Source organism: Gigantopelta aegis, chromosome 8 (genome assembly GCF_016097555.1).
Source record: "Gigantopelta aegis isolate Gae_Host chromosome 8, Gae_host_genome, whole genome shotgun sequence".
Classification (NCBI taxonomy): Eukaryota; Metazoa; Mollusca; class Gastropoda; order Neomphalida; family Peltospiridae; genus Gigantopelta; species Gigantopelta aegis.
In genome coordinates, this window is record NC_054706.1 from 20,421,528 (window position 1) to 20,493,616 (window position 72,089).

At 36.8% G+C, this 72,089-nt stretch overlaps 2 protein-coding genes across 12 annotated transcripts in view; both read right to left on the reverse strand.

Moving 5' to 3' along the window:
- Positions 1–5,514: 5,514 nt before the first annotated feature.
- On the reverse strand, positions 5,515–33,003 carry LOC121379316. 5 transcript variants are annotated; one of them, XM_041507881.1, is made up of 7 exons: positions 31,882–31,961; positions 31,045–31,162; positions 28,728–29,072; positions 26,927–27,028; positions 11,675–11,752; positions 7,810–7,865; positions 5,515–6,389 (listed from the first exon to the last, which is right to left on the reverse strand). In XM_041507881.1, exons 3-7 carry the CDS (start codon positions 29,002–29,004, stop codon positions 5,907–5,909), a joined length of 996 nt encoding a protein of 331 aa, XP_041363815.1. In that variant the 5' UTR covers positions 29,005–29,072; positions 31,045–31,162; positions 31,882–31,961; the 3' UTR covers positions 5,515–5,906. The 5 variants fall into 5 exon arrangements, with proteins under 5 accessions (XP_041363815.1, XP_041363816.1, XP_041363818.1 ...); XM_041507882.1 differs by lacking the exons at positions 31,045–31,162; positions 31,882–31,961 and adding an exon at positions 32,960–33,003; XM_041507884.1 differs by lacking the exon at positions 31,045–31,162 and having other exon boundaries at positions 31,882–31,959.
- A 20,051-nt stretch (positions 33,004–53,054) lies between these two features.
- LOC121380196 overlaps positions 53,055–72,089 on the reverse strand; it is a 74,661-nt gene continuing 55,626 nt past the window's right edge. For 6 of the 7 annotated variants that reach the window (XM_041509006.1, XM_041509010.1, XM_041509008.1 and 3 more), the window contains 6 exons: positions 70,690–71,018; positions 67,955–68,059; positions 65,117–65,159; positions 60,038–60,141; positions 58,197–58,247; positions 53,055–54,368 (listed from right to left, as the gene is read on the reverse strand). In XM_041509006.1, coding sequence (XP_041364940.1) covers positions 54,270–54,368; positions 58,197–58,247; positions 60,038–60,141; positions 65,117–65,159; positions 67,955–68,059; positions 70,690–71,018 — 731 coding nt within the window. In that variant the 3' untranslated portion in view covers positions 53,055–54,269. Of the gene's footprint in view, positions 54,369–56,559; positions 56,617–58,196; positions 58,248–60,037; positions 60,142–65,116; positions 65,160–67,954; positions 68,060–70,689; positions 71,019–72,089 lie in introns of all 7 variants that reach the window. The other variant, XM_041509007.1, reaches the window with a different exon arrangement.

Sequence of the window (72,089 nt, forward strand, 5' to 3'; positions counted from 1 at the left end):
GTGAAAATGCGTCATTCTTAGGCTTTGATATCGACTCGTTTAGGTCACCTGGTATTCAGAGCAGGCGTTAATGCTGCCTATAATTACATTTACACCTGTTATTTCTGTTCTTACTGACATATTGGTCTTAATCTGAGCAAGGGTCAGAGTCGGTCGGGTGTATTTTTCCATCAAATCAGGAACGAGACATTGCCTCTTTGACTGTACATTGTACCGATATATACTCTTCAAAAGAAGAAACGCAAAACCACATTGTCGTAACATTTAGAGAATTGATTTAATTATTGAATGGTGAGTCCGATAATTACCAAATGTTGCAGGATTGTTCACAATTCACTCTAGTCCATTGTGAGTAAGTGATAGGACACACCACCAAGGTCAAGGTCATCTGGAGTCAATACCGGGTGTGGCCTCCGCGTGTGTTGACAACTGCCTGGCACCGCCTGCCCATTGAAGCAACCAGAGTACGGATGACGTCCCGGGGGATGGTGGCCCACTCGGCCTGCAAGGCTGCTGCCAGCTCGGGCAGGGTCTGGGGCTGTGGTTGTCGCTGTCGGAGGCGTCGGTCCAACTCGTCCCATAGATGCTCAATTGGGTTCAAATCCGGTGATATCGATGGCCAAGGAAGGACATTAATGTTGTTGTTCTGTAGGAAAGCCGTTGTGAGACGTGCTGTGTGAGGCCTGGCGTTGTCATGTTAGAACACTGCGTTGGCGTTGGCCATAACTGGAACGATGTGTGGCCGGAGGATCTGGTCAATGTAGCCCTGTGCATTCCGGTTGCCCTGCACGTGGACCAGGTCAGTTCTGCCAGTGTGTGAGATGGCTGCCCACACCATGACACTACCCCCGCCGAATCTGTCCACTTCCTGCACGCAGTTTGCCGCATAACGTTCACCACGACGCCTATACACGCGACATCTTCCATCATGACGTCGGAGCAGAAATCGGGACTCGTCACTGAACCACACCTGTCTCCATCGCAGTTGAGGCCATTGTCGATGAATCTGGCACCACTGCAGTCGGAGTCGACGGTGTTGTGGTGTTAAGATGACACCTCGAACTGGACGTCTGGCACGAATTCCTACCTCACGTAGGCGGTTCCGTACGGTCTGGTCGGATATCCTGCGCAAACCTGGTATTGCTGCGGCTGTGGAGGTGGCAGTAGTCAATCGTTCCCGAAGGTGGCGTACCCGGATGTAGCGGTCCTGCCCGGGGGTAGTGACCCGTGGTCGACCGGATCTAGGGAGGTCATGTGTTGATCCATGTTGCTGGTAACGGTCCCACAGTCTGGAGATGGTGCTTGGGGACACATGGAATGCCCTGGCAACGGCCGTTCTGGATTCGCCTGCATCTAGTCGGCCGATGGCATTGTTTCTCTGCGGTTCACTGAGACGTGGCATGTCCTGGATTGTCAACTGTCGGCCAGATACAGAGGCCAGGCAAGCGAACACCCTGCACTTTTATACTGTCGGTGTTCATGTTGCACGTGCAGACAACGCACGTGCAGTGGTGACATGGTTTGCACGTGGCTGCGTTTTTGCGAATATTCACATTTTGGAACTTTATTGTACAGTAGCTGCGTTTTATCGAATGTAACCGTGGGAATGTGTTTGGGACATGCAATGACCGTATATTCACAAAGCATGAACCGGTAGGAAACATAAAATCGGAGTTATAACCCATTTGTACCCTTTTGCGTTTCTTTTTTTGAAGAGTATATGTATTACTTAGTTTCACATGATGAGTAAAAGAATGAAATCCTAGCTCAGAGGCATCACCATGCCCAAATAAACACCTTTTCAGTCATTTGTTTATTTATTTCAACTGATTTCTGTGCTTATATCCTAAGGTTCAAGCACGCTGTCCTGGGCACATCTCAGCTATCTGGGCTGTCTGTTCAGGATAGTGGGTTAGTTGTTAGTGGTTAGTGAGAGAGAAGAGGGTGTAGTGGTCATACACCTACCACTGAGTTGTTAAAACTCATTCTGGGTGGGAGCCGGTACCGAGCTGTGAACCCTGTACCTACCAGCCTTATGACCAGTGGCTTAACCACATCACCACCTCCCCCCCCCCCCGTAGCCAGTTATCCTTGTTATTAAGCATAAGAATAATTTATTTGCCTATGGGCAGAGCAAAAACATCAACATAATATACATTTATTTACAGTAACAATAACATAAATATACATTAACTACATGAACAAACATCTGCATCAACAAATACATATGTAATTCTTCAATATCCAGAATTAATTATATTTTTAAAAGAGGACTTATTATAGTGGGTTTTGGTTTTTTTTTATGTTATGAGCATTTCCATGGTGTGTTCAAAGAACTTTTAAATGGATGCTGTTGTATGTAAATTTGTATGTAAAGATATAATTTAGAAATCTTATAATGAAAACAGGATGTGATATTTCCATTATACATGTATAAGTAATGTATTAACTACTGATAGTTTATTTATATTTTTATATTACATAGTTTAATGTTTGTGTTGTTGAAGGCTGTAATAAGATGAAATAAATGGTTTAATCAAAAACAGATAATGACTTGAAGTGGAGTATTTATAATTTTATTCAGTCTATTATAAATAACAAAGTGTTGTAAAATATTCAATAATGATTACAAACTTTTACAATAAAATAGAAAAATAACTAAATATCTATAGCCTGTGCCATTCCTATATCTGCATTTTAAAAGTTAACAATAACATAAATATACATTAACTACATGAACAAACATCTGCATCAACAAATACATATGTAATTTACCGTAAGCCTTATAAACCTGATACTAGTGATAGTAATATATTCAGGCGGAACATTTGTTTGAGCAGGGAGGGGTTTTGACCCCAGAAACCCTCCCCGTGCACACCAGTGGCTTAACCACATCACCACCGAGGCCGGTCAGTCATACGTTTTCTCTCTCCTTGTTCTTTGCTTTGAAAATAAATTTATATTGGTGTACAATATTCTAGTTAATTACATTCACAAAATGTATTAGTGGCACCCCAGTATCTTAAAGCATAAATTTATTACTTTGCTTTATATATTATTAAAATATAACGTTCGGTAAAATTGCTTGCATTTCCTATGAATAAATGCAGAATCAAAAATAGGGGATTTATATTTTAGAAAAAAGTATTTCTTCAATATCCAGAATTAATTATATTTTTAAAAGAGGACTTATTATAGTGGGGTTTTTTTGTTTTTTTATGTTATGAGCATTTCCATGGTGTGTTCAAAGAACTTTTAAATGGATGCTGTTGTATGTAAAGATTGTATGTAAAGATATAATTTAGAAATCTTATAATGAAAACAGGATGTGATATTTCCATTATACATGTATAAGTAATGCATTAACTACTGATAGTTTATTTATATTTTTATATTACATAGTTTAATGTTGTGTTGTTGAAGGCTGTAATAAGATGGAATAAATGGTTTAATCAAAAACAGATAATGACGAAGTGGAATATTTATAATTTTATTCAGTAAAAGATTCAATAATGATTAAATTTTTTTTACAATAAAATAGAAAAATAACTAAATATCTATAGCTTGTGCCATTCCCATATCTGCATTTTAAAAGTTTTTAAGGGAAATAAACATTGGGTATTAAAATCTAGTCACAGATCCTGTTTGGTCATTATTTTGGGTTGTTGTTTTTTTGTTTGTTTTAGAATTAGGAGATAAGCATATTTTTAGATTTGTGGGTGCTATTGTCTATTTGATCCCGCAAGTGTCATTTTTGACCAAAGTCGTTAGTTAGCCTGAGATAAAAAATTAAACATTCGTGGGCATCAAATAGACAATAACACCCGCAAATCTAAAAACTCCATATGGTTATGTTCATTGTAAAATGAATTGTTTTTCTACGAAACTAACTGTATATTTAGTATTTTTTGAAAAAAATACCTGGCTACAATCCAACTGAAGATCCTTGAATCGTCAACTTCGCCTGTTCTAATTGCTAATGACGTCACTTTCTAATGACTTCATTAGCTTTCCGGGTGTTATTTTCATTAGATCCCAGAAAAAGAATGTAATTAACCGATCACAATACAGAACACATTCGCCATCACTTTACATTAAGGATTTAAAAAAAAAAGTGTTTTAAGGAATGTATAAAAAATAATAGGTAGGATAAGTTGGCCTTTTTCGCACACAAAAACATTAATACATTAAAAAAACTAAATTGGGTTGGCCCATTTTTCTGGGTATGGTATAGGGTCATGTTCTTGGAAACACATTTTTTTGTTTTTTAATTTTAATTTTTAACACCAAAGAGAAAGACAAAACAGTCTGTTGTTACAATGTATGTTTGGGGTTTTGGGAACAAGGTACACACACACACACCCGTAGCCAGTTATCCTTGTTATTAAGCATAAGAATAATTTATTTGCCTAACACCCACATATGGGCAGAGCAAAAACAACAACATAATATACATTTATTTACAGTAACAATAACATAAATATACATCTGCATCAACAAATACATATGTAATTTAAGCCTTATAAACCTGATACTACTGATAGTAATATATTCAGGCGGAACATGGCAAAGATTGTTGGAAACTAAATCGGAAATCAGAGATTACATGTTTAGTACGTGCATCACGCTTATTGCCATCCCAGAAAAAGAATGTAATTAACCCATCACAATACAGAACACACTCGCCATCAGTTTACAATAAGGGTTAAAAAAAAAAAAGGTGTAAAATTAGCAATTGGCTAATTTGGTAATATACAGGGTGAGCCCTGTGGGTACATTTTAGAAAAAACAACATTTGTTTGAGCAGGGAGGGGTTTTGACTCCAGAAACCCTCCCCATGCACACGTACTTGTTCTGTATAATGTACATGTAATTCCCTCAAAACCAGATGTTTTTTGGCGGATCCTTTTTAAATATCAGGGGTGGGATTTAGCTCAGTCAGTTGAGGTGCTTGCATTGCAGGATCGAACCACTTCGGAGGATCCATTCAGCTGATTGGGTTTTTTCTCATTCCAACCAGTGCAGCATAACTGGACAAAGGCCGTGGTATGTACTTTCCTGTTTGTGGGAAAGTGCATATAAAAGATCCCTTGCTGCATTAGAAAAAATGTAGCGGGTTTTCTCTAATGACTACGAGTCAGAATTACCAAATGTTTGACATCCAATAACCGCTGATTAATTAATCAATGTGCTCCAGTGGTGTCGTTAAACAAAACAATCTTTTAACTTTTTTAAATACCTGTATCAATACAGAAGAGAACCTATCTAAACCAGATACCCATTTTCATTTTGACTTATTATCATGCTTATATCCAATTAAGGTTCAAGCACGCTGTTCTGGGCACACACCTCAGCTATCTGGGCTGTCTGTCCAGGACAGTGGGCTAGTGCTTAGTGAAAGAGAAGAAGGTGTAGTGGCTTTACAACTACCCAATGAGCCCTTAAGAATTCGCTCTGGGTTGGAACCGGTACCGGGTTGCGAACCCTGTACCTACCGGCCTTTAACCACTCCCAAACAAAAATTGTAAGCTTAATAAATAGCTGGTAACAACCTTGCGGCAAGGTAGTAACTACCGCGTTTCGAGCTAGTATTTGGAACCTTTTTACAACCTTGCCGCAAGCTTGCGACGAGCGTCTTGCAACCTTGCCACAAGCTTGTTGTATCACATTATACCCAGTTTTAGGGGAAGATTGGTGGTGCAAGGATGACTCGGTCTCGCTATCCTATGAGCCAATCCCTCTGTCCTTCATGTCCAGTTTCCCCCACCCCCACCCCAAATCACAGGTGTTTTTTTATTATCTGCCCCTGATTATGCCTCTGATTATGCCCTGTGTTTCCATGGTTCTGGTACTCTGTCCTTCATGTCCATCCCCCCTCCGTTACAAAATCTTTTATCTGCCCCTGATTATGCCTCTGATTCCTCGTGTTCACATGGTTCTCGTTCGTTTGTTTGAGGTGAAACCTGAGCTAGTTGTGGAGACTGCAGACTTCCCGCAGGACCATCATTTGGTGCAGCAGATGAACCATCTACTGTTAGACTGATCAGGGCACCGTCTGCCTGGCTAATCAAGGTATTGTCTGCTGCTTGGTTATTGAAGGAACCATGGTTATTCAAGGCGTGATCTACTTGGTTATTCAAGGCACCATCTGCACTTCGGCTAATCAAGGTGCTATCTTGTAGTGGAAGTTCCGGATAGCCAGTATTTGATTGCAATTCCTTTTCAGTAGTCTGGACAACTAGAATGGCTTTCAGAGATGACAGATCATTGTCCAAGACAGAATCCTTCGTGGTATCGTCCAAAGAATTATGTTCGTTCGGACAAGCAGCTGTGGCCCCTTCAGCATTTGTGCTAACATTGTTGCCTGGCATTGCTTGGTTATATCCATCCTGTATAAAATAAACAATAAAAAATAATAGATCATACACATGCTGTTTCATCATTTTGACTTGACAACTATTGGCTGTGCACACGGCATGTGCCACTGGTGGGTCAGGATATACCCACCTTTCACAAACACCTGGACAGTTTGGACAGTGTGTAAAAATTATTATCGGCCACAAGAAACCTGAAATCCAATAAAAAGCCAAAAAATCGCACCCTCTCATCCCTGATAATTAGTTCAGTTTTTACACCCATCCTAACCAGTGTGGGCGGGACGTAGCCCAGTGGTAAAGTGTTCGCTTGATCCCCGTCAGTGAACCCATTGGGCTATTTCTTGTTCCAGCTAGTGCTCCACAATAGGTGTAACAAAGGCCTTGGTATGTACTATCCTGTCTGTGGGATGGTGCATATAAAAGATCCCTTGCTGCTAATCGAAAAGAGTAGCCCATGAAATGGCGACAGCGGGTTTCCTCTATCAATATCTGTGTGGTCCTTAACCATATATCTGACACCATGTAACCATAAATAAAATGTGTTGAGTGCATCGTTAAATAAAACATTTCCTTCTTTCCTAACCAGTACTGCTTGACCGGTAATAGCATATAAAAGGCTGTCCTGTCTGTGGGAAAACTGGCCTTGGTGGTGCAGTGGTTGAGCCATCGGACATATGGCTGATAGGTACAGTGTTCACAGCCCAGTACCAGCTCCTATCCAGAGCGAGTTTTAACAATTCAATGGGTAGGTGTAAGACCACTACACCCTTTTCTCTCTCACTAACAATTAACCACTAACCCACTGTCCTGTACAGACGGCCCAGATAGCTGAGGTGTGTGCCAGGACAGTGTGCTTGAACCTTAATTGGATATAAGCACGAAGATAAGTTGAGTTGAAATGAAATGTGGGAAGGTACATATGAGATCCCATTTTACTAATGGAAAAATGTAATGGGTTTCCAAGGAACATTTTGTTCAGTATCGCGTCGCGATTCACTTCACAAGTTTCAGAGATCGCAACATAATTTCAGAACATTAAACAGTAGTTGCTAATCAATTTTCAGTTATCTAGAAATATCACTAATCAAGAATTTGAAAACAAAGTGTTCTTTGGTTTCCTCTGAAGACTATTGGTAAACATTATCCAATGTTTGACATCCAATAGCCACCTCAGTTGAAATATACTCTGATTGGGCTTTAAGTCCCTCCTAACCAGTGCCGCATGACTGGTATATCAAAAGCTGTGGTATGTGCTATCCTGCTTGTCGGAAGTGTGCATATATAAGATCCATTTTTGTTAATGGGAAAATGTGACCTGTTTTTCTCGGAAGACTTTTTCAGAATTATCAAATGTTTGACTGTTTAAAAGTCAGTCAATGTGCTCTAGTGGTGGTGTTGAACAAAACAGTACTTCTACTTCTAGTCTTCTTACCAAAGATGAACTCAAGTATTTCTCAGCTGGCGGTTCGGTCTCTTGTCTAACAATACCTGCAATAGAGATGAAAAACAAAAGTAAAGAAGAAGGAAATGATTTATTTAATAACACACTCAACACATTTTATTTTCGGTTATATGGTGTCGGACATGGTTAAGGACCACACAGATATTGAGAGAGGAAACCCGCTGTCGCCTACTCTTTTTCGATTAGCAGCAAGGGATCATTTATGTGCACCATCCCACAGACAGGGTAGTACATACCACAGCCTTTGATATACCAGTCGTGGTGCACTGGCTGGAACGATAAATAGCCCAATGGGCCCATCGACGGAGATCGATCCCAGACTGACTGCCCCCACAAAAGTAAAAAGACTATCCTGAGTTTGCTGCCATTGTAAAATGTTTCAGACTAATAAAATTGTTCATCCTAAAATGTCATAAACCCATGTGATAATTTAGTGTATTAATCTGGTTAATAATGGTATGCAAATTTAAAGGTATATGCAAATTTGCAAGGTCTCTAGGTAATAATGTGTTCTGTGAATGGGTCATTTGTTTACAAGTCAACAAGTACTGTATACCTGAACATAACGTTTTCATACTATTTAGTTAAATGTGTGACGTCAAACTAATTTGTGCTAATCGTGATGACATATTACCGATGAAGGCAACTTTAGTACTGTGATTTTTACGAAAAATCAAATTAAATTTTTATTTTAGAAGTGTTATAGGATAAATAGATTTCGCTACTCATGTTTTTTAATATGTAAAATATCAACCTCATCTAGTTAATCGGTATTTGTCTCGGCAGATCCTCGACAAATACCGATTAACACAGACTCGGTTGCTCATGACGAATCCTCTATTTAACAATTACATACTAAATATAGTTTCTTGTTTAAAATATCAGTGTATGATATTCAATGTGTTTTTGGTTGTCCAAATGTTTGTAGGTAGCCCAAACTGGATTTCGTCTTCCATAATGTTACCAAAATTAAGCTAAGGGGACCAAGACAACTCATTATGAACTTAGCATGGGGTGGGCTTATTCCCCGACAAGGGATATTTTTTAAAAATAATAATAATAATAATAATTAAATGAACCTGGAAGGAAACAAAAAACATTCAGTACCACATTTATTAATTATAGTGTTCCATTTGTTATTAATAATTTTAATTTTTTTTTTTACTTGTATCTAATTATCAGAAACATATAAAATTAAAACTTTTACATCCTATGTTACAAGTACAATTAATAAACAGTGACTCAGTAATATTTTCTGCAGACAAAATGTATTTAATATGCACTTTTAGTCATTAATTAAAATGTTTGTTAGTTGGCAACATCTTAACAGAGCACATTGACTTCTTATTCATCAGCTACTGGATGTCAAACATTTGGTAATTTGGACGTATTTAAAGTCTTAGAGAGGAAACCCGCTACAATTTTCCATTAGTAGCAAGGGATCTTTTATATATACTTTTCTACAGTCAGGATAGGGGGTCCCAGGGTCTTTGATATACCAGTTGCAGTGTACTAACGAGAACTAGCCCAATGGGCCCGGCCCACCAATGGGGATCAATCCTAGACTGACAGCACATAAGGCGAGAAAGAAAGAAAGAAAGAAATGTTTTATTTAACGACACACTCAACACATTTTATTTACGGTTATATGGCGTCAGACATATGGTTAAGGACCACACAGATTTTGAGAGGAAACCCGCTGTCGCCACTACATGGGCTACTCTTTCCGATTAGCAACAAGGGATTTGCGCTTCCCATAAGGCGAGTGTTTAACCAACATCTTAGCAATGACAACAAACTCAGAACTGTCCCTTCAAGGGCAGACTCATAATTGAGGATGTCTACATGTACTTACTTGTACTTGTTTGGCTTAAATGTTAACCCATAACCACCTAGATCGGACACTTATGATCTGTTTTCTTTTTATTACGAACACGCACATTATTTTCTGTCAGAAGGCCATGAGGCTGGTACACTGTGACTGTTATATCTTGTGCTTAATATGCAAACTAGTACATATCCTGTCCCTTTCTACACGATCCTGGATTTCTGACGCCATATAACCATAAATAAAATGTGTTGAGTGTGTCGTTAAATAAAACATTTCCTTCTTTTCCTTCAATCCTGGATTTGCCCCTGTATACAGGCCCATCGGAATGACATCTGGAGTTGGGGGTGGGTGGGGCACAGTCTCTAGTTGGGGGCTCAGGCCAGATGTTTGTCTTTAGTAGTCCCCAACTGGTCCAACCAGAGGGGACAAAAGGTTTCATCTCAGTCCTTCTGTCTGTCTGTCTGTCCATTTCTCCCTCATATAGTTTTACAGGTGTTATTTTAGAATGCCTCGAAATATCGACTTGCAATTTTTTGTATAGCTTTATCATGTACTGTTGCAGATCAAGTTTGATTTTCATGGCAATTTACTCACTGTTGATGGAGTTATGGCCCTTGAACTTAGGAGATATGAAAATGTGTTTTCCAAGACTTTTTTTTCAGAAACCCTTGAAATACTGACCTCAAATTTTGTGTATATCTTTATCATGTACTGTTACAGATCAAGTTTGATTTTCATGGCAATTTACTCATTGTTGATTGAGTTATGGCCCTTGAACTTAGGAGATATGAAAATGTGTTTTCCCAGACTTTTTTTTCAGAAACCCTTGAAATACTGACCTCAAATTTTGTGTATATCTTTATCATGTACTGTTACAGATCAAGTTTGACCTTTCTGACAGAGTTATGGCCCTTATACTTAAACTACATGTATTTAAAAATTAGTTTTCCAGACTTTTGTTTTGCAATGCCTGAAGATATTAAGATAAAGTGTTGTTTCTTACACACCTGTTGATGAGAACTCGATGCATTATTTTTGATAACACATGGGTTGTTAACGTACATGTGTTAACAATTTCAAGACATACGACTGGCAGCTCCTAGGTGATGACCAGGTCATCAGTGCCATGCAGCCAATGAAAACATGGTGGAAATGGATTACATTGTGACGTATAATTAACCTGACAATCATGTGTCTGTGACATAAGTTTGCTACAAGTGCAATGGCTGTAAATAACTTTTAGTCGAATTTTTTTTTTAAATTTGCTTAAACCTGGTTTTTGAGGATATGTAAGAAATAGAATACCGGTAATACATTTGTGTACGTTAAGATACCATTTATCTCACAATGTGTTGTTTAAAAACATATCAAACTCGCTTTCATTTGTTAGATACATTTTAAAACAACTCATGAGATAAATGGTATTTAACAGCCACTCATGTATTATTCTATATACACCTTTATCATGTACTGTTACTGATCAAGTTTGACTTTTTGACAGAGTTATGGCCCTTATACTTAAACTATTTGAAAATTTGTTTTCCAGACTTGTTTTCCAATGCCTGAAGATATAAAGATAAAATGTTGTATACACCTTTATCATGTACTGTTACTGATCAAGTTTAACTTCCATGGTGATTTACCCACTTTTCACAGAAGTATGTCACTTGAATTTAGGAGATATGAAAAATTGTTGGGTCCGGTAGGGGATATGTATTGCTTTAGCAGTACTCTCAGAATGCTGGTTTATATAGAGGACCTCACTGACCTCCCAATCCACCCCCACTCCCACCCTCTGGTTCCTATGGGCCTGATATAATGTATATCCAATGTACCCAGAAGTGCTGTTAATCCATATAAGAAAAACAGTTTAAAAATATATAAAAATCAAATTCTAAAAATTGGGTCCTCCCACTCTCCTACAACAGTTCAGTCTCCTGCAAAATCTTACTAAGATAACAGTCCTTTGACAAGTGTGTTATTTAAAACGGCATTAGAACATACTTTGAGAAAGAATTGCAGATGATACACTCTGACAATTAAGAACCGAAGATGAAGTGCTGCCAATACCACTGTCTCTACCTGGAAAAAATAAAAACAATGAATTAATTAATGTGTAACGACACCCCAGCCCAAGAGTATTGGGTGTCAAATTAAGGTATGGATAGAAAAACAATGAATTAATTAATGTGTAACGACACCCCAGCCCAAGAGTATTGGGTGACAAATTAAGGTATGGATATAAAAACAATGAATTAATTAATGTGTAACACCCCAGCCCATGAGTATTAGGTGTCAAATAAAGGTATGGATATAAAAACAATGAATTAATTAATGTGTAACGACACCCCATCCCTAGAGTATTAGGTGTCAAATAAAGTTATGGATATAAAAACAATGAATTAATTAATGTGTAACGCCACCCCAGCCCAAGAGTATTAGGTGTCAAATAAAGGTATAGAAATAAAAACAATGAATTAATTAATGTGTAACGACACCCCATCCCTAGAGTATTAGGTGTCAAATAAAGGTATAGAAATAAAAACAATGAATTAATTAATGTGTAACACCCCAGCCCATGAGTATTAGGTGTCAAATAAAGGTATGGATATAAAAACAATGAATTAATTAATGTGTAACGACACCCCATCCCTAGAGTATTAGGTGTCAAATAAAGGTATAGAAATAAAAACAATGAATTAATTAATGTGTAACGACACCCCATCCCTAGAGTATTAGGTGTCAAATAAAGGTATAGAAATAAAAACAATGAATTAATTAATGTGTAACGACACCCCATCCCTAGAGTATTAGGTGTCAAATTAAGGTATAGAAATAAAAACAATGAATTAATTAATGTGTAACGACACCCCAGCCCAAGAGTATTAGGTGTCAAATAAAGGTGTGGATATAAAACCAATGAATTAATTAATGTGCAACGACACCCCATCCCTAGAGTATTAGGTGTCAAATAAAGGTGTGGATATAAAACCAATGAATTAATTAATGTGCAACGACACCCCAGCCCAAGAGTATTGGGTGTCAAATAAAGGTATGGATATAAAACCAATGAATTAATTAATGTGTAACGACACCCCAGCCCAAGAGTACTGGGTGTCAAATAAAGGTATGGATATAAAGAGAATATAAGGATTTAAATGTTACATTGAAACAGTGTAAAAAGCTGTGTAAAAATTTAAATATCACAGGTAAGTAAATTTAAATTTGGAAAGTTAAAGTTTGTTTTGTTTAAAGCACACTAAAGCACATTGATTATTAAATGTCAAACATTTGCTACATTTTCCCATTAATAGCCATGGATCTTTTATATGCACCATCCCAGAGAAGGACAACACATACCACAGCTTTTGATATACAGTCGTGGTGCTCTGGCTGGTACGAGAAATAGCCCAATGGGCCACTGACAGGGATCGACTCCAGACCAACTGCACATCAGGCAAGCATTTCACCACTGGTATAGAAACTGGATGATGTTGCCATATAATATGATGTTAAATTGTAGACATTTCCAATACATGTACTTGTACAAAAGGGTTTTATGCTATATGTTAATATACAAGTAAATACATTGGCAGAGCCAGACAAGGCACCTATGCAGGAATTTATTTGGGGAAAATGTTTTATTTAACAACGCACTCAACACATTTTATTTTCAGTTATATGGCGTCGGACATATGGTTAAGGACCACACAGATATTGAGGGAGGAAAGCCACTGTCACCACTTCATGGGCTACTCTTTTCGATTAGCAGTAAGGGATATTTTATATGCACCATCCCATAGACAGGGTAGCACATACCACGGCCTTTGATGTATCAGTCGTGGTGCACTGGCTGGAGTGAGAAATGGGCCCACTTAGGGGATCGATCCGAAACCGACCACGCGTCAAGCGAGCGCTTTACCAGTGGGCTACATCTCACTTGGGGAAGTCCAGACTGGCGAGCAAAGTTTAAGTTGAGTCCGGCTTCCCTACAAAATATATTGGACACAAAAGAAAAATTTGCTCAAGAAAGAGGGGGGAGGTTACAGGGGTACCATGATACACCCACCCACCTGTTTGAAGTGCCTTTTTAAAATTACTTTTCTCTTTTAAAATTCATCATTCACAATATATTCATTAAGTTGCTCTAAAAAGCATCTCTGAGCATCTTTATTTTAAATTGTTCCAGCCAGTGCACCACAACTGGTACATCAAAGGCCGTGGTATGTGCTATCCTGTCTATGCCATGGTGCATATAAAAGATCCCTTGCTGCTAACCGAAAAGAGTAGCCCATGAAGTGGCGACAGCGGGTTTCCTCCCTCAATATTTGTGTGGTCCTTAACTATATGTCCGACGCCATATAACCGTAAATAAAATGTGTTGGCTGCATCGTTAAATAAAACATTTCTTTCTTTATTTTAAAATTGCCCTTCAACAAACTCAAATTTGCTTTTTAAAGAATTTCGGGACCACCCCTTACCCACTCCCCATTCCATTTATTTACATAATCCAGGATTGCCCGTAATATAGTATATGTGAAGAGGGAGAGTGTATAATGTTTAAAATGTATGTTTTTAATGTATCATCATTATATGTGGGTTTAGTTACAAAATTAAAGGCCTGTTAATTTTACCTCATTTTCATAAGGGGCCAGGCTGGCTTTTGCCAGAATTAAACACAATTTTACAAATCTGGATAACAACATTTATTCATATTAGCATGTTTTCACTTCAAATCACTACACATTTTTTATATGGATTACAACTAATTTTGAGGGTAGAATCATAGAAATACATGGTGAAAAGGTCACAGGTTAGCACATTTTGCCCGAATTTGAGGTATATGCTATCCTGTCTGTGGGATGGTGTATATAAAACATCTGTTGCTACTAATAGAAAATGTAGCGGGTTTCCTCTGTAAGACTATAGGTCAATATTACCAAATGTTTGACATCCAATAGCCGATGATTAATAAATCAATGTTCTCTAACTTTAACTTTAATTGTATTGGATGAATATGATAAATACAGTCCAGTAGATGTTGACAATAATACTGAACATAGAATCAAATCTGATGATAACACCAGTGAGCAGAATGACACTGAACCTGATCCAATTAGCACAAGTTACAGAAAGGATGCAGTGGATTGTCTTTTAGAAAATAATCTAAAAATCAAATTTATGACCATATTTTGAATTTGAGGGAAATAGAAAAAGACCAGAAGGAAATGTAGGCTTAAATAATATTCTCGCTGGGTAAAAATTAAAGGAGGGCGGAAGCCCCCATCCAGCCCCCCCCAAAAAACAGGAACCAGAAGAGAAAAAGGGAAAAAAAGGATGAAAAACATGGTTACCGTATAGGCTAGCCCGAGTACTTGGGCTACGTGTAGGCCTATCACTCGCCATAGTGGTTAAGTGTTTTAGCAAGCATTGTTGTTAGGAAAGTAGCGATGTCTTAAATATATTTTGTGAATTCGTGTTTTTAATTATAGTGTTTATTCTTTTCTTTTTTTTTTTTTTTTTTCTTCCAGTGGTTATTAATAATTTTAATTTTTTTTTTACTTGTATCTAATTATCAGAAACATATAAAATTAAAACTTTTACATCCTATGGTACAAGTACACTAATAAAAACAGTGGCAGTAATATTTCTGCAGACAAAAAATGTATTTAATATGCACTTTAGTCATTAATTAAAATGTGTGTTAGTTGGCAAAACACTATAAAACAGAGCACATTGACTTATTATCATCAGCTACTGGATGTCAAAACATTTGGTAATTTGGAAGTATTTTAAAGTCTAGAGGCAGGAAACCCGCTACAATTTTCCAGTCGGTAGCAAGGGATCTTTTATATCATACTTTCCTACAGTCAGGATAGGGGGTCCCAGGGTCTTTTGATCATACCAGGTGACAGTGTACTAACGAGAACTAGCCCAATGGGCTTCAGGCCCACCAATGGGGATCAATCCTAGACTGACAGCACATAAGGCGAGAAAGAAAGAAAGAAAGAAATGTTTTATTTAACGACACACTCAACACAGTTTTTATTTACGGTTATATGGCGTCAGACATATGGTTAAGGACCACAACAGATTTTGAGAGGAAACCCGCTGTCGGCCACTACATGGGCTACTCTTTCCGATTAGCAACAAGGGATTTGCGCTTCCATAAGGCGAGTGTTTAACAAAACATCTTAGCAATGACAACAAACTCAGAACTGTCCCTTCAAGGGGCAGACTCATAATTGAGGATGTCTACATGTACTTACTTGTACTTGTTTGGCTTAAATGTTAACCCATAACCAACCTAGATCGGACACTTATGATCTGTTTTCTTTTTATTACGAACACGCACATTATTTTCTGTCAGAAGGCCATGAGGCTGGTACACTGTGACTGTTATATCTTGTGCTATTAATATGCAAACTAGTACGAGAAATATCCTGTCCCTTTCTACACGATCCTGGATTTCTGACGCCATATAACCATAAATAAAATGTGTTGAGTGTGTCGTTAAATTAAAACATTTCCTTCTTTTCCTTCAATCCTGGATTTGCCCCTGTATACAGGCCCATCGGAATGACATCTGGAGTTGGGGGGGGGTGGGGCACCAGTCTCTAGTTGGGGGCTCAGGCCAGATGTTTGTCTTTAGTAGTCCCCAACTGGTCCAACCAGAGGGGACAAAAGGTTCATCTCAGTCCTTCTGTCTGTCTGTCTGTCCATTTCTCCCTCATATAGTTTTACAGGTGTATTTTAGAATGCTCGAAATATCGACTTGCAATTTTTTGTATAGCTTTATCATGTACTGTTGCAGATCAAGTTTGATTTTCATGGCAATTTACTCACTGTTGATGGAGTTATGGCCCTTGAAACTTAGGAGATATGAAAATGTGTTTTCCAAGACTTTTTTTTCAGAAAACCCTTGAAATACTGACCTCAAATTTGTGTATATCTTTATCATGTACTGTTACAGATCAAGTTTGATTTTCATGGCAATTTACTCATTGTTGATTGAGTTATGGCCCTTGAACTTAGGAGATATGAAAATGTGTTTTCCCAGACTTTTTTTTCAGAAACCCTTGAAATACTGACCTCAAATTTTGTGTATATCTTTTATCATGTACTGTTACAGATCAAGTTGGACCTTTCTGACAGAGTTATGGCCCTTATACTTAAAATACATGTATTTAAAAATTAGTTTTCCAGACTTTTGTTTTGCAATGCCTGAAGATATTAAGATAAAGTGTTGTTTCTTACACACCTGTTGATGAGAACTCGATGCATTATTTTTGATAACACATGGGTTGTTAACGTACATGTGTTAACAATTTCAAGACATACGACTGGCAGCTCCTAGGTGATGACCAGGTCATCAGTGCCATGCAGCCAATGAAAACATGGTGGGAAATGGATTACATTGTGACGTATAATTAACCTGACAATCATGTGTCTGTGACATAAGTTTGCTACAAGTGCAACGGCTGTAAATAATTTTAGTCGAATTTTTTTTTTTAAATGTTTGCTTAAACCTGGTTTTTGAGGATATGTAAGAAATAGAATACCGGTAATACATTTGTGTACGTTAAGATACCATTTATCTCACAATGTGTTGTTTAAAAACATATCAAACTCGCTTTCATTTGTTAGATACATTTAAAAACAACTCATGAGATAAATGGTATTTAACAGCCACTCATGTATTATTCTATATACACCTTTATCATGTACTGTTACTGATCAAGTTTGACTTTTTGACAGAGTTATGGCCCATTATACTTAAACTATTTGAAAATTTGTTTTCCAGACTTGTTTTCCAATGCCTGAAGATATAAAGATAAAATGTGTATACACCTTTATCATGTACTGTTACTGATCAAGTTTTAACTTCCATGGTGATTTACCCACTTTTCACAGAAGTATGTCACTTGAATTTAGGAGATATGAAAAATTGTTGGGTCCGGTAGGGGATATGTATTGCTTTAGCAGTACTCTCAGAATGCTGGTTTATATAGAGGACCTCACTGACTCCCAATCCACCCCCACTCCCACCCTCTGGTTCCTATGGGCCTGATATAATGTATATCCAATGTACCCAGAAAGTGCTGTTAATCCATATAAGAAAAACAGTTTTAAAAATATATAAAAATCAAATTCTAAAAATTGGGTCCTCCCACTCTCCTACAACAGTTCAGTCTCCTGCAAAATCTTACTAAGATAACAGTCCTTTGACAAGTGTGTTATTTAAAACGGCATTAGAACATACTTTGAGAAAGAATTGCAGATGATACACTCTGACAATAAGAACCGAAGATGAAGTGCTGCCAATACCACTGTCTCTACCTGGAAAAAAATAAAAAACAATGAATTAATTAATGTGTAACGACACCCCAGCCCAAGAGTATTGGGTGTCAAATTAAGGTATGGATAGAAAAACAATGAATTAATTAATGTGTAACGACACCCCAGCCCAAGAGTATTGGGTGACAAATTAAGGTATGGATATAAAAACAATGAATTAATTAATGTGTAACACCCCAGCCCATGAGTATTAGGTGTCAAATAAAGGTATGGATATAAAAACAATGAATTAATTAATGTGTAACGACACCCCATCCCTAGAGTATTAGGTGTCAAATAAAGTTATGGATATAAAAACAATGAATTAATTAATGTGTAACGCCACCCCAGCCCAAGAGTATTAGGTGTCAAATAAAGGTATAGAAATAAAAACAATGAATTAATTAATGTGTAACGACACCCCATCCCTAGAGTATTAGGTGTCAAATAAAGGTATAGAAATAAAAACAATGAATTAATTAATGTGTAACACCCCAGCCCATGAGTATTAGGTGTCAAATAAAGGTATGGATATAAAAACAATGAATTAATTAATGTGTAACGACACCCCATCCCTAGAGTATTAGGTGTCAAATAAAGGTATAGAAATAAAAACAATGAATTAATTAATGTGTAACGACACCCCATCCCTAGAGTATTAGGTGTCAAATAAAGGTATAGAAATAAAAACAATGAATTAATTAATGTGTAACGACACCCCATCCCTAGAGTATTAGGTGTCAAATTAAGGTATAGAAATAAAAAACAATGAATTAATTAATGTGTAACGACACCCCAGCCCCAAGAGTATTAGGGTGTCAAATAAAGGTGTGGATATAAAACCAATGAATTAATTAATGTGCAACGACCCCACCCCATCCCTAGAGTATTAGGTGTCAAATAAAGGTGTGGATATAAAACCAATGAATTAATTAATGTGCAACGACACCCCAGCCCAAGAGTATTGGGTGTCAAATAAAGGTATGGATATAAAACCAATGAATTAATTAATGTGTAACGACACCCCAGCCCAAGAGTACTGGGTGTCAAATAAAGGTATGGATATAAAGAGAATATAAGGATTTAAATGTTACATTGAAACAGTGTAAAAAGCTGTGTAAAAATTTAAATATCACAGGTAAGTAAATTTAAATTTGGAAAGTTAAAGTTTGTTTTGTTTAAAGCACACTAAAGCACATTGATTATTAAATGTCAAACATTTGCTACATTTTCCCATTAATAGCCATGGATCTTTTATATGCACCATCCCAGAGAAGGACAACACATACCACAGCTTTTGATATACAGTCGTGGTGCTCTGGCTGGTACGAGAAAATAGCCCAATGGGCCACTGACAGGGATCGACTCCAGACCAACTGCACATCAGGCAAGCATTTCACCACTGGGATAGAAACTGGATGATGTTGCCATATAATATGATGTTAAATTGTAGACATTTCCAATACATGTACTTGTACAAAAGGGTTTTATGCTATATGTTAATATACAAGTAAATACATTGGCGGAGCCAGACAAGGCACCTATGCAGGAATTTATTTGGGGAAAATGTTTTATTTAACAACGCACTCAACACATTTTATTTTCAGTTATATGGCGTCGGACATATGGTTAAGGACCACACAGATATTGAGGGAGGAAAGCCACTGTCACTTCATGGGCTACTCTTTTCGATTAGCAGTAAGGGATATTTTATATGCACCATCCCATAGACAGGGTAGCACATACCACGGCCTTTGATGTATCAGTCGTGGTGCACTGGCTGGAGTGAGAAATGGGCCCACTTAGGGGATCGATCCGAAACCGACCACGCGTCAAGCGAGCGCTTTACCAGTGGGCTACATCTCACTTGGGGAAGTCCAGACTGGCGAGCAAAGTTTAAGTTGAGTCCGGCTTCCCTACAAAATATATTGGACAAAAAAGAAAAATTTGCTCAAGAAAGAGGGGGGAGGTTACAGGGGTACCATGATACACCCACCCACCTGTTTGAAGTGCCTTTTTAAAATTACTTTTCTCTTTTAAAATTCATCATTCACAATATATTCATTAAGTTGCTCTAAAAAGCATCTCTGAGCATCTTTATTTTAAATTGTTCCAGCCAGTGCACCACAACTGGTACATCAAAGGCCGTGGTATGTGCTATCCTGTCTATGGCATGGTGCATATAAAAGATCCCTTGCTGCTAACCGAAAAGAGTAGCCCATGAAGTGGCGACAGCGGGTTTCCTCCCTCAATATTTGTGTGGTCCTTAACTATATGTCCGACGCCATATAACCGTAAATAAAATGTGTTGGCTGCATCGTTAAATAAAACATTTCTTTCTTTATTTTAAAATTGCCCTTCAACAAACTCAAATTTGCTTTTTAAAGAATTTTGGGACCACCCCTTACCCACTCCCCATTCCATTTATTTACATAATCCAGGATTGCCCGTAATATAGTATATGTGAAGAGGGAGAGTGTATAATGTTTAAAATGTAATGTTTTTTAATGTATCATCATTATATGTGGGTTTAGTTACAAAATTAAAAGGCCTGTTAATTTTACCTCATTTTCATAAGGGGCCAGGCTGGCTTTTGCCAGAATTAAACACAATTTTACAAATCTGGATAACAACATTTATTCATATTAGCATGTTTTCACTTCAAATCACTACACATTTTTATATGGATTACAACTAATTTTGAGGGTAGAATCATAGAAATACATGGTGAAAAGGTCACAGGTTAGCACATTTTGCCCGAATTTGAGGTATATGCTATCCTGTCTGTGGGATGGTGTATATAAAACATCTGTTGCTACTAATAGAAAATGTAGCGGGTTTCCTCTGTAAGACTATAGGTCAATATTACCAAATGTTTGACATCCAATAGCCGATGATTAATAAATCAATGTTCTCTAACTTTAACTTTAATTGTATTGGATGAATATGATAAATACAGTCCAGTAGATGTTGACAATAATACTGAACATAGAATCAAATCTGATGATAACACCAGTGAGCAGAATGACACTGAACCTGATCCAATTAGCACAAGTTACAGAAAGGATGCAGTGGATTGTCTTTTAGAAAATAATCTAAAAATCAAATTTATGACCATATTTTGAATTTGAGGGAAATAGAAAAAGACCAGAAGGAAATGTAGGCTTAAATAATATTCTCGCTGGGTAAAAATTAAAGGAGGGCGGAAGCCCCCATCCAGCCCCCCCCAAAAAACAGGAACCAGAAGAGAAAAAGGGGAAAAAAGGATGGAAAACATGGTTACCGTATAGGCTAGCCCGAGTACTTGGGCTACGTGTAGGCCTATCACTCGCCATAGTGGTTAAGTGTTTAGCAAGCATTGTTGTTAGGAAAGTAGCGATGTCTTAAATATATTTTGTGAATTCGTGTTGTGGCTAATAAAGTAGTGGATGAAGTCGCTATTGTACTGTTACTTGTGGTGATTAGGTTCTGTGCTATTAACATTCTATTATTACTGGCGTGGTGGCAGTGAGATCGACTCTCACGCTTCGTATTCGAGCACACATACATATTGTAAAGGACCGGCCCAGTGAATAGCGTTGAGGTATTTGTCATGGTAACAATCCAAAACATGGCTAACACACACAGAGCCACCAAACAATGGTGTTTATCGAAATCAGAGACAGTAAATTCGTTTGAGAACTGGAAACAAAATCTATCATACACACTATTATTAGACCCCAATTTCAACCCCTTTCTTGTCGACAATGTCACATGGGCCAAGAAAACATGTACATCTCCTCTTCGGGATTTCGCTAATGACGACAAGGATGTCCCAGAAGCCAGACGACGCACAGCGGCGCAAAAAGTTACCATTTTAAAATTAATGTTGGGCCAGATTGCCAATTTCTGCCCCATTATTTCATGCAAAACAATCATAAACAACTCTACATCAATGGACAGTATTTGGCAAGTCATACGGCTTCATTATGGCTTTCAATCCACTGGTGGACACTTTCTAGATTTTTGTGACATCCATTTCCTCCCAGATGAACGCCCTGAAGACCTATTCCAACGTCTGTCTGCCTTCATGGAAGACAATCTTCTACATCGTAACTGTGGCATTACCCACCACGGATCAGTGATCGAAGAGGACAAAGGGTTATCTCCTTCACTGGGAAACGTTGTAGTTCTGACATGGCTCCAATTGCTGCATAATGATTTACCATGTCTAGTGAAACAACGTTATGGCACTGAATTATGATCAAGAACTCTCTCCTCCATCAAACCAGAAATCTCTCGTCATGACTAGATGAACTTCACACATCTGAAGAGATTACGGTTATGCAAACCGCTATTTAAAGACAAACATAAATCTTACCTGACTATAACATCTTCAAAAAAACGTTCTCTTCCTTCTAAAGTGTGCCCACTATGCCAAACAGCAGGACATGTAAACTACAATCACTTTCTTAGTCAGTGCTCATAACTCCCACCAGATGATTGGAAATACATGGCACGAGCTAGACAAGTTGCCCACATACTTGACGACTCTGAATCTGAACTCGAGAACAATGATGACAACTTTACTTCCCAGAATGGGTTACCTACTTGCACACGTAGCACTACTGCCTGCCGTGTTCAAGTCAAACAGTCACCATATATGACAGCATTTTATGGCCATCGTGTGGCCCGACTTACGATCGACAGCGGAGCCACTGGCAATATGATACGTCTGTCTGCTGCAAAGATGCTCGGAGTCGACATACATAAAAGTTCTCAGTATACTCACCAAGCAGATGGTCTGTCCCCTTTAAAAGTTGTAGGCGAAACCGGTTTACTGTTGTCCATGACGATCACGAATTCCTGTTTGAGGGACTTGTTGTTGAAGACCTTGATGTAGACATACTATAGCAGGCATTTCCTTCATGGAACAAAACGATGTGACCATCCGCCCAGCCAAACATGAAATCATCCTTGGAGATGGTAGTACTTACCTATATAGGTCACATAGTACCACTCCTCATCACACAGTCCGTCGTACCCACGTGTTACATGCTCCAAGAACATTATCTACTATCTGGCCGGGTGAGTACATCGAAGTGGAGCTCCCACAGGACTTATCTACTATTGATGATGATTTTGCCATAGAACCACGCTTAGACAATTCGTCACTCCCTAACACCACCATGTGGCCTTCTCCAAATATGTTCACCAGTGTTGCAGGCAATATCCGTATTCCGAACCTCACTGATCAACCACAGACTTTAAAACGGAATGAGCATTTCTGTCAGGTACATGCAGTGTCCATTCCTACAGAAGTTCATGTCAACTCTTCACCATCTCCTTCATGTAATAAATCTGTAGATCAGTCAACATCGCATTCTGATACTGTCCACTTAGATCCAGATAACATACTTCCAAAGGATATGTTAACTAAGTTCAAAACCCTGTTACATCAGTATGATTAGATTTTCAGTCCTATCAACATAGGATACAACGGCGCTTTGGGGCCTTTTCAGGCAGTTGTGAACATGGGGCCCTGTACAACCTCCTCAATGTAAGGGCCGCATCCCTCAGTATTCCCGTGACAAGCTAGTCGATCTTCAGAACAAATTTGATGAATTAGAAGAACTAGGAGTGTTCCGACGTCCGGAAGATGTGGGTATCACCGTGGAATACCGTAACCCATTATTCCTAGTTAAGAAAACTAATGGAGTGTTTCAGCTAGTCACAGCTTTTGCAGATGTAGGCAGATCAACTTGATTACCCATCATGTCATCAACTGAAGCTTGTGGTGCATCGGCACTTCTATGCTCTTGATATGGACACCACGATTGAACGCATTACCAGCATTGTCCAAGTCACCTCACACTCTTACTACACAGTCCACCTGTGATGCTCCTGACACCATTGGTCAATCATTCACTGCTGATGTTATAAAAAATGACCGTCAGTTAATCTTTGTGGTTCAAGAATGTGTCACCTCTTATACAGCAGCCTGTATGATAGAGAACGAACGTAGTGGTTCAGTTGTGTTTAGAACTTAAACCACTTGATGGGCCACCTGCTGTAGTTCGTGTTGATCCTGCACCTGGTTTCGCTGTACTCAAGAATGACAAGTTGCTTGAGCACCACGGCTTGCGACTAGAAATGGGCAGAACTAAGAATTTAAACAAGAACCCTGTGGCGGAACGAGCCATTCAGGAGCTGAGACATGAATTACTATGCCAGGATCCCATTGGAGGCGCAACAACCCCACTGACACTTTCAATTGCTGTCGCACGTCTCAATTCACGAATTCGCTTCAGAGGTCTCTCATCTCATGAAATGTGGACCCAACGTGACCAGTTTTCCAACATTCAGATACCACTTTCAGATATCAACCATATCCAGAAGCAGCATGAGCTACGTCACATTAACCACACCTACAGTGAGATGTCCAAAGCCCCAACCAAAAGAAAACCTACTACTCAGCATATTGAGGTTGGTGATCTTGTACAATGACAAAAGCAAGTTGCGCGCCCGCAACCGATACCTTGTGGTTTCAACTGAGGATTCCTGGTGCAATGTCAGGAAGTTTGTAGGGTCACAGCTATGAAGCACCTCTTATCGTGTAAAACTGTCGGACTGCTACAGAGTTACCTCTCAAATAGAGAATTTACCAGCATATCTCGATGATGGTTACAGTTGTGACTCTTCTGAGGAGGACACTTCACATGATATTCGCAGCACCTCGATTCCGCCTTTACCGGAAGTACCTTCTGAGATATCCATGTCTGCAGGAGCATCTCTGGAGTTCTCAGCATCCAGCAGTTGTCCATCCGATGACCAATTCCTATCATTGACAATGACTTTACCTTACCGGAGTCCACAGTACCTAACATAGGCAGTCCAGGTATTTTGAAGCGTTCTACCCGCTCAAAACGTCTCCCTATTAAGTTCAAAGACTACGACATGAACTGATAATTCCTGATTGGTGATACCTCCAATGAACACTTGTCTATCACCACTGATTATTAAGTACATTTCAGTGTTTTATTATTGCTATTAATTTTATTTTTTTTCACTATAAAAGAGAGAAACTGAGGTCAGTATTTGTTTTCTCAAGGTCTGAGAGGACTTAATTAGTTTTTATTTATGTTACCAATTAGATTATAGAGAAAAGGAAAAAACAGAGTTCATGCCATAGTGGTTAAGTGTTTATCAAGCATTGTTAGGAAAACAGCGATGTCTTAATTATATTGGTTTCCGTTTCCGGGTTCCTGTTGTTTGGAGTTTGGCTTTTGTGAATTCGTGTTGTGGCTAATAAAGTAGCGGACGAAGTCGCTATTGTACTGTTACTCGTGGTGATTAGGTTCTGTGCTATTAACATTCTATTATTACTGGCGGTTGGGTATTGGTGCACTTTGCGAAAAGACATACCCCTTGTTTTAATATTATTTTAATAAAGATTTCAAGATATCTAAAAAAATAAAGGTGATCCCCTAAATTGGGATATAATGTCTGTGTTCTTTTTATTTCTTCATCGAATGAATCGATCGCACTGGTATCGCCAGGTGATAAAAAGTAGTTTTGTTTTTGTAAAGGCGGTGTATATATAATTTGGCATCCTAGAAAAATACTTTTCCCCAAAATGAAACGTTTCTAATATTTTATAAAGAATTGCCGAATAAACAAATGACTAATTAAAAATCATCAGTTACGACCCAACTACATCTGCAATTGAGAATAAACTATCAGATGAAAGTTAGTGAACACAAAAACTGAATGACCGAGGCTGTTAAAATAGTGTTAAATTACGTTACAGTAACTATCGTAAACTACTGAAGTTTTTCCACACCGCAGCTTGTTTTCTTTAATGTCGAGTGTGCTGACTGATTGAAAAAAAAATTCAGTGTGAAAAAAAGTGTTCAATATGAAATAGCGGAGCTGGATTCTGTAAAATATAGTAGGATGCGGGAAAATAAAGAGGGATGGAGAAAAATAAAGGGGGGCGGCAAAACACGAAAGCGGGGCAGCAAAATGCAATAGCTGGCCGGCTACCCCGCTTAAATGGAGCAACGAGAACACTTGTCACAACAGAAACAAAACTAAATATAAAACCATTTGACCCAAGTACCAGGTTACAACATGCCCACTACCAACCGAAGAATGAAACGATATCGTTCGCCAGTACGATACCAACAAAATATGAAATTACTCCATAGTGGATACAGGAATCTGAATAAAGTGGGGTGGGGTGCAATATGTAACAGAAAATTGAAAAACATTGGTGCGAAATGTTGTAGTTTTACTAAGTTGTAGGTTTTCCCATGTGACGGCTCATATATATATATATATATATATATATATATATTCTTCAAAAAAAGTAGGGGAACCTGAAATGTTAATATCAACTATTAGACAACAGACATTCTAGTAGAGAATGTTCAGGTCTGTTTATCAACACACCAAAACACATTCCATAGTTTGCACATGCATCACGCAGTTGCCCCATACACATGCGTGGGGTGTCATTCTCGATTTTGACAATTTCCAGGAAGGTCCATTAATCACTGTGGAACATTATTTCTGTCAATCTTTTTCATTCTGTTGATCATACAGTTGTTATTGTTTTGTTTTTAGTCATTTTAATTGTTTGAATTTGCGATTTACTGAAAAAACCCCACGTCAACTTTCAAATTTCACTTCTGACGCCAATCGTTCCTTCGAGATCTTTGGTGGTCATAAAACCTACTGTAATACTGGACTACCGGTTGTAATGTTTGCCCAATTAATTCACTATTATGATATAACCATTCCCCACAGCTAATACACCTTACAATTTTGGTAATTGTTGATTCTTATTAGAGTTCCCCCACTTTTTTTTGAAGAGTATATATATATATATATATATGAACAAAATATTTATATATACAGAATGAATTAAACAATTACCTCTTCCACCTGCCCTCCCATGCATTTCTCGGAGATGTGGCTCATTTTCAACATCAGCATCATCAGCATCCATAGCATCATCAGCATCCATATTACCTGAAGCTAGAAACACAAACACGGCTGTCAGTCACATACAGAACCACTGGTTAGAATGGTGAATGCCTTGAGCCTCTGCCTAATGGCTTTTGCCATTCGACCTGAGCAGGATAAAACAGCAGACACTAGTTTCAACTACTTCAAATGGAGATTAGGTTTAGTTAATCTACAAACCTGTAACACATCTGGATAAAGTTACTAAAAAGTGAAACAGACATGTGATGTTGAAACAATGAAATACCCTTAAAAACTCTATTCCTTAAACGTTACTTCATAGACCCTAAACACTGTACAGAAATGGATAATCTAAACAATAACATCTAAGTAATGTCTGATGTCTGATTTCAGTTACGAAAAATGGCTCTAATACTGAAAAAATCTGCTTTAGTGTTTAAAAACTAGGTATGGCATGGTATTGTGGTCTAATAGAGTGTATAATTTGGACACCAAAAATATTGTTTTGCATTATTATTGGTGTTTATTATAAATCATCAATACTTCCTTTTAAAAGACCAGATCTGGAATTGATAATCAATATCTCAGGATTTATGTGCTTTTTTATTTTCTAATGAAGTGTATTCATGGTGAGACTGAGTGCTCCTACGAGTGCATACCCACCTGGGGGGATACACATGCAGTTGTACTGTGAGGAGGACAATGTAAAATACAGTGGCCTCTGTCTAAACCGGATCCTTATGGGACCAGAAATATATGCTAGTGCTATAAGTCAGTTTTGGGGAAAAAATAAATCCTGTTTAGACAGATTTCCAGATTAGACAGATGCCAGTTTGGACAGAGTCCGCTGTATATATCTGGACTGACCCATTAAAGAACATTAATATGTTTAATTTTTCAATAAATAAACTCTGACAATTGTTAACAATTGTGCATTTTTCCAAACTGATCAATATCTTAACATTTCAGAGTTTGGGTTCAGATATATCACTCTCCTGTACTTGGGTCTGTGGTATAAATCATAAAACTTCCCAGGGATTCCTGCCAGATACAGCCCCGCATCATCCAGTCATGAGAAGTGTGATACATGTATATCTCACACTTGTCTGTTTGAAAGACGTATTAATGGACGTCTGAAAGACATACAGGAACACATCTAAACGATGTAACAAAGATGCCTAAATGACGTAACAAAGATGTATTAAGAGACATTTCTAAGATGTAATTAAAACACGTCTAAAAGATGCATTGAAAAAGACGTAATCAAAAAGACGTCTAAAAGGCATATTATAAAAGACATCTAATTGACATATTAAAAAGATGTCTAAACGGTGTATTAAAAAAGACGTCGAAAAGACTCAAGGTTTCTGTTAGGGTTACCTCACTCTCAGTACATATCAGTCCAGTCTCTACCAATCGACCATTCTAGCTTCAACAGGAGCCATATCTCCTTCTGGCATAGCTCTGTGGGTCACCGAGACATGCAATCCCTCTCACCACATCAAGGAATGGACCATGAAGGGGGCACATAGGTCAGAGGAAGGATTTTTATTTGTTTTCTATGTGGTCATTTGGTTTGATGTGAAGTGAAAAACTTAATCGGGAAAAAGACTTTTCCTCGTTTGTTGGCTGAACTCGGCACTGGTCATCCATTGTTTATATTTCCTCCTCAGTTTGGGGTGGATCCGGGAAATATATTGTGTGTTTGGCATTCTCAAACAAAACATAATATGTAATTATTTTACTATACCTTTCATTTCAATTTCATATAGCACTTTTACATTTTCGGCAATGGATTCGTTTACTTGGTTAATTTCCTTAATGACTTCTTCCAAATTTTTTGGCGCTGTGGGTTTCTCCTGTTGCATTTTGGCATCGTCGAACTTTGTTTCAATAGTTTTGTGACTTATCTTCTTTTTTATATCATACAAAATTGTATTTTTCTGTTTTAATTCAGACACAAAGCTTTCTATTAATTCTTTGGAGATGGCATGAGCGGAGGTGGTAAGACTCTGATTGGCCGCCATATTGTCTTGAGTAGGTCTAGCTGTGTGTTCCAGGTGTCATCTTGTGTTCTTCTGTGCTTGTGTCTTCTCTGAAAATAACATACAGGATTTGTTTAATATATATATATTTGTAATAAACTGAATACAGTCATACCTGTTAAGCAACCACCTGAGGTAGGCTTAGTATTATAAAACAGAAAGAAAGAAAGAAATGTTTTACTTAACGATGTACTCAACACATTTTATTTACGGTTATATGACGTCAGACATATGGTTAAGGACCACACAGATTTTGAGAGGAAACCCGCTGTCGCCACTACATGGGCTACTCTTCCGATTAGCAGCAAGGGATCTTTTATTTGCGCTTCCCACAGGCAGGACAGCACAAACCATGGCCTTTGTTGAACCAGTTATGGATCACTGGTCAGTGCAAGTGGTTTACACCTACCCATTGAGTCTTGCGAAGCACTCACTCAGGGTTTGGAGTCGGTATCTGGATTAAAAATCCCATGCCTCGACTGGGATCCGAACTCAGTACCTACCAGCCTGTAGACCGATGGCCTACCACGACGCCACCGAGGCCAGTATATTATAAAACAGATGTCATGGAAGTGGGGAGTCAAGGGGAGCAATGCTCACAACTGAAGTTTATGCATGCCACACCCCCCACCCCCATCAAGGCGGATCTATATTACCCACCATACCCAGTTGCTGGCATCTTTCGATAAAGTGACCACTTAAAACAGGTAGCTGTTTAATGCACGAGTGGAAATATATTTTTAAATGGCTCCTTTCACATTTTTTGGTTCTAAAAGTAATAATATTTATCAGTTTTAGTTTCTATTTCTTTGTCCTTTTTATGGCGAGTTTGAAGGTAACCTATATATATATATATATATATATATATATATATATATATATATATATATATATATATATATATATATATAAAATCCCTTAAAGACAATGCCTAAAATAGTAATTCAATGAAGTATCACAACGTTGAGATCTCGCAATGAAGTACAGTGATAGAAATAAGCAGGAATTTTCACTAGTCCACCGGACAAGTATGTTTAGAAATCTACTTGTCTGCCAATATTTTCACTAGTCCACCGGAGAAGTACATTTAGAAATCTACTTGTCTGCCAATATTTTCACTAGTCCACCACACAAGTATGTTTAGAAATCTACTTGTCTGCCAATATTTTCTTTTGTCCACCGGAGAAGTACGTTTTGAAATCTAATTGTCTCCCAATATTTTCACTAGTCCACTGGACAAGTACGTTTAGAAATCTACTTGTCTGCCAATATTTTCACTTGTCCACCGGACAAGTACGTTTAAAAATCTACTTGTCTGCCAATATTTTCACTTAAAAGTGGTTTGTTTTATTCAAGTACAAGAATGATGTGTTTGATTGCTCAAAATGAAATTGCATTGAACATTTTCACTTGTCCACTGGAAAATCATTGATGTACAATTTGCTTGTCCAAAGAGATTTGCACTTGTCAGGACAAACAGACAAGTGCTTATTTCGAACACTTCAGTAGCCCTACAAACAGAATGATGCGATGTTGCTTCAATTGACTATCAGGAGTTTTCAGCCATTGTTACGACTGTAAGATGTTTCCGTCTAACAGAGCCTTTTTTGGCAACTAAAATTATATATCCAACACTGGCTTTTATATTAGGAGGCCAACCCACTATTTTTGGGGGGGGGGGGGGGGGGGGGGGCGCCAATCCACACTATGTATGTATATATGTATGTATGTATGATTTTATAAAATTTAATACACGGCCTTTGATATACCAGTCATGGTGCACTGGCTGGAACGAGAAATGGGCACATATAAATGAAAATCAGGCACATAGGAACCGAGTTGATGGCATAACAACAGTAGACATAATACGGCGGTGAAATCGTCTAAAAATGTGTATTGTTTGTGATAGCCCAAATACTCTGACTGTAACACAGCTAGACGGACATTTGTCCATTTAGCTCTCTTACAGTCAGAATACTAGTGCTAAGTTTGTGATAATGATTAAACTCCAGAGCTGTCAACCTGTGGCAATTCTTAGGCATGAGAAAGTTAGAAGTCAGGTTCCAGAGACTGCAGACTCTTAGTCAGGTCCAGGGCGAAGTTTTTTGTTGTCGTTTGTTTAAGTCCAAAATGGAAATCTCTAAAAAAAATAAAATAATAATAAATAAATTTCAAAAAAATAAAAAAAATAAAAAAACTCAAGCGAGTGCAAGTTTGACTAATTAATACGATTAATGTTAAACCATAGAAGTCGGACATCGGTAGCACCACAACCCTCATAAAGACAGAAGCTTGTAATCGTTTGATCTAATTTAAAACTACTACACAAACACTAGGATAACCAGGAACACCTATTTGGATTTTCCAAAATTGATCAATTATTAAGCAAGAACTCATATGACATATGCATATGGGCTTCCATTTTGTTGGGTGGGTGGGGGGGGGGGGTGACAAGCCAATTTTTGCCCGAATTCAACGAAAATGCCCGAATTTGCATTACGACATTTATTCGTATTAAGCAGCAGGCCTACTGCCAAACAGCTAAATTGGGTTGCAAACGAATAACATTTTTACATGGATTACAACCAATATTATGGGTAGAATGATGAAAATATATTTTGAAATGAATTCAGGCAAGCTAATTTTACCCGAATTTCTCTATCATTTTTGCCCGAATTTGCTAACTTGCATACATGGCTAAGTTAACGGTAAAAAAAAAAAGATAACAAACCCTGTAAAAGCCGTAGGCCTATCTATTTCACACCATCTAATTATGCCAATAACAAGCTTTTTTTAATAAGTAAATTTAAAGTATACGTTAATTAATATGGCCTATATTTTTTACATATAAATACTTACGCCATACCAAGTCGCCGAGTTATGTTTTCACTCTAACATTCGTTCTCCCTACTCCAATATTTAACAACTGAAGACTCGACGACGTACAACGTAAATGAATATTCATACTGCAAGTCACTGGTTAGGTAAAAATAGTACGTGACATCAGAACAATCCGGGAAGTAAATTCATTTTGACCCGATATCCAGACTACATACACGACAAAAACAAGTTTCCTCCATCGAGGACATTATGTACGGGTATCTATCTAAATTTTAAGCAATTAAGTGCAGGTTTACTTCATATAGTGGTAGAGTAATCTTCGAAGAATTTACTAGTAAGTTAAGTTTATTCTCTATAGTACCGGTATATTGAAATACTAGAAAAGTACTTTGTTGTTGTTTTTTCTTTGGGTTTATTTTATTTTATTTTATTTTATTTTTGTTTGTTTATTATGGACGTAACTTTCGGAATTTCAACAATTTTATCACATCAGTGTACTTTCTTTTAAAATATAATCCATATATAGGCCCATATTGATTTAATAATCATCAGCTATCGGATGTCAAATATTTGGTAATTCTGTCAGTCTTGGATAGGAAACCTGGCCGCTACATTTTTCCATTTATAGTAGCAAGGGATCTTTTATATGCACCATCCAACAGACAGGGTAGCACATACCACGGCCTTTGATATACCAGTCGTGGTGCACTGCCTGGAACGAGAAATAGCTCAATGGGCCCAGTCATACCTGTGTTGACGATTTGAAGGGCAATGCATGGACAACTGTATTCATGTCTAATGAATGGACCATTATCTCAAAATACTCACATTATGTGGAGAGGCTAAGAGGTAGAGAGATTTAAATTTTAAAAAATCTGTTCTTTTAAAAAAAAATCTTTCTTGCTTTCTCTTTTTCTTTCTTTCTTTCTTTCCTTTTTATATTTATTTATTTATATATTACTACTACTAAAGATAATAATATATATATCCCCCTCCCCCTACCCACCGTCTCAAAAATTCCTACATGGGCACCTGTAAATAGCCAATCGAATGAAAAATTACGCTTTTCATTTAATATAATAAATCATTAACTTACCGCATGCTTTCTTGTCTGAAGTTTTCTGCGCTATTAAAACAACCGTATACATATGTATATTGGCCTACATGTTATTAAACACCAATAGTAGTCTTGTTGCCTATTTGGGGGGTTTCTATTCTGTGCGTTATTTTCTTCTTCTCTTTTCTTTTAGGTGGATTACAGTCACTCACACCTAGGTGGTTCCCCGTTTAAGCCAGAGCTTGGTCAATAGACCTACATATATAAAGGTAGATAGAGGAACACTTCCTGCTTGAGTTAGGCCAATTGTTGTTGTGTTTCGCGGAATCACGAGTCGCTGGTCATATTTTGAAAGGAAAGAAATATTTCTTAACGACACCGCACATATCAGACGCATGTGCAGAAATCTTAGCTGAGGGTAGAGGGTCAAGACTGGAAATGCCGTTTTTTCGAATACGATTTTTATGTCAGCGAGTGATATGTGAAAACCGTATAAAAAATCATAAAAATCGTATTTTTAAAAAACACCACATGAAATGGTCTATTTCATCTTTCCTACTTTTTGACAATATTTTTCGCTTTTTGTTAATATCTTCGCTTATCCAATCATAAAAATCGTATTTTAAAAAAACACGTAACGCCTTGATATACCATAGACTTTTTGTTCCGTTAAAAAAAAATTGCAATTTAAAAAAAAACTTTAAAAAAACTTGACCATAGACTTTTTAAAGAAATATTGATAAAAGTTACCTTTATTTAAATATTAAATTAATAATTATTTAATAATACTGCTATGCAAACATACTGGCAAAGCGATCCTCACAAAAGCAAGACATGAATCGACTCCAAGCTAAACTTTAAATTACACTCCGAACGAAATAATATTGCGTCATTATTTATTTAGCTTCATACTCGATCAGTTTTACATATAGTATGTAATAGTACTTCATATCCATTTTTTATAGGTAGGCCTAGGCTACAATAATTTTTGTTTCGCGAAATCCCGCACGAATATTTAAAAAATAATAATCTCTGGGATATTTTATTAATATATTTCTATATTTTTGCATGTTTATACATGTACCTATGTAAATGTATGTACACACATTAGGGGCGCATGCAAAATATTTCCAGGGAGGGTGAATTTTTTGTTTAAAAAGCGCATACAGTATCCAAGGGGTTGGCCTACATGCAGTGTATAATAAAGGCGGATAAAGTATTCCATACATGGAAATCCCCCTCCCCCTCAAAAAACAAAACAAAAAACAAAACAATTAATTAAAAAATTATAAAATTGACCACGATGTTACTTTTTCGGGCACTTCAAATTCGGGGGAGGCATGCGCACCCCAGCACCTGAACTTGCACCCACGCACATGTATACTGATACACAATTACTGTATGGTTTACTCGATTACTGCGGGAGTGGACTTTGGACGATTTTTGGTATGGTGTTTTCTCGATTTTTCGTATACTCTCCGGTTGATATCCAGGGAATATTTATCAAATATATGAAGTAATTTGCATATTTCATTATTGAAAACCTCTCAGATATTAGATTTAATTTACACTACATGTGTCTGAATGTTTGATTTTATGCAAAGTGTCGTGTAAGGCAGCTTAAAGTACCATTTTATTCAGGATCATTCAATATTGCATGCTAAAATAAATACACATCAAAGTGTACACTGCACAATTTCAGTGTTACAGTAATACAATATGTGTTTACATGATATGTTGGCATTTATTGTTAATATATTGCATTAAAATGTCTTAAAATGCATGTTAGTCTGTTCTTAATTCAGATAGAAATGTTACAGCATTTGGATGATTTACATTTATAGGTTACGGTGTTTTTACGCCTATCGTTACGGCATTTTGACTTGTCTGAAATGATGATGAACTATCGTTTGAATTTATAAACAACAAATTTAAAACTATTTTAAGGATTATTTTGCATAGCATAAAATCCAAGAATGTTTTCATTTAGATGGCCTTAAACGTTAAGTGTGGGGGTTTTTTTGTGTTTGTGGGTTTTCTCCCCCCCTTTTTTTGGGGGGGGGGGGGGGGGGAGAGGATGGGGCAGTGATCAATGTCCAAGACGTCGGGTGGGGGTGTCAGGGGTCGGATGTATACACCCCCGTGAAAATTAAAAAATTTCTTGGCATCTGAATCACTTTATAATTAAAACGTATTTTAAGGATTCTTTTGCATAGTAAATATAACCCTTTTTTCTTTTTTTCAGACAGTCGTAAACGCACTAGATCTCACCGGTTACGGTGTGTGTGTGTGTGTGTGTGTGTGTGTGTGTGTGTGTGTGTGTGTGTGTGACATTGATCAGGGTCGGATCCGAAACGTCTAGTAGTGCCCGGTGGTATGCTTCCCCGGGAACATTTTAATGGTTTTAAACGTTTGTGGGTTTTTTGGCATCTGAATCGCAAACAAAGCCATTTTTAAGCGATAATTAAAATAGTTTAAACTATTTTCAAGATTATTTTTGCACAGTATTATAACCCAATAATGTGTTTCTCTCCCGCCCCCATTATTTAGATAACTTTGGACGAGATTTCTTGGCATCTGAATAGTAACATTACCCATATTCAGACTGATCAGTTGCTCTTTTGGACTTTTATAACCCAAGAATTATTATTTAGAAGAGTAAAGTGAAACCCGTTACTTTTAGATCTGAATCACTAAATAGTAATTTTAGCGTTGACCGCCGTCACTGAAAACACTGAAACGGTCAGTGAGCTCTGTGGTCTAGTGGATAAGCTACTGGACAATCAAGCTAACGACAGTGGTTCAAATCCCATCAAAGCTGGCTCACACATTCATTCATCTTTCTCATCTATCACCCTCTGCCTATCATTCTCATTATCTTAATATAAAAAACTTTCCAATTTCTTCCACGATTTCAATCTGTTTCACCCTTTCTGTCAGTTTCCTCCGACTCTGTCTTCTGAGCTGTCCACACCATCGCCTGCCTGTCAAAACTTACTCCACGAGTGCAGTCTCTGTGTATTTCCCTGCACCCACCTGGCATCCTCGTCCTCAAGTGCCTCTTAACAATGCCAGAAGTAACTACTGATCACTCCCCGAAGTGGTCAGACTAAGCCCACAGCTAAAAGCTGATGGGGAATGGCGGGTGTGTGGCACAGATAGCCACAAGAGACGAGCACCTGCCGCGGTTGGAGAGACAAGGACTGGGATGTGGAGGTGGACAGCGAAAGAAGTTGAAAGATAGAAGTTGCCAGATCGAGAAGAAATGAAATGGAATTCAAAGGAGAGAAAGAAAAGAGGGCAGTGGGATTAAAAAAAAGAACAAGAAAAAAACAAAACAAGAAAAAAAACACTCAACCCCACACTGAAACGGGTTACCGCTGTGTTTTGCTGAAAGCGTTTTCTTTCTATGAATTTTTTTTGTTTTTTTTTTGTTTTGTCAATACATTTTCCGGGGGAGCATGTCTCGATCCTCCCCCGCCCCATAAACTTCGCTCACCAGTCCAATTTCTGCACATGCGCCTGGACAGCTGTAACTCAGCTCATTGAAGTACGTATATATTATATATTATTGCGTGTTATCAAGTGAAATTATCGAACACCTCGAGGGGCGAGACGTAGCCCAGTGGTAAAGCGCTCACTTTATACGCAGTCGTTTTGGGATTGATTCCCGTCGGTGGGCCCATTGGGCTATTTTTTCGCTCTGGCCAGTGCACCACGACTGATACATCAAAGGCCGTGGTATGTACTACCCTGTCTGTGGGATGGTGCATATAAAAGATCCCTTGCTGCTAATCGAAAAGAGTAGCCCATGAAGTGGAGACAGCAGATTTCCTCTCAATATCTGTGTGGTCCTTAACCATATGTCTGACGACATATAACCGTAAATAAAATGTGTTGAGTGCGTCGTTAAATATCAATCAATCAATAAAATATTTACATGCTCCTATACCACGAAGGTTTCGAGCATGTCTATCCCAGGTTCGGCCACAGGGAAAAAGGACTTTACAATAAATAATTTTGTGCGTTATTTTCCCAAACAATATTTAATATACAGCAAACAACTAACAATTTGTAACGCAAATTTAGATCGGGCAGTCCTAAATATAAATATATTTTAAAATGATTTTTTAAATATATTAATTAGCCCTTAAAATAGGGGTGGCAGGTGACTAAGAGGTTAGGCTTCAGACACAAAAAGGTTTTTTTAATAGGGAAATATGTTTTACTTAGGGCACCCATCGTATTGGGGACTTCGGTGTGGCCGAAACCGGGGAAGGCTCCGGGGGGGGGGGGGGGGGGGCAGTCCCCCGGACAAACCTAACACCCCTTACGGCCAAAACCGTCGTTAAATAAAACATTTCTTTGTTTCGATCACCTCGTGTCATCAACTGTATATGCAAATGGTCATTTTTAAACAGGGGGCGGGATTTAGCTCAGTCGGTCGAGTGCTCGCTAGAGGTACTTGCGTCGCAGGATCGAACAACCTCGGTGGATCCATTTAACTGATTGGGGGTTTTCTCGTTCCAATCCGTGTACCACAACTGGTCTAAGGTCGTGGTATGTGCTTTCTTGTCTGTGGGGAAAGTGCATATACAAGATCCCTTTCTGCATTAAGAACATGTAGCGGGTTTCCTCTGATGACTGTGTCAGAATTACCAAATGTTTGACATCCAATAGCCGATGATTAATTAATCAATGTGCTTTAGTGGTGTCGTTAAACAAAACAAACTTTTAGTACTTTCATTTTAACTTGAGGGAAATGTTATATTTGCGTATATTGAATACACACGAACAAACTTTTTATTCAGTAGTATATACTTTAATTTTAAATAGTTTCGTTATTTTCTGCATTTGTCATTGCAGCACTTGGGGGGGGGGGGGGGGGGGGAGAGGTAACGTGCGAGGCCAGCAGCCATGGAGACGTAGTCGGAATCCGAAAAAGATGATGAACTGTGCTGTTATTCTTAATTACATTGGCCCAATGTTAGCACAACGTTGGGCCAACTATATAACGCGGCATAAAAATGTTGGCACAACGTTGGTGCAACGTGGAATGACCAACATTGAGCCAACATTGGCCCAACTGACACAATGACCATGTGCCAACGTCGGCAGTCGACGTTGGGTCAACGGTCGGTTTACGTTGGGCCAACCATGGTGTGCTATCTGGATCTATTTGATCGCTATATTATTGCACTGGTCGAATTAAACACTCGGCGGCTTTAAATACAGCAACATACCTTACTGGTTTGGTAAAAAATTCAGCTCAATTTATTAATATGTTATGTTATATTGACGTCGGACATTACGTTTAGAAGTCATAATTTAAATATAAGAAAGGAGAAGAAATGGTTTACTTACGCACCACTCAACTCAATTTATTCACAATTTATGGTTATATTTAAGGTCTCCACGAGTACTCGAGCACGGGTCGAGTACCCGTGCAAGGAAGAGTACTTTAATTTAATTATATACTCAAAGGCAAAAGTTATTGTGACACACAAAAGACAAAGATAATTGATGATAAGTTTTTACTGCCGTGTATGAAACGTTAGAACATAGAAAGAGAAATGTCCGAAGGTATGGAAACGAGCAATATAGTCTATGAAAAGGGCGCACCTGCCATATGCAAATGAGCCACATCACTAGATGGGGTCCAGGGCGACGTTCACACAGTCAGTAGCGAGTGTGTCCACCTTGAGCATTGATACAGGCCTGGCACCGTCGTCTCATTGAGACCACAACACGCTGGAGAAAGGGATGGTACGGGCTGTGAGGGTTGCTGGCTGGAACCTGTTTCGCAGATGCGTGGTTCGGATCCATGTGTTTTGGCGAGGGGTTGTCACGGGTGGTCGGCCACTACGGAGACGGTCCCTGACCTGGTTTTGTTGATATCGTTGCCATAAGTGCCATATGGCGTTTCTGTGGACGTTGAATTGACGTGCGAGGTCCCAGATTCAAGCATCCCTATGACTCGCCATCTGTCATTTTCACTGAGGCGTGGCATGACGAAATTGCATCAAACAGTTCACTAATTGTTTTTCTGACTTCTGGACTTCTGAAGGCTGCACAGAGTGGCAATGTTTTGCGACTGAATGTCTGGCCTTTTATGGTGAACACTGGACAGCATTTCTCCCGAATAGTCCATGTTTTTTGCACAAAGTATGCAATCGCCGCAACAACTGCTTGGTTGCATTTCTTTGAACTGTTTCATGCACATTTTCTCTGGTTTACATCCATAAATCCATTCACAAATTTATTACTCCAAACAATCCATGTCACAATAACTATTGCCTTTGAGTATACATTTTTACTTCATTGCAATGTCATATACGGGTACTTGCCGCCTGTTACATTACAAGACTATGAGACATGGAGAGAAAACAAAAGCCGGATGTATGGAATGAATGAATGAATGAATGAATGAATGTTTAACGACACCCTAGCATAAAAATACACATCGGCCATTTGTCTCATAAAAAGGTAATTACATGTATATGGAAGCCAAACGTGCCTATATCCAAAAGAGGTTCAGGCTGATTCATAATATTTCAAATATAATGTCAATTTTAGACGGACGGTCTAAAAAAAAAAATCTAAATTAATTAAATTATTATGCCTAGAAGGATTAGGCGTTAAATGTTTGGCCTTCAACCACGGAAACATTATCATAGTATAGTTTTTATTTGAGGGTTAGAACGGTCCCATCGAAGACTTTAGTGTGGAGGATGAGTGTGTGTGTGTGTGTGTGTGTGTGTGTGTCGAAACCGCTTATCCCTAATGACCCCTATTACTAGCATCCCCATAAACACCCTACCATCCTCCCAACCGTTGTCTGCTCCGTTTCTGACACACCCTTATTATTTATAATATTTTATTAATATTTTTAGAAAATTACTATAAATAGAAAGTATTTCCTTATAGTGCAATGGAAAGACCAAATTTATTAAAAGTTAAAGAAACAGCTGTAAATGACTGAAGAGAAATTGTTTTCATTCCGTCTAGCGGATAGCCCGAGTACTCTGACTGTAAGAAGGCTGGACGGACATTTGGACGATTATTTAGCCCAAATAATCGTCCAAATGTCAGTCTAGCCCTCTTACAGTAAGAGTACTTGGGCTATCCAGCAGAATGAATAAAAAGTTGTTGAGCGACTCATATTTATATAGTCCAGGCAAAATAGTGAAAGACCCATCGCAAATTGCAAAAGTTTTAATTTCAAATGTATTCAACTCTGTGTGTAGTACAAAATAACATATCACAAATATAGAACAAGATAATTAGTATAGCAATTTTAAATTCAACGTTGAAAATACACTTGTTAAAATAAGTTTGGGGACATTACCATTTTAATTTTATGCTTCTGTATTCAACTGGTAACTCAATTAAACATTATGAGAATAACTTTAACAGCTATCTAACACTTCAAAATTATTGCAGTATTAATGTGAATATAAAATTCAATGATATTAACGTATTGTAAACCGTTTTAATATGCAGTGTCTTAGCAAACATTTGTCATGTATTCTACTTCCTACTTACTTTGATTTCCATTTCATTCTCAATATCTATTACGGTATTTTACGTGCAATATGCCGAACAATACTGGATGTAATGATATAATGATTAAGTCATCGGTATAAAGGCTGGTAGGTACAGAGTTCGCACCCCGGTAACGGCTCCTACCCAGTGTTTAACAGCCCAGGAGGGGTGTAGGGCCACTACACCTACCTTTCACCAGCAATTAATTATTCATCCACTATCCTTTAGAGACAGCCTGGATAGCCGAACCGTGTCCAGGACATCGTGCTTGAACCTCAAATGGATGCATGCACGAAAATCAAGTTTAAAAAAATTAAACGAATAAATATGCCTTTAGTATAAAACAAATGCACTCTGTTAAGACCTGTGAGAAAAACGTCTGCAAATTTTGAAAATGCTATTTGACTTCTTGCCTCCTTAAAGCCGCTGTAGGTAGTAAAATGTTAAACAGCATCTCACCCAGTTCGAAGTGCGCCTAACTTCAAAGAGCGTAATAAATATGGTCACACCTGTCATTGGTGAGATCTGTGAAGGAACCTGGCCAGTAAATATATTCATTATATTAATTTATACTGGTATCAGGTTCAATTAATTGCATTTGAAACATCTGCAGAGTGCCACAATCTCTGTATGGAATATATTCAGGGTAGTCAAGGGCGCTTTCTAGTATATCTCACATTAGCATTATAACGTCATATCGTTTCCGATTTAAAGATTGATGGAAATGATGCATGTAGCAGCTTTAGCCACAGTTGCTATTGTCACCTATGGGGTTTGATTTGGTGCTATAGACTTTAAAATAAGATGGTCAGCATCTGCTTTTGCATGTGTACCTTTTCAATCTGTCACTTAGCACATTCATGGAACTTGATCTGTTTGCCCAGCACATTTAGCTATTTGTTATCAGTCCATTATAGATGAACTTGCTTGGCATCCCCAAAAAGCAAAGAAAGCATTTCCAAATTTGTGTGGAAAAATACTGAAGATTAAATTGTCAAAATAAGCAGACATTGTTATACAATAGCAATTTAGACAGCATATAAACTTGAACAAAAATGCAACTCTGATATATTTTAATACAAAACAGGGGTATATATTATACTTTTAGATGTGTGTGGCTCCTGCTTTAGTTGACTGTAATAAGGAAAATACTGCATCATGTTTGTTTTAAAATACATATGCAAATAGATGACATTTTCCATTAACATATTGACCCATAATGCATGAATAAATAAATAATGGAATAGCTAGAAAACAGATGTATAAAACTGGTTATGCAGTATAGACCAGGGATATATGAATAGATGTATAAAACTGGTTATGCAGTATAGACCAGGGATATATGAATTCATCTACTGTTTCAGGTTTGGGATGTATAAAACTGGTTATGCAGTATAGACCAGGGATATATGACTTCATCTACTGTTTCAGGTTTGGGATGTATAAAACTGGTTATGCAGTATAGACCAGGGATATATGACTTCATCTACTGTTTCAGGTTTGGGATGAAATGCTGACTCACAAAATAAAAAAATGTGGATCATGTATTACAAGGAAACATATATATATATATATACTAATACTGTAATGTTTTAAATAAATATATAAATAAATTCATAATGCTGAATTATCAATGAACATATCAAATATAAATAATAGTACTTTATTCTGGCATTGTAACATATTAATAACAGTGCTAATACAAAAAAATCTCGTAAATCTTTTTGGTACGTCATTAATTTTTATGGCTGATGTTATTGCATTGGATTGTTATTCTGCATCTTATATTTTATTTAATAAAAAAAAAATTTGCAAAACAAAAAATACTGGTCATTGTCAAGTTCTCTAAAATATGTATTATAACTTAATGTGACCCTGATATTTAGGAATCTTTCCCAACCTAAGTTCATATTATTAACTTTACTATTAAGCATATGCATGATTCTTATCAGATTCTGAATGAAAAGATTAATTACATTACTTTATTAACAAAAACCTGGTGGAAAACCCTCCTAAATTCCTCCTATATGTACAAGATTACTTAAAATGTCTTTAAATATGCAAATAACAACATGTAAAGCATTTTGTGCCTGAAGCGGCAAGTCATTTGATCTTAAATAATTTGAGGGTGCTGAAGAAATGTTGCCAGCTCATATCAAGATATTTCCAAGACTGTGTCAAATGAAACGGAGAAAACATAGCTCTAACAGTTACTTTTATGTCATATTCTGTGGAAAACACAATTATTTAAACAAAATGCCAAAAAATAATTAAAACAAATTCAGGGGTCTTTCATGTGTACTTTGATATACCAGTCATAGGGCATGAGTTGTGAAAAACAGATCGGAATCTACACAGTGATAATACAATTAGAGATTGTGTTCTAATAGGTTTGACTCTGTTCATAGACTGGCCTCAGTGGCGTCGTGGTTAGGCCATCAGTCTACAGGCTGGTAGGTACTGGGTTTAGATCCAAGTCGAGGCATGGGATTTTTAATCCAGATACCGACTCCAAACCCTGAGTGAGTGCTCCGCAAGACTCATTGGGTAGGTGTAAACCACTTGCACTGACCAGTGATCCATAACTGATTCAACAAAGGCCATGGTTTGTGCTATCCTGCCTGTGGGAAGTGCAAATAAAAGATATCTTGCTGCTTGTCATAAAAGAGTAGCCTATGTGGCAACAGTGGGTTTCCTCTAAAAACAGTGTCACAATGACCATAAATTTGACGTCCAATAGCCGATGATAAGATAAAAAATCAATGTCCTCTAGTGGCGTCATTAAATAAAAACAAACTTTACTTTACTTTACTGTTCATAGGATCTTCATAGACATTATAGGATAAGTATGCTTGGATTTTATAGTACATGTATATGGAAAAACAAACTTTACTTTACTTTACTGTTCATAGGATCTTCATAGACATTATAGGATAAGTATGCTTGGATTTTATAGTACATGTATATGGAAAAACAAACTTTACTTTACTTTACTGTTCATAGGATCTTCATAGACATTATAGGATAAGTATGCTTGGATTTATAGTACATGTATATGAAAAAACAAAACTTTACTTTACTTTACTGTTCATAGGATCTTCATAGACATTATAGGATAAGTATGCTTGGATTTTATAGTACATGTATATGGAAAAACAAACTTTACTTTACTTTACTGTTCATAGGATCTTCATAGACATTATAGGATAAGTATGCTTGGATTTTATAGTACATGTATATGGAAAAACAAACTTTACTTTACTTTACTGTTCATAGGATCTTCATAGACATTATAGGGTAAGTATGCTTGGATTTTATAGTACATTGTCACGGAACATGCTCTTAAATTTGTTTTCGCCTGTGGCGATTTTAATTGTGTTAGAGGGCCGTGTGCAGTTTAAATGCACTTAGCTAGCTGGGCAACTTGTTACGTAATACTTCGCGCGATCGGGCATTCCAATACACACCCAGCCAGGTGCGGAGGCCATGTGGCTAGTAGTTACGTAATATCTCCGGTAGTGCTGTTTATGGCCAGGAGATTGCTCGCGGTTGGCGACAGCCAGACTGACGATCAGAGAGAAAAATACCGACAGAGAGATCTAATAGATATACAGTTAGGAGAGATATTTTGATAATCGTGTTTTATTCAGTTACGGGAATTATAGAATCCCCGTGACAGGAGTAGAAAATTGGGGCGCTCGTCCCGGATCTGAAACGGGACATGCATATTTTAAAAAGTATTGTTTGTAAATAGGGGCTTTATAAATTAATTTTACAAATTAACCAGAAGTAGCACGTTGTTCACTAGAAAATTAATAATAAGTGCGTCATATCTAAACATGGATAAGAATTTGCTGGATAGGCCTACGCTCAGTGTAGTGGAGATTAAGCGAGCACGTAAGGCCGAGTTAGTTGAAATCGCGGGTGAGCGAGAAATTGATTTAACATCAGCTAAAACCTTAGGTGATATAAAGACAATTATTATCCAGGAAGTTTTTGGTGATAGGCCTGTTATGGAAGACAGTGAGATTGTTCCAGAGATAGAGATAAATGAGTTAAGTGTGGAACAACAATTAGCTTTTAAAAAGCTTGAGTACGAAAGAGAAGAGAAAGAGAGAGAAAGAGAAGAACGTGCATTAGATAGAGAGAGAGAAGATAGAGATAGAGATAGAGAAGAGAAAGAGAGAGAAAGAGAAGAACGTGCATTAGATAGAGATGAGAGAGAGAGAGATAGAGAGAGAGATAGAGAAAGGGAGAGAGAGAGAGAGAGAGAGAAAGAAGATAGGGATAGAGAGAGAGAGAGAGAAAGAGAAGATAGGGATAGAGAGAAAGAAGAAAGGAATAGAGAATTCCAGTTAGAAAAATTAAAAGTGGAACATGAGTTAAAGTTGAATACTGAAGAAGTCAGACGAGAAGCCGGAAATGGGTTTAACATGTCGGAAGCTTATAGATCAGTGCCTGTATTTGATGATCAGGAGGTAGACATGTTCTTTCAACTTTTTGAACGGGCCGCTAAGCAGCTAAATTGGCCGCAGTCTAAGTGGACATTGTTAGCCGTGTCTAAGTTTAAGGGGAAGGCTAGTATAGCTTATAATTCAATGAGTGATGAGCGAGCAAGTCAGTACGACCTAGTTAAGTCTGCAGTGTTGAGGGCTTATGAATTACGTCCTGAGGATTATCGTTTACGGTATAGCGAGTTGAGAAAAACGCAGGGTCAGTCTTATAGTGAGTTTGTGGCTAAGAAGGCAGGGATGTTTGATAAATGGGTTGTTTCTCATCAGGTAGAGTCATATACCGAGTTACGGGAGTTGTTGATCTTACAGGACATTAAAAATGGATTACCAGTTAGCTTACGTATTCATTTAGAGGATCGTGATGTCAAAAAAATAGAGGAGGCAGGTATAGTGGCAGATGATTACGTGTTAATACACAAAGCTCAGGCAGTACCGGGTAGCTCTTTACAACAGGGTGATAAGAAGAAATTTCAGCCAGGTTTTTCCCGGGAAAGTAACTATCGGGGAGAGTCATCTAGTTGGTCAGCTAGTCAGGCAAGGAATGTACCTGGTGGGCAAAGTAAGGATAGGCCTGCATTATCAGCCAATGCACGAACTTTTCGTCCACACTGCAGTTACTGTGAAAAGGATAACCATCTTATCGGGGACTGTTTTAAAAGGAAACGCGATAATGCGCAAGTGGTCGGTTTAGTGAGGTCAGCTCCGTTAGCGAGAGAGTTAATGGTTAGTCCCATGGCAGAGAAAGTAAACCCGTATGTGTCCACTGGTATGGTTTGTGATGTGTCCTAAGGCAATATCAATCTATAGAGATACCGGGTGTAGTCAGAGTCTGATAACGCAAGAGTGTTTAGCTGGTATTGAAAATTCAGACATAGGACGTAGTTTGGCCTTAACCTCGGTTACTGGAGAAAAAATTGTTGTCCGGTTACATAAGGTTTTCTTGTGTTCGAAGTTTGTGACGGGACCAGTCGTTATGGGTGTTGTGAAGGACTTGCCTGTTGAAAACATAGGAGTTTTGTTGGGTAATGATTTGACTAGTCAGTGTTGTCAGCCGAAACGTGACCAATTGTTAATGAAAGACGGCCCTTTACCCATAAAAGAGTGTGAGGTTGATGAGATTAGTTATCCTGCGTGTGTAAAGACTAGGGCTATGGCCAGTACGTTAGCACAAGACGCAGAGGAAATTTGTGATTTGTCTGATACGTGTGTGAGCCATGAAATTGGAGTGGATGAGGTTATCAGTAAAATGGTAGATAAGTCAACTGACAAATTAAATGTGGTGGAACCTGTTGTTCTCCCGCAGAGGGGAATTGAACCAGTTGTCTTTGATAGAGGGGATTTACCTTGTAATAGACAAGAGTTAATTCTAGAGCAGGGGGCTGATCCAAAATTGTTGGCAGTTCGCACTACATTGTTAACTGAGGGAGTATTAATAAATAAGAGAGTTAGAGATCGGAGGTTGCCGGCGACCGAACTAGCTAGGACCCAACTGAGCCATGCTCAGAACAAAATAAAATCAGTGTTTGATAGGAAGGCTAGGAAGCAACTGAGCCATGCTCAGAGCAAAATAAAATCAGTGTTTGATAGGAAGGCTAGGAGTCAGGAATTTAAACCAGGGGATAAGGTGCTGCTGTACCTTCCCATTAAACGGGGTTCTGTGCAGAACAGGTATTTCGGGCCCTATGTTGTGCACAAACGGGTTAATGAGACAGGGTATGTGATAAACACTCCTGATAGGGTTAGGAAACGTAGGTATTGTCACATCAGTTTGCTAAAAGGTTATTTTGACAGACTGCCGATAGTTCCAGAGAGACCGGTCCAAATTGAGAGACACTCAATTTCCTGTGATGACGTCAAGACTGCAGAGGTCAAGTTGGCCAACAGCCAGATTCTAGCAGACTTGAACCCCCGGCGAGCAAAGCTGACTACATTGATACAAGACAATGTTTCCATTTCTCGGGACCTTCCAGCGGTTACCAATACCTTAAGCCAAGGTGTGCGCCTGGAACCCAACGCTACACCGATTCGACAACATGCCTATCGGAGAAAACCTGAAAAACCTGCGACGCTGAAAAGGAAGGAAACGAAGTTCCATTGGTCAGGTGAATGCGAGAAGTCATTCAACCGTCTCAAGCAGAGGCGCTACTCGTCTCCCGTGATGGCAGCACCAGACTACCGAGTGCCTTTCAAGCTAGCTGTGGATGCCAGTGACGTGGGTGCTGGAGCTGTGCTGTTCCCAGAAGACGAAGACGGACTGGACCATCCTAATGAAAGCCTCCAACCAGAGAGTTTTGAGATGGAGTCTTCTTCTGCAAGAATACCCAATTACCATTGGACATATCAAGGGCACATCCAATGTAATCGCTGATGCCCTGTCCCGAAGTTGAACGTTATGATATGTGTTGACATTCTTGATTTCTGTTTTGTTTATATATATTTTATTTGTATACCAGGGACTCAGAGACTCAGTGTGATTACTGGTAGTCACCTTATTATTACATGTGTTATAAATGCCCGTATGCGTCGGTTAACGCACCTTTTTGTTTTAATGTAGTATATTTCCCTATTCCTAGAGTAGAGGAAATATCCTTTTTGAGGTGGGGGTGTGTCACGGAACATGCTCTTAAATTTGTTTTCGCCTGTGGCGATTTTAATTGTGTTAGAGGGCCGTGTGCAGTTTAAATGCACTTAACTAGCTGGGCAACCTAATACGTAATACTTCGCACGATCGGGCATTCCAATACACACCCAGCCAGGTGCGGAGGCCATGTGGCTAGTAGTTACGCAATATCTCCGGTAGTGCTGTTTATGGCCAGGAGATTGCTCGCGGTTGGCGACAGCCAGACTGACGATCAGAGAGAAAAATACCGACTCTAGTAGAGTTGGAATATGAGATGATACGTGAGGTACCGCCTTGTACCCCCAGGCAAAATCCTGATTTATAATAAATAGCTAGTGTTTTAGAGATATCGAGGAGAAACGGAAAAGGAAGCTTCCTGGGAACGTTAGTCCGTTTGGACTTTGGTAAATATCATTTCTGCTCTGTGTATAACCTTGATGTGATTGATGTGACTTAAATATTTTAATACTGTATTATACCAATATTCTTTAGACAGTGTCTTCGGTCATCTGACGAAGTAAATCGTAGACTTTTTGTTCTAACAGTATATGAGTATTTGGTAATATAAAGCTTAGCCAGTCATCCTAGAGGACCTAGGTACACTGTAGGTTATTGTCTTTATTGTGATAGGTACCAATATTAATTCTGTGTCACAAGGTTACTGAATGAGTAGTTAGGGTTAATTAAAAATTAACCCGTTAGGAATAGAGCTGTAATTCCTTTATTAATTAAGTTCCCCTGGAAGCGTTCCTAAATTATCACACGTTACTGAACGAGTAGTAAGGGTTAATTAAAAATTAACCAGTTAGGAATGGTGTTGTAATTCCTTTATTAATTAACTTCTCCTGGAAGCGTTTCTCAATTATCGCACGTGTGGGTGTGGTGTAACGGTGAAGTGATTCGCATATTGTGTAACTAGACACCTAGAGATTAACTAATTAAGTGATCAGTTCTGGGTTGTTATTATTGCTGTTATTAATTAACTACTATGGCTGTACATTTGTCAGCGTAGATTAATACAGATTCCAAAGTGTATTGTGTTTTTGTTGTGTTTCTAGAGAACTAACGTGCTATAATAATATATACTTTATATAAGATCGTATCTCTGATCATACCTAGAGACGAGCCATACTAGGGTTTAACAGCCTGTTACAGAGAGATCTAATAGATATACAGTTAGGAGAGATATTTTGATAATCGTGTTTTATTCAGTTACGGGAATTATAGAATCCCCGTGACATACATGTATATGGAAAAACAAACTTTACTTTACTTTACTGTTCATAGCATCTTCATAGACATTATAGGATAAGTATGCTTGGATTTTATAGTACATGTATATGGAAAAACAAAACTTTAAAAAAGTGGTGAGGGGGTGGGCATAGCCACAATTATTTAAATTTAAAACTAAAGTGCTCACGGGTACATGTGCAGGGATTTTACTAGGGGATGTCTGGACTGTGGTAAGCGAAGTTTATGGGGGGAGGGGGGTTGAGACCTACTGGAGGGGGGAGAAAAGTTTATCACTCTGCACATGTGCCTGATGTATGGGTTCTAAGTAGAACAATTCATGATGGTATGACACCTGGCCTAAAGGGTTCTGGGTTCGATTTCCCAGTTCCGGATCCCACTCAGTGTTTTAACGGCTCAATGTACATGTTCTAGCAAGGCCACTATACCGACGTTTCTTCTACTAACCTTAAACTCAATGTCCTAGAGAGACAGCGCAGATGTCACTAGAGTAGCCATGATATTATACAAGGGACTGCACCCACATTGGGGTGGGGTGGGGGGGGGGGGGGGGGGTGAATTACAACATTGTCTACAAGTCATATTATGTGGTACAGGAAAATATATAACATGTTGGAGAAAGAAAAATAGGTGTGATGGGAGCCATTAACTCATCTGTCCACCATCTCTGGCTATGCCTGTGGCTGATGTGTAAAACTATCAAAACATATCAGTAAGCAACCTTTTCAAAATGCCAATTTATTTATGGCGTCAGACATATGGTTAAGGACCACACAGATATTGAGAGAGGAAACCCGCTGTCGCCACTTCATGGGCTACTCTTTTCGATTAGCAGCAAGGGATCTTTTATATGCACCATCCCACAGACAGGGCCTTTGATATACCAGTCGTGGTTCACTGGCTGGAACGAGAAATAGCCCAATAGGCCCACCGACAGGGATCGATCCCAGACCGACCGCGCATCGAGTGAGTGCTTTACCACTGGGCTACGTCCCACCCACACCTACATATTAATACAAACATTTAAAAAAAAACAAAAAAAACATTTAATCTATCTGGGCTGTCTGTCCAGGACAGTAGGTTAGTTGTTAGTTAGCTAGTGGTTAGTGTGAGAGAAGAGGGTGTAGTGGCCTTACACCTACCCATTGAGCCCTTAAGAACTCACTCTGGGTTGGAGCCAGGTACCGGTTTGCGAACCCTGTACCTAACAGCCTGTAGTCCGATGGCTTTACCACTGCACCACCGAGGCTGGTAATGTTAAAAAACCAGCATTAACCCCCCATCCCACTCCCTTCCATCAGTATAGGCTTATGGTTTGTATGCTCATAAAAATGTTGATACGTCAAGCATGGGAGAGGGCCCCCCTTCTCTCTCCCTCCCTCTCTCTCTCTCAAGAAGATTTACTACCAATATTTTTTTATTCAGCCTCTCCCCCCACTCTGCCATGCCTGTGTAACATGTACTAGTAATTGTGAAGCAAGAAAATGTTGGTAACAGTAATTTTAATAATTACAAAAGGCTATACTGAAAAAACACACATTAAAATGGAGACAAACTCCAAAACAATTCTTTCAGTTACGAATAAAAACAAACTAAAGTTAAAATTAATAAAAAATACTTTATTGGATGATGCTTTACCACACAGACACATAATACATGTATTTGAATATGAAGTGACAAATGCTACTAATAACAAAAAGACAGAAATATTTAATAAACTTTGTTTTAGATTAGAGATGTTAACAAGATGAGAACTACACATGCATACTAAAACTTCTTTTTTTATCAATTTGGTCAATGTGCTTATACATGTATGAACGAAAACTTGACTTTCAAAGTGAAATCTGACACTGCATATAACTGTTGCATCATTTGTCAGTATAAGTACGGTAATGGGAGATTTAAAAATACAAAATGCAATACGTAACTGTCACATCATTGAATGTACTGGGTATGCATTTCAGGCCTCTGAAAAGTGCGAGAACGATCGTTTCGTTCATGCGTCTAATTTAGCGTAACCTATTTTCCGTTCGCGCATTAAATTTAGGACATTATTTACATGGACATAACGGCTTACACAAAAAGAAAATGGGTTACCTGAATTTTTTTTGTTTGCAAAACCGATAAATGGTTTACGCAAATATTCAATTTTCAGAGGCTTGTTCATGAATGCCAGTGCTAAACAATATGGTAACATTTAAAAAAAAAAATTCAGCTAAAGAAGAGTTGAAATGGGTCTATCTTCATGGAAGACAATGTTTGACATTTGTGATAAACATAAAATGTGGTTTTCAAAATCAGTATCAATTAATCAGAAATTTTACCAGATAGGTACATGTAGGTAGGTAAGTAACTAGTTTAATGTGCTCATATATAGGGTTTCAAATTATTTACATGTGTATGTACTATTGTTTTACAATCAACATTGGGGGCCATCCATAAAGTACATGTATGTACAACATGTATGTCCAGTGGGGAGTGGGAGTGGGTGTGTGGGGGGTAGACATCATTTGCAAATCACACAAATGGCAGCATGGTTTGCTGACATGCATTCCTAAAAACATACCAGTGTTGTATAAAAAAATAATTAATAATAATCAGTTTAAAAATGAAGTTTAAATTGCTTCTGTCAAAAATGTTTTCCAAGATGAATATACCCTCAGCTCAGTTTTACTACCAGGTGACTAAGCTTACAGGGGTTGAAATAAAGCCATCCCGACTGATTTTTCCCAATTAACATCATCACGGGTTAGGAGATTTTGTTTTGCATCCAGTAGTCGGACCAGTAGTTATTTTACGTTTATATTCACACATCAGTTTGACGCAATTATATTTGATTCTGTAGATTTTGATTGGGGCCGGCAGAATTTGTAGCTTACCGGACAAAATATCAGGCAGGGATATCAGCAAATTTCAACAATTGTTTCATTGACAATTTTTTTTATTTAATATATGTATGCCAACTCTGAACCACCCAGTCCCAAAAGTTTGAGCCCATATTTTTCAAGCTATTTTAGTGCTACGATCATTATAAAACTGTTGGGGGCTATGATGTGTGTCATAGTGACATCATATATGTAGCTTACAACCGGTTTACAATGTCATAGCGCTAAGATAGTTTTAAAAATAGGTGGCTTAATGTGGTTTCTGTTTACAGTGCAACCATATTAATTCCCCCTCTCCGTCCTACCGAACCCTCCCCTCCATAAAATGTGTAGTGCAATATATTTTGACAAGAGTCTGATGTACAACCTTGACCAAAATAAAGAAGGTAGGCTACTTTTTTCCCATCATGTAGATGGATGTACATGTACAAGCACGCACAAACAGACACACACACATGGATGGGTTTGAAAAAAAATAGTGCAAGTAAATCAGGATAATTTTCAGGTCACTGAATTGATGCAGTACACCACTGTTAAATTAATTTATTAGAACAGATATAATTAATTATATACATGTATTTTGGGAAGTTTTAGCATAGAGATTTGCAATTTTTAGTGCCACTTTCTTTTGGGAAGAGCCATACATGTATTTTGGGATCCGTAGAATTAATGTCTGGATAAATCCCTGGTCACTCACTCACTCACTCATTCTCACACATACACACACTACCTTGCACTACACTACACACACACTACACACATAAAACCTCGCACTACACACACACGCACACACATACATGCACACACACTATATCACGCTACACCACACACGCACACAAATAGAGAGAAAAATATATATACACCTTGAAAGTAATTAAGCATCACCTGAACTGTATTACAAACCAAACAGGCATTTATAGAAGTACATGTAATTTCCCATACAAAGTTTAAACCAGATATTGGGAGTCTTTACATACCGTATTATATATAATTACTGGGTATTTACCGAGATGGCATGAATTACTGTGATTCCATCTCCATTGTTAAGTACGGTACCACACATTTTCATGCATATTTACGGTTTTTGTATTTTTCTCTATAGATGACATTAAATGTTGATGTAACGAGTGTCACTTACTGTCAGTCATTTTTACCATCCTCTGTATAAACAGAACATTAATTTCAGTGTTTTCAAAATTGTATCCACAAAATGTTTACAATTTACTTGCGTAGTATAAGTCACACGGGCCAAACTAAGTGATGCTTAATGAATTTCCACGTGTATACTATAAATGAGAATAAAAAACAAACATTGTACATGTATATAATAATTATACACATACATAAAGAAGATGTTTGTATTTTTAATTTTCAAAAAAATGGATTAAATGTACAAACATTATTTACATGTACAACAATATGTGAACACAATATATTTACATTTGTACAGTGTGCGGAGTATGTGTACAATACATATGAACGTTATTAAACACCATATTTACATTACACTATTTATAGCTCGTCTATAATACTGTAGTACAAATGCAAAAAATATTTTTAACGACATGCACCATACATGTATATCACATATGATATTATATACATATTTACAATACGTACATCAGGCTTTGACAATCAATGTGTACAATGTTAGCTGACCATTCTGTATATTTTAATAAAGGTTTCATCCACTGTTCTGTAATATAAAATTATGTTTGATAAGGGCTAAACCAACCATTATGTAAGTATGCCTGCATGATAAGGGTTTAGGCCACAATTCCATGACTTATGGGCTTTAAAAAATTATTCTATAACATGTTTGATAAGGGCTAAACCAACCATTATGTAAGTATGCCTGCATGATAACGGTTTAGGCCACAATTCCATGACTTATGGGCTTTAGATAATTATTCTATAACATGTTTGATAAGGGCTAAACCAACCATTATGTAAGTATGCCTGCATGATAACGGTTTAGGCCACAATTCCATGACTTATGGGCTTTAGATAATTATTCTATAACATGTTTGATAAGGGCTAAACCAACCATTATGTAAGTATGCCTGCATGATAACGGTTTAGTCAAACATTCTTTAGTCGCAGATCAAATGACATTGGACAATAAAAATCTTTAAAAAAGTGAGGGGTGGTTATTGTGAGTTTTTCATCAGCACAGCACTAAAATCTGGGATTCCTCAACAATTTCCAGGTTTTTCATCTCCGTAATAAACACGTGCGTAGCAACCATTTTGATCATTTGGCACAAATGTCCTCATTAAAAATCTTCTTGATCGATGATATTTGTATACATATATACCAGTCTTGAAGCATTACAGGTTTTTAATCTCAGTAATATACACATGCTTAGCAACCATTTTACTCATTTTTCACAAATGTCTTTAAAAATTATCTTGTTGATGAATGCTGTATATTACACCAGTCTTGTAAAATTACAAGATTTGAGAGATCACTGTTGCCAACAGCTAGTGATCATTTTACTTTGCAATTCAACAGTTCTTGTGTGATAACTGTGATCAGTGATATTGTTGTCTGCCTGGCCGTAATGGTAAAGTAGGGGCATTGTCCATTCTCTCATTTCGGGCCCTGAAAACTCGCACAGACTCTTTTCGGCTCTGTAAGACAAAAATTAAAATTACACTGATTATTTATTTCCAATTTCAAAAACCAACCAAACAAAAAAATAAATACAGTAAAATAAAATAAAATAATATAAAATAATAAGATAAAATAAGATAAGATAAGATAAAATAAAATAACAATAACAATAACAATAACAACAATAATAACAATAATAAACTTTTAAACATCATTATGAGATAAAATTCTTCCAAGTCAATTTAATTCCAACGATTTAACAGATTTTTGCGAAAAGGATATTTAAAAAAAAAAATATCTTTTATATAAAATTAATTGTCAAAAATATGGGTTTTTTTATTTTAAATAACATTTAATTGTTAAAAATATGTTGTTGTTTTTAAAATAAAAACTAATTGTGGAAAATACATGTACTGTATGGTTATACATGCATACACAGTGAACATGCCTAGATCTCTATTATAATAGTATTATAAGCTGCCATAATGACTTTAAAGAGGCTGTATCAAAGTTTTATAATGGAAAACCTTACATATTAATTTTTATTTTGAGATGTAAATATTATGTGTTGAACAACGAATCTATAACTTACTTTAATCAAATAATTTTATATAAAAGCAGAACAAAAGAAAATTTCAGAGTGCCCTACAGGTAACCATGAATATGACTGATATCACATTTATGTTTTTCACCCATTATTCTGTTAAGATTAAGATATGGCGTACTATTTTCATAGACATCTGTTTCATTCTATTTTTACCCAGAATTCTTGACAATGCTACTGTTTATGCCTGTTTGTAGTATATTACAGTTCCAATATTGTCGTGTTAATTATACATGTTTATGCAAATATTACATGTCAGATTAATTTGTAATTATTTATCACAGATAAATGAAATATAGCAAAACAGTCACTTGCAAGTATGATGATGGAACCTTAAACAGACCAATATAACAATATTCATTGGCATCTAATATTAGTGATCGATCCCACTGGGCTATTTCTCATTCCAGCCAGTGCTCCACAACTGGTTTAACAAAGGCTGTGGTATGTACTATCCTGTCTGTGGGATGGTGCATATAAATTATGATTTCAAACTTCATGAGATGAGATCTAAATCATATTTGGCAAAAAACATAAAATTTTCTATTTATTATGTAACTTTTAGCAATTTACCTTTATTTTAAAATGCCAGCAGCAAAATAGTTCTGGCTTTCTTACAGTGAAGATAACACTTTCTACAGTGACAATAACACATTTTAGAGCGAAATAGTGAAATTTTCACTCTAAAATGTGTTATCGTCACTGAGTGACTGATAACACTTTTACACTTAGATTTCACTAAATGTTATATAATAAAAAAATTTACTTAATGTAATAAAATAAATAATAATAAAATCTGTCTATATAAAATAATAAATTAAGAATTAGAGAATATCCTTGAGTAACCGTAAACCGGCATATTAACGGGAAATGGTTTCTGCACATTGTAATGTACAATCGAATTGATAAAATAATGTTTTACCATGTTCAGTTTACTACTGAAATCAACCAAATAAACAAATGTTTTTATATCGCTGTCAGTTTTTGTTGTGAAGAGATTAATGAGTGAATAAAAATACATCAGCCATTTTGGTGTCAAACTACGGTAAATTGTGAAGAGATTAAATGCATGCTGTTGTCTAGTGCGGACTTCACCAAAACTCTTATGCAATGAATCAGCGAAGCTCATGAGACTGACAATGTCACTGTTGTAAAAAGTGTTGCTATTTAGGTTTGTTTGATATTACACATCATTTAATATAGTGCTACAGTGAAAAAGTACTTGTGTATACATTTCCTTCGGTATAATTTGTTTTGTCTACTTGTCTGTTTCTCATTTGTGCACTTTGTTTTTGACAGTATTCTAATATTCATGCTGGTGCAAATTCCATAAAAACAAGTCACATGTAAATAGATTGGTTTTTGGAATAACCTGGTTCAGATATAAATTATTCAAGTTCTAAAAACCCCCCACCCCAAAACCAGAATGAAATTTTAGAGATACCAATACTGGAAGCATGGAACTGATTTATATTTACAGTCAAACCTGTCTATAAAGGCCATTTTAGTATCTACAAAACATGCCTGTTATAAGGAGGTGGCCTTTTTATAGAAGCATATACATGCATTTGTCATACATGCATTTGCGTGCAGATGTAATATACCTGGTGTGCCCATTATAGACAAGTTGGTTTACAAGGTGTCCTTTATATCTGGTTCGACTGTAACATATAAAGACTTTAATAAAAGAAAACACGACTTTTCTTTTATAAAACAGCATGGTAACAAATATTGCAAAATGTTACATACTTTTAAAACAAATAAAATTCAATTAATTATTTAAGACTAAAAATTGTATTTAGTAAGCTATAAAATTCACAGTGAATCAAAATAGGACATAATATGATTTTCAGATTTACAAACAGATAACAATATCAGTAAGGCAAAAATAAATTATTAGTGGAAAGTGGACCCTACCCAGAAACAAGAGTACCGGTGAGATACATGATATGCCCACCAGGAGTTTGATGGAAAACCATATCTATATTAATGAATATGTTACTGGGATGATTCAATTCTAATTATATGAAATTTTTGCAACAGGATAATTGAACAGTTTGTTTTGAACCAACCACCATCCCATGTGTGGTTTGATGGTCCTGTATACATCTGTTTGCAAGATGTGATCTGGACGAGGATTTACTGTTATGTGCAGTAGACCATGAAAAGTAGGTCACCGTGACCTAGTAATAGTACGCAACACACCACCATCCCAAGTTGTTCCTACATGTGAGGTTTGATAGTCCTGAATGCAAGATATGATCTGAACAAGGATTTACTGTTATGTGCAGTAGACCGTGAAAAGTAGGTCACAGTGACCTAGTAATAGTATGCGACACACCACCATTGCAAGTTGTTCCTACATGTGAGGTTTGATGGTCCTGTATGCAAGATATGGTCTGAACAAGAAAAAGTTAACAAACGGACAGACGGATGGACAACACCAAACCATAATACGACCCATAGATAAAATGGGCCCACCCTAATGAGTTAACGAAAGAAGAGCACATACATAATATTTAAAGGTGAATATAGTATATTTACCCCCCCACCCTCCAAACATACCATACCTAATATTTTTTGGCATGTTCCCCAAAACACACACGTTTAAAGGCTTAATACACAATGTTTATTCTTAGAAAGTTTTTAGGGATTAATTTTAGCCACTAGTTAATATAGGTAACCTTTGGTTTAATTTCGATTTATCCCATCTGTTGCCATATGCTATACTATGAATGTAAAACACACACAACACATTAATTTATCATCAGACCCTCTGATAGTTTCCCATTCCAACCAGTGATTCACTGTGTACATGAATGGTCATGGTATGTGTTGACCTGTCTGTATTTGAAATTATATTAAAAAAGATCCCTTGTTATTAAACAAAATGAGTAGCTTATATATGGTAAATTTCCAGTAAATTTCCCTAATGATTCCTTGCTACAAAAAAAGAGTAGCTTATATGGTAAGTTCCCAGTAAATTTCCCCAATGATTCTTTGCTATAGAAAAAGAGTAGCTTATGTGTTAAGTTCCCAGTAAATTTCCCTAATGATTCCTTGCTACAGAAAAAGAGTAGCTGATGTGGTAAGTTCCCAGTAAATTGCTCGACATGTGATATCTACCAGTATTTCTTACTCACAACACAATAATTTAAGGTATTTTTGTATTTGTTTTATAGTCAAACAAACATTCCTTTTTTTAACACCAAAATAAAGTTACACCAACAGAAGCACTCACCAATGCAGGAGGCTTAAGCATAGCCTTTCCACCTTGTTTCTTGTGATAACCCTACAATATGGAAGAAAATAATGATGATATGATATTCATGATCATAATTAACATTATGAAGACGACAATACAGCAGAATCTCACTGGGTCGAACTCGGAAGGGTCGTATACACTGCAACCTTGAACCAAAAACGTAGTCCCAAGTTACACTTACATAATATTGACTGAATGGTTAGGTTGAACTACCCGATGGGTTGAACACTTTCTCAAGCACCGACGGTGTTCGAGCCAACGGGATTCAACTGTATTATATTAAAAAAAGCAAAGCGGCTGGTAACCCATGTACAGGTTACCACAAAATACAGACCCATTACTACACATTTATCCAGTTTACATTTCCCAATATTATTACTATAAATCCCTTCACAGATACCCTGATACTTTATTCATATCGAGGACGGGACTAGCCCAGTAATAAAGCGTTCACTTGATGCGTGGTCGGTCCAGGATCGATCCCCGTTAGTGGACCCATTGTGCTATTTCTCGTTCCAGCCAGTGCTCCACAACTGGTTTACAAAGGCCGTGGTATGTACTATCCTGTCTGTGGGATAGTGGATATAAAATATTCCTTGCTGCTAATCAATAAGAGTAGCCTATGAAGTGGCGACAGCGGGTTTCCTCTCTCAATATCTGTGTGGTCCTTAACCATATGTCTGACGCCATATAACCATAAATAAAATATGTTGAGTGCATCGTTAAATAAAACATTTTCTTCATTCTTTCATTCATATCACTGTTCACATAGTACTGACACTTGTATGTGTTTCTTATAAATGGAATAACACACAACTGATTCAAGTAAGTACTGTTTTCGATTTTTTTTTTTTTGATATGTGGTAACCTGAACAAGTGTTTTTCACTTATTTCGATGTTTGCAATTATGAATAATTATGACTGCTGCTGGTTCTCTGAATCAGTTTTGATGCTGATAAAAAAATATATTCCAATACTTTAAAAAATTGAACTTTATAATCAGTGAAAGGCAAATTTTTTGTATTTATGATGCCTATAGTTCATTTATTGCAAACAATAAACAAAATAAAAACTTCAACCATTATAGCAGTTTAATAACAATGTTTGTAAATCGTCATGTTTTAATTAACCTAAACTGATAAATGTGACAAATTATTCAGTGGAGACAAGTAACCCATTCAACCTAAGGGGCATACTGGGCAATTTCTCTTTCTAGCCAGAGCTCCACAACTGGTGTAACAAAGGGTTTGGTATGTACTATCCTGTCTCTGGGATAGTGCATATAAAAGGTCCCTTGCTGCTGGTAAAAAAGAATCCATATGTCCAACGCTAAATAACCTCAAATAGAAATGTGTTATTCCTAAAATTTGATTATGCCTAATGTTTTTAAGTTTTATAAGGACTTATTTGCCTGATGTTTTTACGTTTTATAAGTACTTAATATGTGCTTGATGTTCTTACGTTTTATAATTAGCATTTAATATGTGCTTGATGTTTTTACGTTTTATAAGCACTTAATATGTGTCTGATGTTTTTACGTTTTATAATTAGCACTTAATATGTGCTTGATGTTTTTAAGTTTTATAAGTACTTATGTGTCTGATGTTTTATAAGCACTGATGTGCTTTATGTTTTTAAGTTTATAAGCACTTATGTGCCTGATGTTTTTAACTTTATAAGCACTTATGTGCCTTATGTTTTTAAGTTTTATAAGCACTTATATGCCTGATGTTTTTAAGTTTATAAGCACTTATGTGCCTGATGTTTTTAAGTTTATAAGCACACAGCCTGGTATTTTTAAGACAAGGAAATCTTACTGGACTGTGGGTGGATGAGACCACATCTCTGTCATCATCGTCGCTATAGCTACCACTGTCTCTCTCCAGTTCTATTGGCTGCCCAGCAGTGTCAGAGTGTTTACCTGAAATAACAATGTCAAATCTGTATACAGGGCAGGTGGTCTAAGGTATGTGTTTCGGGGATCATCTCACCCTCCAACTTTAGCAAATTTTCTTTTTGTTAAACATTTTCTGGGACATGATTTGACTACCCTCCAAGGAAAGTTAGCTAAACACAATCTACAATGGTTCTTAATATAGACATTATTCACTGTGCTTATCTGAATTAATTTAGGTGTACTGAAAGAGTACGTTTTTGAGTATCAATATCCATTGTAAATAGGTGGTTGTTATATATACAACCATGCATCTTTATTTTGGAGAACCATGTACCTTTATTTAGGAGAACTGTGTACCTTTATTTTGAAGAACTATACCTTTATTTTAGAGGACCATGTATCCAAGATACCATGTATCTTTTATTTTAGATGAGCTTTTAACTTTACTTTAAATGACCATGAACCTTTATTTTCAAGGACCATGAACCTTTATTTTAGAGAACCATGTACCTTTATTTTAGAGAACCATGTACCTTTATTTTAGAGAATCATAATACCTTTATTTTAGAGAACCATGTACCTTTATTTTAGAGAACCATGTACCTTTATTTTAGAGAATCATAATACCTTTATTTTAGAGAATCTTTATTTTAGAGAATCATAATACCTTTATTTTAGAGAATCATAATACCTTTATTTTAGAGAACCATGTACCTTTATTTTAGAGAACCATGTACCTTTATTTTAGAGAATCATAATACCTTTATTTTAGAGAATCATAATACCTTTATTTTAGAGAACCATGTACCTTTATTTTAGAGAACCATGTACCTTTATTTTAGAGAATCATAATACCTTTATTTTAGAGAATCATAATACCTTTATTTTAGAGAACCATGTACCTTTATTTTGGAGAATCATGTACCTTTATTTTGGAGAACCATGTACCTTTATTTTGGAGAACCATGTACCTTTATTTTAGAGAATCATAATACCTTTATTTTAGAGAACCATGTACTTTTATTTTGGAGAATCATAATACCTTTATTTTGAAGAACCATGTATCTTTATCTTTGGGGACCATGTACCTTTATTTTAGAGAATCATGTACCTTTATTATAGAGGACCATGTACCTTTATTTTGGAGAACCATGACCATTATTTTGAAAAACCATAATACCTTTATTTTAGAGAACCATGTACCTTTATTTTAGAGAATCATGTACCTTTATTTTAGAGAACCATGTACCTTTATTTTGGAGAATCATATACCTTTATTTTAGAGAACCATGTATCTTTATTTTAGAGAACCAGGTACCTTTATTTTAGAGGACCATGTACCTTTATTTTGAAGAACCATGTACCTTTATTTTAGAGAACCATGTATCTTTATTTTAGAGAACCAGGTACCTTTATTTTAGAGAACCAGGTACCTTTATTTTAGAGAACCAGGTACCTTTATTTTAGAGAACAATGACCTTTATTTTGGAGAACCATGTACCTTTATTTTGAAGAACCATGTACCTTTATTTTAGAGAACCATGACCATTATTTTGAAAAACCATGTACCTTTATTTTAGAGAACCATGTATCTTTATTTTAGAGAACCATGACCATTATTTTGGAGAACCATGACCATTATTTTGAAAAACCATAATACCTTTATTTTAGAGAACCATGTACCTTTATTTTAGAGAATCATGTACCTTTATTTTAGAGAACCATGTACCTTTATTTTGGAGAATCATGTACCTTTATTTTGGAGAACCATGTACCTTTATTTTAGAGGACCATGTACCTTTATTTTAGAGGACCATGTACCTTTATTTTGAAGAACCATGTACCTTTATTTTAGAGAACCATGACCTTTATTTTGGAGAACCATGTATCTTTATTTTAGAGAACCATGTACCTTTATTTTAGAGAACCATGTACCTTTATTTTAGAGAATCATAATACCTTTATTTTAGAGAATCATAATACCTTTATTTTAGAGAACCATGTACCTTTATTTTAGAGAACCATGTACCTTTATTTTAGAGAATCATAATACCTTTATTTTAGAGAACCATGTACCTTTATTTTAGAGAACCATGTACCTTTATTTTAGAGAATCATAATACCTTTATTTTAGAGAATCATAATACCTTTATTTTAGAGAACCATGTACCTTTATTTTGGAGAATCATGTACCTTTATTTTGGAGAACCATGTACCTTTATTTTGGAGAACCATGTACCTTTATTTTAGAGAATCATAATACCTTTATTTTAGAGAACCATGTACCTTTATTTTGGAGAATCATAATACCTTTATTTTGGAGAACCATGTACCTTTATTTTAGAGAACCATGTACCTTTATTTTGGAGAATCATAATACCTTTATTTTGAAGAACCATGTATCTTTATTTTAGAGAACCATGTACCTTTATTTTGGAGAATCATAATACCTTTATTTTGAAGAACCATGTATCTTTATTTTAGAGAACCATGTACCTTTATTTTGGAGAATCATAATACCTTTATTTTGAAGAACCATGTATCTTTATTTTAGAGAACCATCATGACCATTATTTTAGAGAACCATGACCTTTATTTTGAAGAACCATGTATCTTTATCTTTGGGGACCATGTACCTTTATTTTAGAGAATCATGTACCTTTATTATAGAGGACCATGTACCTTTATTTTGGAGAACCATGACCATTATTTTGAAAAACCATAATACCTTTATTTTAGAGAACCATGTACCTTTATTTTAGAGAATCATGTACCTTTATTTTAGAGAACCATGTACCTTTATTTTGGAGAATCATGTACCTTTATTTTAGAGAACCATGTATCTTTATTTTAGAGAACCAGGTACCTTTATTTTAGAGGACGATGTACCTTTATTTTGAAGAACCATGTACCTTTATTTTAGAGAACCATGTATCTTTATTTTAGAGAACCAGGTACCTTTATTTTAGAGAACCAGGTACCTTTATTTTAGAGAACCATGTACCTTTATTTTGGAGAATCATAATACCTTTATTTTGAAGAACCATGTATCTTTATTTTAGAGAACCATGTACCTTTATTTTGGAGAATCATAATACCTTTATTTTGAAGAACCATGTATCTTTATTTTAGAGAACCATCATGACCATTATTTTAGAGAACCATGACCTTTATTTTGAAGAACCATGTATCTTTATCTTTGGGGACCATGTACCTTTATTTTAGAGAATCATGTACCTTTATTATAGAGGACCATGTACCTTTATTTTGGAGAACCATGACCATTATTTTGAAAAACCATAATACCTTTATTTTAGAGAACCATGTACCTTTATTTTAGAGAATCATGTACCTTTATTTTAGAGAACCATGTACCTTTATTTTGGAGAATCATGTACCTTTATTTTAGAGAACCATGTATCTTTATTTTAGAGAACCAGGTACCTTTATTTTAGAGGACCATGTACCTTTATTTTGAAGAACCATGTACCTTTATTTTAGAGAACCATGTACCTTTATTTTAGAGAACCAGGTACCTTTATTTTAGAGAACCAGGTACCTTTATTTTAGAGAACCAGGTACCTTTATTTTAGAGAACAATGACCTTTATTTTGGAGAACCATGTACCTTTATTTTGAAGAACCATGTACCTTTATTTTAGAGAACCATGACCATTATTTTGAAAACCCATGACCATTATTTTGAAAAACCATGTACCTTTATTTTAGAGAACCATGTATCTTTATTTTAGAGAACCATGTACCTTTATTTTAGAGAACCATGTACCTTTATTTTGGAGAACCATGTACCTTTATTTTAGAGAACCATGTATCTTTATTTTAGAGAACCATGACCTTTATTTTAGAGAACCATGTACCTTTATTTTAGAGAACCATGTACCTTTATTTTAGAGAACCATGTACCTTTATTTTAGAGAACCATGTACCTTTATTTTAGAGAACCATGTACCTTTATTTTGGAGAACCATGTACCTTTATTTTAGAGGACCATGTACCTTTATTTTAGAGGACCATGTACCTTTATTTTGAAGAACCATGTACCTTTATTTTAGAGAACCAACCAGGAGAACCTTTATTTTAGAGAACCATGTACCTTTATTTTAGAGAACCATTTTAGAGTACCTTTATTTTAGAGAACCATGTACCTTTATTTTTAGAGACCATGTACCTTTATTTTAGAGAACCATGTACCTTTATTTTGAAGAACCATGTACCTTTATTTTAGAGAACAATGACCATGAACCATGACCTTTATTTTGGAGAACCATGTATCTTTATTTTAGAGAACCATGTACCTTTATTTTAGAGAACCATGTACCTTTATTTTAGAGAACCATGTACCTTTATTTTAGAGGACCATGACCTTTATTTTGGAGAACCATGTACCTTTATTTTAGAGAACCAGGTACCTTTATTTTAGAGAACAATGACCTTTATTTTAGAGAACCATGTACCTTTATTTTAGAGGACCATGTATCTTTATTTTAGAGAACCAGGTACCTTTATTTTAGAGAACAATGACCTTTATTTTAGAGGACCATGTACCTTTATTTTGAAGAACCATGTACTTTTATTTTAGAGGACCATGTACCTTTATTTTAGAGAACCAGGTACCTTTATTTTAGAGAACAATGACCTTTATTTTGAAGAACCATGTACCTTTATTTTGGAGAACCATGTACCTTTATTTTGGAGAACCATGTACCTTTACTTTTATTTTGGAGAACCTTTATTTTGACCACCTTTATTTAGAGAACAATGGAGAACCATTTTGAACCATGTACCTTTATTTTGGGAGAATTATACCTTTATTTTAGAGGACTATGTATCCAAGATACCATGTATCTTTTATTTTAGATGAGCTTATAACTTTACTTTAAATGACCATGTACCTTTATTTTCAAGGACCATGTATCTTTACTTAGAAGATAGTACTGTTTAAATATAATTTAATTTAAGAAAAAAATAAACTGTCTTACGTCCAGTGTTCACATTCTTGTTCAGTTGTTTTGATTTGGTTTTCTGCAACAAATAAAAAGCGAAATTATTAATTTTCAATATTGAAACTTGATACAGTTAAAAAGTTTGTTTTGTTTAACAACACCACCAGAGCACATTGATTTATCAATCATCGGCTATAGGATGTCAAACATTTGGTAATTTTTGACATGTAGGAAACCTGTTACATTTTTTTCATTAGTAGCAAGGAATCTTATTATGCACTTTCCTAGACAAACCAGCATATATCATGGCCTTATTGATATATGAGTCGTGGTGCACTGAATGGGATGGGAAAAACACAGAGAGTGGTTCCACTGAGGAGTTCGATCTTAATAGGGGGCCTACAGTTAATAAGAGAAAAACCCTGACTCCAACATAACACTTTACTCTGGCAGTTACCTCCCCAAAATATGTTCCTAAAGAGCCATGTTATGTCTTAAGATGTCAGAATGTTTTTGTGGAGGTAAGAATGGAAATGTTGAGAGACTGCATGCCAAACTGATGACATCCTTTGTACAATACTATATTTTGTCATATATACTCATGGAAAGAAATAAGGAAACACATCGAATTGTACACCAAATTTAATTCACTACTAGCATAGTAATGTCTGCATTTCATACCAAGTTGTAATGTGGAATTGAATGTCTGTAGTGTTGAATGTGCTTCCTATATGTTCCCAGTCAACTTCTGACAATATCAATTGATTTTTGATGCAGTCATTATTTCTTGTTGCTATCTGTGTGATCCTTTATTTCTTTCCATCAGTATATCATATTATCAATAAAGAATTTCAAAACTTTCATTTAAGTTCTAAGATTAAATTTAAAACCACAAGTCTTTGTCTTAAACCGTCCACTTTAAAAACAAACAACAATGTTAAAAAGAATATAAAACATGACCTTCTGTCTGTATAATACATCTTCAGAAAGTAAAGTTTGTTTTATTAATGACACCAGATTGATTTTTTATCTTTTCATTGGCTATTGGATGTCAAACATATTGTCATTCTGACACTGGTTTTTTTTTTAGAGGAAACCTGTTGTCACCACATAGTCTACTCTTTTACAACAGGCAGCAAGGGATCTTTTATTTGCGCTTCCCACAGGCAGGATAGCACAAACCATGGCCTTTGTTGAACCAGTTATGGATCACCGGTCGGTGCAAGTGGTTTACACCTACCCACTGAGCTTTGTGGAGCACTCTCTCATGGTTTGGAGTCGGTATCTGGATTAAAAATCCCATGCCTCGACTGGGATCCGAGCCCAGTACCTACCAGCCTGTAGACCGATGGCCTAACCATGACTCCACCGAGGCCGGTAAAAAACCCCAAAAACCAACAACAACTAAAGTACATGTATATCAGTCTGAACTTTTTACAGTTTTCAAATCATAAGCAGAGACCCCAACCCCAACAAAACCCCAACAACAACAAGCCAAAGTTCAGTTGGGTTTACAAAGCCTGTTTTAGTCTTATAAAGAAAGTTTGTTTTGTTTAACGACACAACTAGAGCACACTGGGTGTCAAACATATGGTCATTTTGAGTCATAGAGAGGAAACCTGCTACATTTTTCCGTTAGTGACAAGGGATCTTTTACATGCATCATCCCACAAACAGGATAGTGTGTATGCATGCCACTGTCATGGTGCACTGGGTGGAATGAGAAATAGCTCAATGGGTCCACCGATGGGGATCGATCCTAGACCGACCTTGCATCAGGCGTGTGCTTTACCACTGGGTATGTCCCGTCCCGGTTTTAGTCTTATATGTGTGTAATCTATTTACAAGAAAGAAAGAAAGAAAGAAATATTTTATTTAACAACGCAATCAACACATTTTATTTACAGTTATATGGCGTCAAACATATGGTTAAGGTCTTAAGGACCATACAGATATTGAGAAGAAACCCGCTGTCGTCACTTCATGGGCTACTCTTTTCGATTAGTAGCAAAGGATCTTTTATATGCACCATCCCACAGACAGGGTAGTACATACCACGACCTTTGATATACCAGTTGTGGTGCACTGGCTGGAATGAGAAATAGCCCAATAGGCTGACCGATGGGGATCGATCCTAGACTGACTGCGCATCAGGCGTGTGCTTTACCAGTGGACTATGTTCCGCCCACTGTAGTCTATTTCCAATGCTTGAACACCTGTTGTTAAGATAAACAGGCTTTGTAACTTGGCCCTAAACAAGGCACACACAATAATATGTGCAGTTCCGATTACATAAGCCAGATAAAATTAGGGTAGGTAAGTAGGCTCGGATCTGAGGGGTTTTTTTAGACAAATTATTAAAGTTTTTTTTTTAAAGACTGAAATATTTTATATTAAGATATATGTAGCAAGAGAGCAAGGTTTTTTTAAGTTTAATTATGTTTAATATAATATTAAAAAAAAAAAAATATATGATGTTAAATTTGGTCTTAAGATTAATATAGATGTATATTTATCTAAGTGATATAAAGTAAAATAAATGTGCAACGGTTAACCAAAAACAAATCTGCTTGTTGGTGATATCAATTTAGATTCGGTCAGACGGCATTTTTTGTTTCTTGTTATTATTTTTTTTAAATGTTAGAGTCACACATTTTTTCTAGGGATGATCGGATAATCTGAACCACAACTATTATTTTGTTTGGCCTAATCATGACAGTTTTGTTGTGCATGACAACTGCATTTCATAGTGTAATAAAAACATGTAACACCATAGTTATGCATAAATTTGCCACATGGGGCAATCTGATATTATTATTATAACATCATTAACTGTAAAAAACAAAAAACAAGACTAATATTTATCATGTATACCTTGTTGTAGTCAGCTTTTGATGTTAAGTCACTATCATGTCTTCGGAATTTGTTCAAGAACTTGGAAAATCTACCAGTCTTTTTCACCTCTCCCCGTGGGGAAATCTGGAAGATAAAAATAACACGACATCCATTAGCAGTAATTACATTAAGAAATTGTCCCGAGGAGTATACTGTCGATGTGACATGTTTCTGATAAAGTCATTTTAAAGTGACAGACCTTAGTGTTTAAACAATGCTAGATAGATAGATAGATAGATAGATAGATAGATAACTAGTTTAAAGGGACATTCCCGAGTCTGCTGCATTGTAAGATGTTTTCGACTAATAAAATATTTCTACGATTAAACTTACATATTAAATATATTTTCTCGTTTAGAATATTAGTGTCTGTATATTCAGTGTGTTTCTGGTCGTCATAATATTTGTAAAAAGCTCAAACTGGATTTTGTCTTCAAATAATTTCGTACATACAAACAAATTATATTTTAGGAAATAAAATGAAATTTACCCTAGTACAAATATTAGAATGATCGGAAACACGTTTAGTATACAGTCACTAATATTTTATGCAGAAAAATATATTTGATATGTAACTACAATCGTTAAAAAGTCTTTGTTAGTTGATAACATTTTAAAATTGGCAGCAAACTCAGGAATGTCCCTTTAACGTGCTCATATACCACTATGATTTCGAACACGCCCATCCATAGTCCGACCTCCAATAAGAATGCAACATATTTTTCACTATTAATTAGTGTCGGGTGTTTTTCAAAATTTAAATCAGACATTATTTAGATGTTATTGTTTAAATTATTCATGTCCATACAACTGAAGGTAGGAAAGAAAATGTTTAATTTAACAACGCATTCAACACATTTAATTTGTATGGTTATATGGCATCAGACATATGGTTAAGGACCACACAGATACTGAGAGACAAAAAACCAGCTGTCGCCACTTCATGGGCTACTCTTTTTGATTAGCAGCAATGGGTCTTTTACATGCACCATGCATCCCAGACAGGATAGCACATACCATGGTCTTTGATCTACCAGTCGTGGTGCACTGGTTGGAACGAGAAATAGCCCAATGGGCCCACTGACAGGGATCGATCCTAGACTGACCGTGCATCAAGCAAGCGGTTAACCAATGGGCTACGTCCCCCCCCCCCCCCACCACCACATACAACTGAAGTGTTTCTGGTTATCCTGGTCTTTCTAATAATACGGAATGCTTTTCATATTGCAAATGCATGTACCTCTGAGAAGTAACGGTCATGAATACGAGATCAAGACTATATTTACAGGGTATTTTTCCATTTTAATACGTAGCTTCCTATTTTTCTTTTAGGCCGACAGTTAAAAATTGTGCCTAATTTCCAATGTGTGGTCGTCTGGGATCGATCCCCGTCGGTGGGCCCATTGGGCTATTTCTCGTTCCAGCCAGTGCAACACAACTGGTGTATCAAAGGCCATGGTATGTACTACCCTGTCTGTGGGATGGTGCATATAAAAGATCCCTTGCTGCTAATCGAAAAGAGTAGCCCATGAAGTGGCGACAGCAGGTTTCCTCTCAATATCTGTGTGGTCCTTACCCATATAACCGTAAATAAAATGTGTTGAGTGTATCGTTAAATAAAATGTTTCCTTTCCTCTGAAAGGGATACTGCTAAGTGCTTATCTATTAGACTACTAGAACTCTAGTGTTTCATTAACAGTATGTACCAGAATATAGTTTTGCATGTACAAGCGGTGATTTTATTTTTTTATTTTCCCATCATGAAATTTAAAAACTGCAAAATGACTGTATTATCAATATCACAAAAATTTACTCCCATGAATAACATGTGTTTTACAGTAAGTTTAAAGAATGCTGCTTCAATCACTACAACTAACACCTACAAGTGAGTAGGGTCTCCACGAGTACTCAGGCGTGCAGTGTTCGAAATAAGCACTTGTCCGTTTGTCCTGACAAGTGAAAATCTGCTCAGACAAACTAAATGTACCACAGTCGTTGTCCAGTGGACAAGTGAAAAATGTTCAATGCAGTTTCATTCTGAACAATCAAAATTAATGTCCTTGCACTTGAATAAAACTAACAACTTATTTGGACAAGTGAAAGTGTTGGCGGACAAGTAGATTTCTAGATATATTTGTCTGGTGGACTAGTGAAATTTTTTTGTTATTTCTATCACTGGGTGTGAGCCGAGACTAGTAAGACCCAAGTCCATTTACATTCCTGACTAGAGTGCCCGTACAAGGAAGAACAGAAATTTAATTGTATTTTTTACGTCATTTTGCCACTGATTAATTTATAGGGCTATAAGACATGGAGGTAAAACAAACGTTGAATGTGTGGAATGGCATGATTTGGTATCCATGTTCAGCGAGATGCATAATGCTATTTTACTTTATTCCTTAGTCTCATTATCACCTACATGTACAGTGCGTTTCACAGGGATCGCCTTTTCATTCATGCTATGGAATTTATTTCTGAACCAATTGTTTTCTAAATTAAACAAAAGAAGATAGTATCTTGGTGTTATTTCCAAAACATTTTTACTTTTACATCAAACAAAACTAAAATTATTTACAAAAAACATTTTTGTAGGATGAGGCGGACTATAGGGTAAGTGTCGGGTACTCGGGTCCGGGTCGAGTTTGACCTTCTATAATACTCGAGTCCAATATTTTTGGACTAGTGGAGGAGGCCCTACATGTAAGAAAACAAACCTCTTTTTGAGATCGGCCATGCGTCTCCTCACGCAGGGTTGGCACACAACAACTTGGATCCTCTCTCTGTATCCGCTCCAGGGCTTCCATGGTTTTCTCCGCCCCTAGCGAATATGACCGTGGTTTGGTCAGTATGTCGGTGGCGGGGCTGAAGGGCTGTCCCATTCCAGGTGGCGGGGGTAACAGTCTGTGGCCGACTACATCACGCTGCTCACGCATGCTGTACGTCTTGGTCGGCTTGTTCGGCTTCTTCGTAATATTCGAGATCAATTCGCCCAGGGATTCTGGTTGCTCAAAGTCCGAGTTTGGTACCATATAATCATCAGAACCTGCGTAATATATATATAAATATATATACACACATCAGTTGCGGATGCAGGATTTCTGAAGGGGGGGAGGGGGGGGGGAATCCAAATGTGATGACTGATCTCTCCTTTTACACAGAACAGTTAATATAATCATGATTCCCCTTAAAGGCTATGGTCGGTTTTCAAAAAGGGGTGGGGTCTGGATCCACTACTGCATACACACACACACACACACACACACACACACACACACACACACACACACACACACACACACACACACACACACACACACACACACACACACACACACACACACACACACACACACACACATACATACACACACACACATACACACACATACACACACACACATACACACACACACACACACACACATACACACACACACACACACACACACACACACACACACACACACACACACACACATACACACACACACATACACACACACACACACACACACATACACACACACACACACGTAATTGTTTACTAGCTTTGTGGTAACATTTAAAAAAACATTTAATCCACTATTTTTACACAGGTAAGGATTTGTTTAATTAGTTGTGTGGGTGTTTTAGGGTTGGTCTTGTTTTGTTGGTTTTTGGGGGGGGGGGGGGTTTGTAATTGTTTTTTTATTTTGGTTGTATTGAATTTTTTTTAAAAAGAAAAAAAAAAGAAGAAAATAATACAATTATGTCTTCAAAAGTGTTAAGCAAATACATCTATATAAGGAAGTCAGCCTTTTGATAACTTTTAATAAGTTGGACAATTAAAAATATCCTCAGTTATTATTAAAATTAACATAAGTCAGACAGTACGTAAGACATATTGTCAGTTATTATCATAAGTAGGATAATAAAACATACTGTCAGTTATCACAGTTGTGATAAGTAGGATAATAAAACATACTGTCAGTTATCATCATAAGAAGGAAATAAACCATACTGTCAATTATCACAGTTGTGATAAGTAGGATAATAAAACATACTGTCAGTTATCAAACTTGTGATAATAGGATAATAAAACATACTGTATGCTATCAAACTTGTGATAAACAGG

Excerpts from the sequence above, each read along its gene's own strand:
- LOC121379316 (XM_041507882.1), bottom strand. The coding sequence starts at position 29,004 with ATGGCGGCCAATCAGAGTCTTACCACCTCCGCTCATGCCATCTCCAAA. Across the intron at positions 11,753-26,926 it reads TGGGAGGGCAGGTGGAAGAG|GTAGAGACAGTGGTATTGGC; the intron begins GTAATTGTTTAA and ends TATTTTTTCCAG. Across the intron at positions 6,390-7,809 it reads AATACTTGAGTTCATCTTTG|GATGGATATAACCAAGCAAT; the intron begins GTAAGAAGACTA and ends TATTTTATACAG.